The sequence below is a fragment of the Rosa rugosa genome, chromosome 5, assembly GCF_958449725.1.
Source record: "Rosa rugosa chromosome 5, drRosRugo1.1, whole genome shotgun sequence".
NCBI lineage: Eukaryota > Viridiplantae > Streptophyta > Magnoliopsida > Rosales > Rosaceae > Rosa > Rosa rugosa.
The window spans coordinates 51,683,227-51,744,174 of NC_084824.1; the positions used below are offsets into that span (position 1 = coordinate 51,683,227).

General features: G+C 38.7%; 3 protein-coding genes and 2 long non-coding RNA genes across 14 annotated transcripts; 2 read left to right on the plus strand and 3 right to left on the minus strand.

Moving 5' to 3' along the window:
- Positions 1–32,724: 32,724 nt before the first annotated feature.
- On the minus strand, positions 32,725–36,665 carry LOC133709252 (cellulose synthase-like protein G2). Its single transcript, XM_062134934.1, has 8 exons — positions 35,664–36,665; positions 35,481–35,576; positions 34,991–35,125; positions 34,686–34,898; positions 34,487–34,586; positions 34,058–34,221; positions 33,620–33,973; positions 32,725–33,391 (listed from the first exon to the last, which is right to left on the minus strand). The coding sequence occupies exons 1-8, from the start codon at positions 36,273–36,275 to the stop codon at positions 32,846–32,848; spliced, it is 2,220 nt and encodes a 739-aa protein (XP_061990918.1). The 5' UTR covers positions 36,276–36,665; the 3' UTR covers positions 32,725–32,845.
- Positions 36,666–37,403: 738 nt separating this feature from the next.
- Positions 37,404–40,531, plus strand: LOC133709253 (uncharacterized). 3 transcript variants are annotated; one of them, XR_009846189.1, is made up of 6 exons: positions 37,407–37,750; positions 37,854–38,140; positions 39,539–39,601; positions 39,881–39,973; positions 40,071–40,176; positions 40,332–40,531. It is a non-coding gene; the product is annotated as an uncharacterized LOC133709253 (long non-coding RNA). The 3 variants fall into 3 exon arrangements; XR_009846188.1 differs by having other exon boundaries at positions 37,404–37,750; positions 39,881–40,176; XR_009846190.1 differs by lacking the exon at positions 39,881–39,973 and having other exon boundaries at positions 37,410–37,750.
- Positions 40,532–43,701: 3,170 nt separating this feature from the next.
- On the minus strand, positions 43,702–48,048 carry LOC133709642 (uncharacterized). 2 transcript variants are annotated; one of them, XM_062135451.1, is made up of 2 exons: positions 46,236–48,048; positions 43,702–44,125 (listed from the first exon to the last, which is right to left on the minus strand). In XM_062135451.1, exon 1 carries the CDS (start codon positions 47,666–47,668, stop codon positions 46,265–46,267), a length of 1,404 nt encoding a protein of 467 aa, XP_061991435.1. In that variant the 5' UTR covers positions 47,669–48,048; the 3' UTR covers positions 43,702–44,125; positions 46,236–46,264. The 2 variants fall into 2 exon arrangements, with proteins under 2 accessions (XP_061991435.1, XP_061991434.1); XM_062135450.1 differs by having other exon boundaries at positions 43,705–44,125; positions 46,240–48,047.
- A 703-nt stretch (positions 48,049–48,751) lies between these two features.
- On the minus strand, positions 48,752–60,296 carry LOC133709643 (uncharacterized). Of its 3 annotated transcripts, XM_062135453.1 has the most exons (9): positions 60,162–60,296; positions 59,976–60,021; positions 58,988–59,086; positions 57,009–57,078; positions 56,353–56,606; positions 55,587–55,712; positions 54,538–54,589; positions 48,952–49,571; positions 48,752–48,835 (listed from the first exon to the last, which is right to left on the minus strand). In XM_062135453.1, the coding sequence occupies exons 3-8, from the start codon at positions 59,081–59,083 to the stop codon at positions 48,967–48,969; spliced, it is 1,203 nt and encodes a 400-aa protein (XP_061991437.1). In that variant the 5' UTR covers positions 59,084–59,086; positions 59,976–60,021; positions 60,162–60,296; the 3' UTR covers positions 48,752–48,835; positions 48,952–48,966. The 3 variants fall into 3 exon arrangements, with proteins under 3 accessions (XP_061991437.1, XP_061991438.1, XP_061991436.1); XM_062135454.1 differs by having other exon boundaries at positions 48,752–49,571; positions 58,993–59,086; XM_062135452.1 differs by having other exon boundaries at positions 48,752–49,571.
- On the plus strand, positions 50,604–54,529 carry LOC133709645 (uncharacterized). 5 transcript variants are annotated; one of them, XR_009846335.1, is made up of 5 exons: positions 50,604–50,901; positions 51,139–51,198; positions 51,324–51,423; positions 51,615–51,751; positions 52,393–54,529. It is a non-coding gene; the product is annotated as an uncharacterized LOC133709645 (long non-coding RNA). The 5 variants fall into 5 exon arrangements; XR_009846333.1 differs by having other exon boundaries at positions 50,604–51,198; XR_009846334.1 differs by having other exon boundaries at positions 51,139–51,423.
- Positions 60,297–60,948: the final 652 nt, after the last annotated feature.

Genomic DNA, 60,948 nt, shown 5'->3' on the forward strand with positions numbered 1-60,948 from the left:
GTACTAAAACTACAAGAGAAAATAGCAAAAGCGAGGAATTTCATTGTGACAACCTAAAATTAGTAGCAAAACCTTGTCAAATACGAGGAAATTTCAGTTGTCGCACATGATCCCATCAGCGACAACCAATTTGTCGCATAAAGTAGGAATTTGCAAGAAATTGACAGTTGTCACCCATATAACATTATGCGACACCCAATTCCTCGTAAATGTTAATTAGGCGACAATTTCTACCAATTGCCGGTTAATGTTTCTGTGACAACTTTAAATTCCTCGCAAAAGATTAATTAGGCGACGACTTATGTGAATTGTTGCTTAATGTTTATGTGACAACTAGATTTCTGTCACTGAAGACTGATTTAGTGACCACTTATGTGAGTTTCCGGTTAATAATTATGTGACAACCTTACCTTCCTCGCTGAAAATCAATTTGGCGACAACTTTATCGCGTTGTCGCTTAATGTTTATGTGAAAATTTGAATTTCCTCGCTGAAAATTAATTTGGCGACAACTTTATCGGGTTGTCGCTTAATGTTTATGCGACAATTTGAATTTCCTCGCTGAAAATCAATTTGGCGTTATCGAGTTGTCGTTTAATGTTTATGTGACAATTTCAATTTCCTCACTGAAAACTAATTAAGCGACGACTTCTATTAGTTGTCGGTTAATGTTTATGTGACAACTTTAATTTCCTTGTAAAAGACCAATTAAGCAACAACTTTTACAGGTTGTCGCTTGATGACTATGTGACAACCTGAACTTCCTCACTGAAAACCAATTAGGCGACAACTCGTAGAAGTTGTCGGTTAATGTTAATATGACAACTTTAATTTTCTCGCAAAAGGCCAATTAGGCGACGAGCTCAAACGATTGTCGCTTAATGTTTATGTGACAACTTGAAATTCATCACTAAACCAATTAGGCGACGACTTCTATCAATGGTCGATTAATGTTTATATGACAACTTTAATTTTCTTGCAAACGACCAATTCAGTGACAACTTGTACAGGTTGTCGCTTAATATTTGTGTGACAACTTGAACTTCCTCGCTGAAAATCAATTAGAGAACAACTTGTATGTGTTGTCGGTTAATACTTATGTCATAACCTCTCACAAAAAAACAATTAGGCAACGACTTCTACAGATTGTTACTTAATGATTATGTGGCAGATTTGGGTGAGGCGGAATTCTCTTAAGGTGAATCTGGGTGAGGTGAAACCTCTCAAAGCGGATTTGGGTGAGGCGAAATCTGGTCAATGCGAATATGGGTGAAGTGAAACCTCTCAAAGAGCATTTGGGTGAGGCAAAATCTCCTCAAGGCAAATCTAGGTAAGGTGAAACCTCTCAAAGTGGATTTAGGTGAGGTGAAATCTCCTCAAGGCAAATCTGAGTAAGGTAAAACCTCTCAAGGCAGATTCGGGTAAGGCAAAATTCCCTCAAGGTGAATCTGTGTAAGTAGAAATCCCTACAAGATAAACATGGGTGAGGAATAATCCCCTCAAGGGGATAATTTGGGTGAAGAGAATTCCCCTTTAGGCAATCTCAGTAAAGAGAAATCTCTTCAAGGCAAATCTGAGTGAGGCTAATAAATTAAATATTTCAAAAGAAAATTCTTTTCCAAAATATTTTCAATATATCCCTGTATAAACTGATATTTGTTTAAGGAAAACAGAATTGTGAGAGATTTGAGTCGTGCTTTCATTAATAATAGGGGCCTCTTTATATAAAGGATTACAATACATAGAATCAGAGCTGTACAAGGAAAGATAATCGTACAATTAATCGGATATCTATGAATATCTCCAAGAATATCTCTAATTCAAAACCCTATTTCAACTAGGTCAAGTAACCCAGAGTTTGGGCCAGACACATATTCTGGATTTACTTGAACACTCGCCCTTGTGTCGCCTAAACGTGGTGCTCCTCTCGTTGCCTCATTAAAAACCTTGCCGAGTAACAAAAACCCTGTGGGACAAAAATAACCTCGGTCGAAGGGGAAAAAGAGCACAACACACCCTTCACGTTTCGAGACCATACATGTAGACACCTCCCCCTGATGTGTGCATCTCCCCCTGATGACTACAGTCATAGGAGTTCTGATAACTTTGACAAACGATGCTACCAACATGTTTCTCGAAAGTTAGGCAATGACTTAGTGAGCAAGCCTGCCACGCTGTCCTCAGATTGAACCTAGTTCAATTTGATCTTGAGGAGAATCTGTTGTTGCTGATTATCCTTGGTGTTGTCGCTTTTGATGTAGCCTTGCTTCATTTTTTCAAAATAATCAGCATTATCCTAAATGCTCGTAGGCTCATCTGTGGTAGACTTCAAACCACAATTGTTCGAACATGCATAACTATGGATCCAATCCATATACATTCACGAACCACTTCATGAAGAGCAATAATCTCTGTATTGTTCGAAGATATAGTGACTAGGGTCTATTATGTAGACCTCCAAGATATCGCGGTGTTACCCATGGTAAACACTTAACTAGTTTGGGAATGACCTTTGTGTGGGTCAGAGAGATACCCAACATCAGCAAAACCTTCCAAAACAACATGTGGATGCAGGCCAGTGTTGGCGGCGTTCCTGGTGTGTGATGGGTCCAAATCCATCATCTCTCTGTAAGGATCAAACAAGCCCATATCAATCGTACATCTCATGTACCGAAAGATATCTTTTACACCAATCCAATGGCGTCGCGTTGGCGCAGAGCTATATTTAGCTAATAAGTTCATGGCAAATGAGATGTCCGATCTTGTGCATTGAGCTAAGTACAATAATGCGCCTATTGTACTCAAGTAAGACACTACTGCCTCTAGCACATCTTCGTCATCATCCTTCAGACGAAAATGATCATTTTCAGGATCAAGACTACGGACGATCATGTGGTTGCTTGAAGGTTTGAACTTGTCAAAATACCTAAGCATCTATCAACACGATACTCAAGTTCCAAACTGAGATATAATCGTGTTCTCCCAAAATTCTTCATCTTAAACTCGGATTTCAAGTGTTCAGCGGTTTCCCTTAACTCTTTAAGGGATTCCAATGAAGATCATGTCCAAAATGAATCGCGATAGAATCTGAAACTTGTTATGGAAACGCGCGGGCATATCTCTTCCCAATCAAGTAGTCACTTTAGTGAGCGTTTCTACTTTATTGCAAACCTCCGTGGTCTAGAGCAACTTGACTTGGGTAAATGAAGTCCACCATGAACCTTCATGTATATTTTGTATCTAGATCCCAATAGAGATACGTAGTGACCATATTCGTAAGCTGCATGATCAGTTATTCGGAAACTACCAAACTGACAAGGTAGTGGAGTGCAATGACATCCATTACGAGAGAATATGTCTCATCGTAGTCGATTCTAGGGCGTTTTGTGAGAAGCCTTGCACCATAAGGCGAGATTGTCATCTCTTTTCTCATCACGCTTTCTAACGACGACCCATTAGTCAATAGGTTTTATGTTAGAAGGTATTGGCATTACTGGCTCAAAAACCTTCCTCTTCGTTAGAGAATCCATCTTAACCTAGATCGCATCTTTCCATTTAGGCCAAAATCTCTCTACGTTGGCATTCATTCATCAACGGAGTGTGGTTCGATATCATCAGACTCAACAAACTCATGCGCAATGAAATGCTCAACTACATCATCAATTATGATGGAGTTTCTATCCCATGTCTCATGTACACTAGTGTAATTTTCATAGAGCTCTATATTCTCAGGAATAGGTTCTTACATTGAGGCGTCCCCCAATGATAACCATAATCTGGAAGATACTCATGAGACGGATTTTGAGTGTCGATGATCCAAGGATTGAGTTGTGCCAAAGTGCCACTCTCTTTGGCGTTGGCGCCATGCCTACCTCCGTGTAGGATGGCGCTATATCCTCTTGTAGGGACGTTCATCCTTGCAGGCATGTTTGCAGCATATTTGTGTGATCTCGTCACTTTAACTGGGATCGAGATAAGACATAGTGGGGACAGGCCATGACAATTCATGTCTTTCCTGCTGAACATTCGTGTTCTTATCTCCCCTTAACGACAGGAAGACTGTCTTATCAAAGTGACAACCCGCAAATCTCGCGGTAAGGAGATCGCCTTGCGAGGGCATTAAGTGGCGGACGATTGTTGAAGTCTTAAATCCAACTGAGTTGCCCATTCGTCTGTAAGGACCTATCATAGAGCGTTATGGCGGCGCAATTGGCACATAAATGGCACACTCAAATATGCGTAAATACGATACTTGTACCCAGTCACTAGCTGTAACGCAGAGATTCTACGAGTGGCGGTAGGTCGTAGACGAATTAGCATAGCTTCATGCGATATTGCATCACCCCAAGCGGATATAAGGAGATTGACGCACATTACCAATGTTCGAGCTACCATCATAGTAGTTTTTGCGAGACCATTGGGTGTGTTCATGGGAATATGATGTCCAACATCAGTCCTAATGCAATAACCATAGAAAGTCTTCGATGTAAACTCTCTAGCATTGTCAAGTCCAATATATTGACGGAATAGGAGGATCTGGGGAGTGAACCCATTGTCATGTGATATGTGCTAGGAGTGTAGCAGCATTACAAGTGGACAATGGCACAACACGTGACCAGCGTGTTTGCTTGTCAACCAACATCATGAGATATTTAAACGTCCGCAAATTGGTTGAATCAGTCCACAGAATCCCCATGGATTCTATGTAAGAACAAAATGAGTATTTTCATATCCTTTGCATAGGACGGTCTCAGTCCTAACTTCTCTAAGGAATAGGGTTTGTAAAACGAGCGAAAGGCTGTAGAAGCAACCAATGAGGATTTTGGTTGGGCCTGAGCGTCTGAAACGCTATTTAAAACAAAGTTGGTGATTGCAACATCACCTAGGGCGCCATCACCATGATGGGCGCCATCCATGGCATCATGGATAAGGACTGTACCAGCCCTAAGCTGGTGGTGGATGGCGGCCACGCTAGAGGCAGTGGTGGTGGTCACACTTAGTCCAGGAATCAACTTTTGATTCATGCTACGTTTCGCTCGAGAGAAAGGATGCCATGTGAAGTCTTTAGTAGACGAATGACCAGGATGGCCTATTCTGTCGTGACAAAGCCAATATGTGTCTAAATCCAAGAGATCTTCTCTCATGACTTTATTGGATTTAATAGCTCGAATAGTGACATAGAGTCTACTAGAGAGACACATAAACTTCTCTAAGATGCGCCTTTGTTCTCAATCGTTAGAGAGGTATTGCAAAGGAACACATTTCCGTTCTCTACATGCGTTTTCGCATGGAATCCGTTGGCTATTCATAGGTGCGGTTTGCCCTAGAAGCATAGAGAGTTTCTGTGACAGTAATCAAGGTGCCATTTGGCAAGGGGAACTTGGACTATTCCATGTCCTTGAATTATTCATAAGCCAACGGAGTACATCATTGTCTCTTAACCATAAGGAGAATCTAATCCAAATGCTAGCTAATGCAAAACAAAGATAGTTGTTTGACTTCTTTCGGTAACTCCAAATTAAATATGACCAGGTGAGTAGAGAGATGTCAGTGGAGCAAAACTCACTTAAGTACCACTTATCTCAAAACCTTCCTAGACATCATACTTATTTTGGATGGGCCTATGTGAAAAAAAACTAAACCAATGGCATTTACTACAAAGTATATGGCAATTGCCTATTACATCTCTTGGAAAAATAAAGACTTAAATAGAATCAGCGATATATTGATCCCAGCCAAATTTGGAGTCTTCAACCCTTCACTCTAGATCATCTTCTTGATCTTCTTGTTCCACATAGTGAGCTTCTCTTGCTTCACAATATGCTTTGTAGACGGTGACAATTTCTTCACGAGCTCTACAAATGTGTGCCCAATGAACGGATACTCCACATCGAGAACATACATCTCTTTGCTCAGACTCGATTGATTGAGGCGCTTTGAAAGCGTCATTTAGATGGCCCTTAGTGTTGGGGGCGCCACCAACATGGCCAGAGGCGTTGCCTCCCTCTCTCTTTCCACGTTGACCTATTCGGTTCCGTGTTCACCTATTTTGGCGATTACCTTCCCAAGTAAAGCAATTATATAGACCAGAATGTCCAGAAGTACCCCTAAGATTAGGGTTTTGATCTTGGCGCCCTCTCTTAAGGGTGCGACTATAATTGGATTCTGGAATATGCTCTGTTTCCACAGATCTCGAATTATAGTTCTTCACAAGAATGTTGTCATATTTTTCAGCGACATTCATAGCTCCAATGAGCTCATGAAACCTTGTGATCCGTCCTGCAGTAACATCGATTCGATAGTTCTTAGCAACCATCAATGCAGTAGAGAGAGTCTTCTCAATCAACATCGCATCTGTGATCTCTTTACCACAAAATTCCATTAAGGATTTAATGCGAAGTGCTTCCGAGTTGTAGTCAAGAACTGACTTGAAATCACAGAAGCAGAGGTTATGCCATCTCACTTGTAGGTCAGGAAGCAGGGAGTCACGGACGTTGCCAAATCTTTCTTCAAGTGAGACCCACAACCTTCTGGGGTCTTCTTCATTCATATACTCGTACTGGAGCAAATCACCCATATGACGAGTCATTAGGATGATGGCTTTCGCCTTATTTGTCTCTAAGGCTGCTCTATTTGCTTCCAAAGCTTGAGCTTGCTCAACAGTTAGCACGTCCTGGCTAGGCTCGAGAATCGTATCCAGGATTCCGTCGGCCTTAAGATGTTGGCGAGTATCACGAACCCACTTGTGATATCCAGAGCCAATTGTTCCCAATAGAGCGAAATCCAATTTATTCAGGTTACTCATCCTGAAAGAGAACAAGAAAAAAAGTTAGTTTCGGAGCGGAAAAAGCTACCACGAAAACATATAAAATTTCTGAGTGTAATTGCTTCCAAGAAATTAGGAATTTCTGAGCGTAATCGCTTCTAAAAAATTCAATTCCAAGAGGTATTGGATTTGATCAAAACAATGACGTAAGTGGTCTATCATAAATTCTCTACAAACTCTAAGTTTGGAGATCTCAACAAGCTCCAAGCTTAGAGTGAGCACGAACCCCCACAGTTCGGCTTAATTAGGTCTCCCCTATGATGAAGAAAGGGGGGTAGAAGAAGGGAGTTTGCAAGTCCCCGAGAAAAACAATAAAAAAACTTCTAAAACGGGAACTTGAACAACCTTTAAAACATACCTCAGAAAGTGTCAAAATTTGCAGGAAAAGTCGCCGGAGGTGGTCGGAGCTTGGTGGTGGTTGGCCGGAATTATTTGGCTGTGGGCTACCCTTACTTTCCCTCTTTTATTTTCTCTTTTTCTTTTCTCTAGACCCAGACTTGTTGCCCCTATTAAATATATATATATATATATATTTTTTTTTTTTTTTTTCTGGCCTCGGCCCAGGCCTGTTGAGGAAAGCAGGGGCTTGACTTTTCTCTTCTGGGCCTTGACGTCTTCTGGCCCACGTCGCGTCAGTGGGCTGCAGGCCTCTTTCTTTCCTCTTCCTTTTTCTTCTTTTCTTCTTTGTTTTCTGGGCCGAGTCTCTTGTTGGGCCACGTCCCTTCTTCCTTTTTTTTTCCTTTTTTTTTTTCTGCTGACGTGGGCCGTGGACCTCCTTATTTCTTGGGTTGGGCAGGCTGGAACAAGGGACAGCAGGTTCTAGCAGTTCAAGGAGGTCCGGCACTTCTACAAGCTGGTCCGGCCAGTTTTGGCCGTTAGCTTTCTGGTTCCCGGATTGTGAGGTCAGGGCGGCAATGATGACCAAGTTTGATGATACATCAGAACCTTAACTTGCCCCAATTGAGCTCCTATTTCTCCACTGTTGCTCCACAAAATTGCTAAGAAATAACAAAGGTAGTTTGATCTTTTTTAACGAAATAACTAAGCAGAAGTGGAAAGGATTAAACCATAAATTCGTCGCATTTTACGCTCAGATCAAATTCCCCCACACTTAGCTTTTGCTAGTCCCTTAGCAAAATCAAAACCAAGAAAATAAAACAAGTTGTAGAGAATTGGAAAAATTGTATTGTATTGTATTCATCTCACCATGAGGTTTATATAGAGTTACATCATGTATACAAAAGGCAATACATAATAGCTATACTAATCAATCGCACATTACAAGTATGTCAATCGCATACATTACGAGTCTGTCAATTGCATACATTAAGCAATACCTATTGCATGAATAGTCATTATCATTTACAACACTCCCCCTTGGATATTCCATGTCAATAGTGTTGCCTCTGCTATGCGCTTCTAAGTTGCCTCATCAAAAACCTTGCCAAGTAATAAAAACCCTGTGGGAAAAAACAACCTTGGTCGAAGGAGAAAAAGAGCACAACGCGCGTGAATGTGGAATAGTCGACATCCTTCAACACTCCCCCTTGTGCCGCTCAAACTCGGTGATAACCCTTTGATCGTTGCCTCACTAAAAACCTTGCCAGGTAACAAAAACTCTGTGGGACAAAAATAACCCTGGTCGAAGGGCAAAAAGAGCACAACACGTCCTTCACTCTTCGAGATCGAACATGTAGACATCATACCTCCCCCTGATGTCAAGGTCTCCCCCTGATTTCTACAATTATGGGAGTTCGGATAACTTTCTTAATCCGATGCTCTTCATATATTTCTCGAAGGTGGATTTAGGTAACGACTTGGTAAACAAGTCCGCTACATTATCCTCTGAACGGATTTGATTCACTTCAATATTTAGAAGTGTTTGTTGTTGCTGATTGTAAAAGAACTTAGGCGATATATGCTTGGTGTTGTCGCCCTTGATGAAACCTAACTTAATTTGCTCAATACAAGCTGCATTATCTTCATAAATGCATGTAGGTTCATCTGTGGTAGACTTCAGACCACAAGTTCCTCGAATGTGTCTAACTGCAGACCTTAGCCATATGCATTCTCGCACGGCTTCATGTAGAGCGATAATCTCTGCATGATTTGAGGAAGTAGCAACAAGGGTCTGCTTTGTAGACCTCCAAGATATCGCAATACTTCCCATGGTAAAGACATAACCCGTTTGGGAGAGACCTTTGTGAGGGTCAGAGAGATACCCTGCATCAGCAAAACCCATCAAGACATCGTTGTCATTTTGATGGAGGGGAGGAGGAGCACGGAAGGTGGCGTTTTGCCTTGTGGAGTCCGATCCCACACTTCCGTTATTTCTTTTCTCTCTGTAGGGATAGAACAAGCCCATATCAATCGTACCTCTCAAGTATCGAAAGATTGTCTTTATGCCAATCCAATGGCGGCATGTTGGCGCAGAACTGTGTCGAGCTAACAAGTTTACTGCGAATGTGATGTCCGGTCTTGTGCATTGAGCTAAGTACAATAATGCGCCTATTGCACTTAGATAGGGCACTTCAGCCTCTAATAAGTCTTCGTCCTCATCCCTTGGACGAAACGGATCTTTTTCAGGCTCAAGACTACGACTGATCATAGGAGTACTCACAGGCTTTGCTTTATCTTCATTAAAGCGCCTTAATAATTTTTGGGTATATGCTGATTGATGGATCATAATCCCATCACTACGGTGCTCGAGTTCTAGTCCGAGGCAAAACCTTGCTTTCCCAAGATCTTTCATCTCAAATTCGGATTTCAAGTACTTAGCAGTTTCCTTTAACTCATCTAGAGTTCCAATTAGGTTCATGTCATCGACATAAACTGCTACAATTGCAAATCCGGAACTTGTCGTTTTTATAAACACGCATGGGCATATTTCATTGTTCTCATATCCCTTCCCAATCAAGTAGTCACTTAGACGGTTATACCACATCCGTCCGGATTGTTTCAATCCATATAGTGAGCGTCTCAATCTTATTGAAAACGCGCTCCGTGGTTTAGAGCCACTTGACTTGGGTAATTGAAGTCCATCTGGAACCTTCATATATATCTCTGAATCTAGATCCCCATAGAGATATGTTGTAACCACATCCATAAGCTGCATGTCAAGTTTTTCGAAAACTACCAAACTGACAAGGTAGCGGAACGTTATAACGTCCATTACGGGAGTATATGTCTCCTCGTAGTCGATTCCAGGACGTTGTGAGAAACCTTGCGCCACAAGGCGGGCTTTGTATCTAACAACCTCAGTTTTCTCATTACGCTTTCTAACAAAGACCCATTTATGGCCAACAGGCTTTATACTTGGGGGTGTCAGCGTTATAGGCCCAAATACCTGTCTCTTTGTTAGTGAATCCAATTCAACCTAGATCGCATCTTTCCATTTAGGCCAGTCTGCTCTTCGTTTACATTCTTCAACGGAGCGAGGTTCGATATCATCGTGTTCTATAATTCCTTGAGCAATAGAATATGCGAACACATCATCAAGGATAATAGAATCTTGATTCAACGTCTCATGTACACTAGTGTAATTCATGGATATCTCCCTATTCCCTGGAATTGGTTCTAACATTGGAGCGCCCCCCAATGATGTCTCTTGGACATAACCATAATCTAGAATATCTTCATGAGACGGGCTAGTTATGTTGATGATTAATGGATCTTTCTGTGCCAAACTCGCTTTCTTTCTCGGGCGAGAATCCATCGAACCTTTGGACCTCCCACGTTTCCTTGCTGGGAGCCCGGCCTGAGCCACATTACCATCACTATTAGTGGTGGCGGCGCCATGCCCAATACCCCTAGGGGTGGCGCCATGTCCATGATTTTTAGGAACATCAATCCTTGCAGGCACGTTTGCAGCAGGTATATGTGATCTTGTCACTTTAGCGATATCAGAAAACGCATCAGGCATAGAGTCTGCTATGTTCTGAAGATCGAGAATTCTCCGCACTTCAATTTCAGACTGTGCGGTTCGGGGATCAAGATGAGACAAAGTGGGGACAGACCACGACAATTCCTGTCGTTCCTGTTGAACATTATTATTCCTATCTCCCCCTAACGACGGGAAGACTGTCTCATCAAAGTGACAATCCGCAAATCTAGCGGTAAATAGATCGCCTGTCAAGGGTTCTAAGTAGCAGATAATGGTTGGAGAGTCATATCCAACATAAATGCCTAATCGTCTTTGAGGACCCATTTTGGTGCGCTGTGGTGGCGCAATCGGCACATAAACTGTACACCCAAATATGCGTAAGTGTGAGACATCAGGCTCATATCCAGTAACCATCTGGGACGCAGAAAAGGATTGAGTGGCCGTAGGCCTCAGATGAATGAGCACAGATGCATGCAGTATTGCATAGCCCCAAGCAGAAACAGGAAGATTGGTGCGCATAATCAATGCTCTAGTGACCATTTGAAGTCTTTTAATGGCAGCTTCTGCGAGACCATTTTGGGTGTGAACATGAGGAACAAGGTGTTCAACCTCAATCCCAATAGACATGCAATAGTCATCATACGTTTTTGATGTAAACTCTCCAGCATTGTCAAGACGAATTGACTTAATGGGATGATCAGGGTGGTGAGCCCTTAATTTAATGATTTGTGCTAGGAGTTTAGCAAATGCAGCATTTCTTGTGGACAATAGCATGATATGTGACTAGCGTGTCGATGCATCAACCAACACCATAAAATATCTAAATAGTCCGCAAGTTGGTTGAATAGGCCCATAAATATCACATTGGATTCTTTGTAAGAATGGAATATTTTCCTTAGTGTCCTTTGCATAGGATGGTCTCGATCCTAATTTTGCTAAAGAGAAGGCTTTGCAAAACGAAAGAGGAGCTTTAGAAGCAACCAGGGAAGTATCTGGTTAAGCCACGAAGTCACAATTGACTTTAGAAGTAGAAAAAGGAACCAAGGAGGTATTAGTGGTGTCAATACCACTTTTGGGCCGTAGGGGGTAGGCGGCGCTAGCCCTACCTTGGATCGAATTTTGGTTCTGACTTCTTTTCTTTTTGAAAAATCGATGTCCGTGTGAAGTCTTTAATATACGGATCATCATATCACGATCTGGGTGTCCCAAACGATCATGCCAAAGCCTATATGTGTAAGAATCCCATAAGTCATCTCTCATGATATGGTTGGATTCAATAATTCGAATAGTGGTTGCATACAACCCACTAGATCGACACATAAGTTTCTCTAATACTCGTTTATGTCTGTAGTCATTAGAGGTGATCCAAAGGAACTCTTGTCCATTCTCACAATGTGTTCCCACATGAAAACCATTGGCTCTTATATCTTTAAAACTCAATAGGGTCCTTCCAGCCCTAAGAGCATATAGAGCTTCGGTGACATTAATACTTGTGCCATTTGGCAACATAAATTGAGCTGGTCCTCGACCATGAATCAATTGTGATGGTCCAGCCATCGTAGTCACAGAAGATCGACTCAGCGTCATCCATAGAAATAGTTGTCTATGTCGCAATATAGTATGTGTGGTGCCACTATCAACAAGGCATTCCAACTCTCCAGGAAACATACTGAAAAATAATAAAGTTTGAAATTAAAACATGTCCATGACATCAAATAATAATACAATACTTTATTAATAAAGATAGCCAATGATTACATCAAAGGTCCCAAAAAGTCTAGTCCAAAATAAAATCAAACTAAGACACATTGTAGTCACTCTATCCGTTTGGTAACTCCAATCAAATATGACCAGGAAAGTAGAGAGAGATGTTGGTGGAGCGAGGCTCTCTTAAGTACCATTAATGTCAATGACTTTCCTAGACATCATATTTCATTGGGTGCACCACATAAGAAAGAGTTTAATACAATTGTCATTTATTGACTAAGGCATATTGCCATTACAAAAATTCTTGGAAAATAAGAGGACTGATCTAATCAAAGTCTGCGACATCCTTGTGTACTTCATCGTGAGCTTTGAAGTCCTCTATGGTGAGATGGACATCTCCACCATTTTCTTCTTCTGCAAGGTACACTTCTTGCTCCCTTAGGTCCCTGTATGCCCTATATCTTGCAGCTAGTTGCTCGCTTGCCTTGCATTGCTTGAACCAATGCTCACTTGATCCACATCGATGACACACATCATTGTGGTTGCCTCCCTTTAATTGAGGTGCACGTTGTGGGCGTTCCCTAGGAAGGTTGGTGCCACCACCACGGCCAGGGTTGCCACGACCCCCTCTCCCACGTGTGGCATTGCCACCACGTGTATCCACACCAAACTTGTGGTTTCCTTCCTGGTTAGGGCGGTTATATGGACTCATACGTCCCTCATATCCCTTATTCTTAGGGTTCCGCTCCTTGCGCCCTCTTTTGGGTGCATTATAATTCGCCTCATGAACGCTCTTAGTTCCAATGGGCCTTGAATTATAATTCCTCACGAGTATGTTATCATGTTTCTCAGCTATAGATATGAGATTGATAAGCTGATGAAACCTCGTAATCCGTCCAGCATTGACTTCAGTGCGATATTGCTTTGATACCACAATGGCTGAAACGCGGAAGGTGGAGAGAGTTTTCTCAATTAGCTCTTGCTCTGTGACAGGTTGTCCACAAAACCTCAACATGGACTGTAGGCGAAGAGCTTCTGAATTATATTAAGCAACAGACTTGAAATCAGCAAAGCGCAAATTGTTCAATTGAATCTTCAAGTCAGGGAGGAGGGAATCTTGGACATTGCCAAAACACTCTTCTAGCGCTACCCATAGCTCTCTTGCATCCTTGACCGACATATACTCCAATCTGAGTGCCTTGTCCATATAGCGTCGCATCAAGATAACTGCTTGAGCATGCTTTGTAGGTGTTCGCACGAACACACGATCCGGGTTAGGTGCCTGGATTAGGGGTAATATTCCCTTTGAAGTGAGGTGGTTCTCAACATCGGTTACCCAACTGTGATAATCCGAGCCTGTTGAGTCAAGCATGGGAAAGTCGAGTCTAGGTTCATTCGACATCCTGAAAATAAGAAAAGAAGATATATTAGTTTCGGAGCTAAACTTCCACGAAAACTAAAATAATAAGATTTCCGAGCTATGCTACCAAGAAAACAATTTCCAAGAATCTCTTTTGGATTTAGACCAAACAATAATGTTTTAATATGGTCACAATTTGATGCTTACGGACGCTCTTAGTCCGAGCATTATGAACACTCTTAGTTCGTTAAGCGTGAATCCCCATAATTCCGCTTTATTAAATACTCAAAATCCTGTTCATATATTCCAAAATTTTGCAAAAAATAAAAGGAATTTAAAATACAAGAAAGCAGCAACCTTAATTACAAAATTTACGTGTTGAAATTCGGAGCAGATTCTCTTCTGAACAGCCTTCACTTTGATTGTTGTACTGGTCTCAAAATAAGTCCGATAAGGCTGAAATTCGGAGGTCAGATGGAAGAGACAGAGACGAACAACTCTGATGAAGAAAGGATTTTGATCTGAGGTTCCGAACTAAATGTTTCGGAGCCTGCAAGCAGACGGACGTGCACAGGAAAGGAGAAGGATGCAGTCGGTGTGCGTTGGTGCTGCAGGGGCAGCAGGGATGCGTGTGCAGGGGTGCGTAGGTGCTGCAGGGGCAGGTGCGCAGGTGAGGCTAGCATGGGCTAGGAGCTGCGACAGTGAGGCTCGAAGGTGGCAGTGGCAGTGGCAGGTTTTGAAGAATTTTCTGGTTTGGTTTTTTTCTTGTGGTTAGGGCTCGTGCTGATAACGTGTTGTAGAGAATTGGAAAAATTGTATTGTATTGTATTCATCTCCCCGGCAACGGCGCCAAAAACTTGTTGTGAAATTTTAATTAAAACTCGCAAGCGCACGAATCGTCGTTAGTATAGTGTGCAAGTACGAGGTCGTTCCAACTGAGGATTGATAATCAATTTAAACCCTAACTCAATTAATCCAAACACAAAATCACATAAACAATCAAACTAAAGAAGATATGGTTTTAAGGTTTTTGACTAAACAAATAATGTGAAATTTAAAGAAACAAAGAAACAAACAAATAATGATAAAACTTAGGGTTTCAAAATCAACCACTAACAATCTTATTTATGTTTCGATGCAATTAACAGATTCTTTTATTTCTTTAGATGATAATTCCCGTATCTAAGTCCTTCTCAGGTACTCTAGACTATAGTTTTTCTTAAGTGTATGATGCTCTCCCTCTCGGGTAAAGATCGTGTATCCTAACTATGCAGTTTATCCTTCTCAGGTATAAATTTAACATGCAAGACTCATTACGCTTTAGAAAACAAGGGAATCAAGCAAACCATTAGTCTTTCTCAAGTAATAATGTAATTTACCACACTTAATCACAAGAAGCTAATCAAATTATATTGCATCTCTGCTTCAAATTTGTCTTCCAATTACTATATGCAAAGCCCTAAGGTGATCAATCAAAGAACTTAAACATAAAGCATCAATTCAAATAGTGACTAAGAATTCATCATAAAGAAACTATAAATACATCAATAAAACATCAAAGTACATAAACAATCATGATAGGGCATCATCCTAACCCTAGAAAAAGTTTAACAAAAGATAACTAAATAAAACATAGGAAAAACATAAAAAGAATGGAAGGGGAAAAGAAAGGAAAGATGGATGAGTGGTCTCCGCTCCTTAGGCATCTACATTGTGCTCCGAGACTCCCCTCTCATGTAAATTCGTGCTCCCTTATATAGGGAAGATTTCTGCTCATCTTTGGCTTCATGTTTCCTTGTAAAACTTGGATTTAGATTCCTTTCTTCATTTGGAATGGGAAAACCTTGAAATATCTCTTGTAGAAGTAGGAATAAGTTCATCATTGAATACTCATCTGAATTAACTTCCTTGAAACATTAGGATTGATGATCTTGTGCCACGGAACTTGAGTTCTCCACGAATGGTTGTAAATTCCCGAGCAGATTTCCTGTCCGACCTATCTTCACTCAAATAATCATAACTTGCTCTAGAAGAATCAAAATCGATATCCGTAAAATTCTACAGAAAGTTGACATCCGTAGCTTTCCAATTATATAAGGCTCATTGTCTGATTCGATCTGAGTAACTCCCAGTAATTCGAGGAAGTTGGATGTTCTGCACAAGCAGATTCTGGGACCTGGGCGTCTTTCAATCCTAGTTAGCTCATTTTAGCTTCTTTTCTTCTCTTTATGAGACAAACCTACAAAAACACTATAACAACATAAATGACTCGAAATAAGGAGGACTAAGCATAAATACTAAGATTAAGAGGCAAAGAAATATAGGAAAATATGAGCACATCACTCGTGCTGATAACGTGTTGTAGAGAATTGGAAAAATTGTATTGTATTGTATTCATCTCACCATGAGGTTTATATAGGGTTACATCATGTATACAAAAGGCAATACATAATAGCTATACTAATCAATCGCACATTACAAGTATGTCAATCGCATACATTACGAGTCTGTCAATCGCATACATTAAGAATACCTATTGCATGAATAGTCATTATCGTTTACAACTACAAGGACTCAAAAAGAAACAAAACAAAAGACTCTAGACTCAAAACAAACTAGCCCTTCAACATTGTTGTCTCAGAAATCTCTTGCTTTCATGGTACCAAGTTAAACACAAAACCAAGAATCAATCCAAGATCATTCTAGGGCTAATAAAGATCGATGACTAAACATATACACAAGTAGGACTTGGGGCTACAATAGTGAGGTCAATGGCGCTATGCATGCTTCAGACAGTTATGATTCAAATCCTCACAAGGCATCCACTCTTTCTTCTCTCAGATTCAAGGGTCATGCTTAAAAGCTTTCATTCTCTCAAGTATATGTGAGAGATGATATATCAAAACAAACAAATAGCTCACATATAGAAAAGAAGGCTTCGAAAAACATGAATATATTTTTTAAGATCTCATGAAGGATATCAATACATGCACAAATGGACCCAAACCATATACTCAACTCTTGTAACCAATCTCCACAGATCAAAGGCTGCCCATCTTAAAGATCAAAGAGGTCTTAATTCAAGGTTGTAATGGGGCCAAGGGTTAGAGGTTTAAAGAAACGAAAGGGTAAGGAAAATCACAAAGTGTTCTAAAGACCTAGCGGAGCTTTCATTAAAGCATTGAGACGTCTTCTCTTAGTCACCAAGGCATCTTGCAACGTTGACCTTCTTATGTGTCTTTATTGAGGGCCGGATGTCATTGTGTTGGGCCCTTGCTTCATTCTAACCTTCCTTTGAACACTTGTGAAATAAGACAAAGACCAAATTCATCGTACTTAGGCCTTCACTTCAAAACAAACTCCTTATCCATAATGGGGGGACTAAAATCCATAAATACTTACTTTTTTTTTTTTCATTGCCGTACACATTTTTTTTTTTCGGCATACATATATATATTTTTTTTCATGGACAAGTCTTACCCCCACACTTATTCTTTCTCATCATCTCTTTTGTTGTGCCTTCAAAATCTTGTATGTCTCGTAAATTAGCTCCACTAAATCCTTAGAACAAAGGGTTGGGCAAACTATATATACTAAGGTTTAAAGGTTAGGATTTTGAGGGTGATGAAAGAAAAGGTTCAAATGCAGGCTCAAAGGGGTTGAACTAAGGGGGTGCACATCTTGTGTACACAAATGGGGCCACAGGCTATTTTTGGCTGTGGTGGAAGTTCCTATGTGCCTTTATCCTTTCCGAAATCAGGGACATGTATTGACTATAAGCTTTGACTAGTACAAGAGCAAGTTCCAAAATCAGGGACATGTATTGACTATAAGCTTTGACTAGTACAAGAGCAAGTTCTAGTAAATTCTCTAGTCCATTAAAATCTATGGCACGCAATTGATCAAAATGAAGGAATAATGAGATCAACAAAATAATCGCCAAGAAAATAAGAGTTATGTATGCACATATATGCATGTATTAACACTCGAAAAAGAGGGGACGTAGGCTCAAAATTCTCACATAGGTTTCATGACTCAATGACTCATCTAGCATGCTAATTTTGGAGATATAAACTCATCCTAGATAGTTGAAAGACATCGTAAGACTCAAAGAAAACAAACGACTAAAAAACATTTTTTTTTTTCAAATATAGGACTCAAAAACAATTTGACAAATTTGTATTTCCCTCCCCCACACTTAAATTACACATTGTCCTCAATGTATGGCAATATAACTCACAATGCACAAGAAAAGCATATAGAAAGAAAATTCAAAAGAAGGCAAGTAGAAAGATAAGAAAGGTTAGAGAAAAGCTCCCCCTTGAAGATCTCCCAATGCTCACGACCTTTGGAGGAGACCGAAGTTAGACACCAACTTCAAGGCATAAGGCCTTGACTTCCAAAACGTAAGCTCCATGCTATATGGACTCCAAAAGAAGTGATGATGGGGTGAAAAGGAGGGACGGACGGAAAAATGCACTTTCTAACTTCACAATTTTGCGTCATGAGGCCAACTTCCAACCCTTATAACTTTTGCGAGGACTGCCTTATGGATGATCTGCTACTGGGAGCTGAAAAATGGTGTTACAAGCTGTCCGTGCATCTGTGGCACGTCTCCTAACTCCAAGTAGATTGAATATGGCAGCCCTGCAAAGTTAGAAGAAAAACAGAATTTTGCACAGATCGAAGAAGCTGAGAAAAGGACCTTCACCCATTCAAACCTCAATTCCGACGGGTTACAGTGCTCCAATGGAGATGATGCTCTAGATCACTTTTGAAGTAGACATATCAAGCTTTAAGTGCATATAATATTTGTCCTTATTAGACCCTTGGAAGTATTCCCTGCTTTGTCTTTTATATGACCCAACTGCACAGGTTTCTGTTTTCCTAGGCTGACCTTGCTGTACTTAAAGTTGAACTGGGAACGCATATGAACTTCGAATCCAGTTTTGTAAAAACCTACAAAACCTAGACGCAAATATGTTTCGATGCATATATGGTACCTCTTCTGGTTCTATCTGAACTGAAAACTGCAGTCATCCAAAGTAGACTGACTGTATGGCCGGCACTCTGTTTCCGAGCAGAAAAGTGTAGATTTCCTTGCCTTCCTTAATGTTTGCAACTGCACATTCACAAAACACATTAAAACGAACTAACAAGAATAAGATTAAAAAATAAAAAGCTTGGGTTGCCTCCCAACGAGCGCTTGTTTTAACGTCTTTCAGCCCGACGGGTACCGCCAATTAAACCTCAGAAGGTGGTGCATCTTGGAGGGGTACTTCCTCCACCTTTTTGCCCACCAATGCTTCATAATAAGGTTTGAGCCTATGTCCATTCACCTTGAACTCATTCTTTGTTACTTCACTCTATATTTGAACTGCACCATGGGGAAAAATGTGAGTAACAACAAAAGGTCCAATTAACCCATCTAGATCGTAACTTACCTAGGAAGAGTTTGAGGCGAGAGTGGAACAACAAGACTTTTTGACCAACCACAAAGGATTTCCCTCGAATCATCTTATCAGGAAAAGCTTTCGTCTTCTCTTTGTAGATGTGTGCACTCTCATAAGCATCATTCCATATCTCTTCCAACTCATTGATTTGCAACTTTCTATGCAAACCAGCTTCATCCAAGTCCCATATTGAAGGCCTTGACCGCCCACCATGCCCTATGCTCTAATTCCACGGGTAGATGGCATGCTTTCCCATACACCAACCTAAAGGGCGACATCCATATAGGCCCACAATGCTATCCTATACGCCCACAATGCATCATCAAGTCTTTGGCTCCAATCCTTCCTAGATGGTCCAACAGTTTTCTCCAAAATTTGCTTGATCTGTCTGTTGGATACTTCAGCTTGCCCACTTGTCTGAGGGTGATAAGGTGTGGAAACCTTGTGAGTAACATTATACTTCTTTAGCAAAGCATCAATTGTCTTATTGCGGAAATGAGATCCTCCATCACTTATAATCGCTCTTGGCATGCCAAACCTAGCAAAGATGTTAGACCTAAGAAATTCTGCAACAACTCGAGAATCATTAGTCCGGGTGGCTGTTGCTTCCACCCATTTTGAGACATAATCCACAGCAAGCAGGATATAAAGGAAAGGGAAAAATGCACAGACAGTGTCCAGAGACTATGAGGACTGTCAAAATGATACCTGAACTTTCAAACGTATCAATGTGATACCTGGACTTATATTTTCTTGTCAACGCAGTACCTACATCAACTTTCTGTCACGGCTCCGTCAGTTTGAGTCACAAGTGACGCATGTGAGGCCGAAAATGAGGGCAAAATGGACTTTTTATTCACATCATCCCCAAAACTCGATTAAAACTTCAATTCTTGAAGTTCATCTTCGTAAAACCAGCAAAAACGAAAAAAAAAAAAAAACAAATCTCGGAAAACAAATGACCTGAGCAAAAATCCAGCGAAACCCAAAATGTTGGTGGCAAGGTTAATGAGATTGCTGCCAAAAAAGCTTCAATTTGTTCTTCGTCTTCATCAGTAAAGCGTCTATTTTCTTCAACGCCGTCTTCCTCCGACGTCGTTTCGAGCACGGCTGCTGACCTTGCCGGCGTCGGCGACGACGACGATGAAGATGGGCCCGACTACTCTAACCCACCTGCTGGTTCTGCATCGGAGGCCGTTTTGCTGCCCACTCTGCTTTAGCCACGTGTGGTGGTCTTTGATGGGGTGACTGGGGTCTGCCATCTCTTCCACGGAGGTGTGAAGTGGGTAATTAAAGCAGACAAGATCAAATTTCTGCTGCGTTCAGTCTGAGACAGCTGAGCCTTATCTGAGATTGTGTGGGCTTGATCGAGACTCGAGAGGATGTTCGTCATCGATTTTTGTTTGTTGAAGGCCCTGGGCTGTATCACCAAGGCTCCACTGCTGCGCTGAAAGTATTGTCATACTTGCCTCTCCCTTACTCTGCTTTAAGCACGCTCATGGTAGTCCCAACTCCTTTGAGAGAAATTGTCTATGATTATGTTGCCAAACGACGCTATGGCTGGTTCGGTAAGTCTGAAGATTGCTTGGTTTTGAAGGAGAGAGAGAGTTGCTCGAGCGTTTCATGGACCCAAAATACCAATTCCTCCAACACTTAACCGAAACTCAAAAATGAACACATAATCCTATAGAGCTTGAAGAGTAGATCAGACCTCTTATCTCAGTCTTCGCCGATTGTGAACAAATTCGCCAGAAATTGCAGAAAACCCACCAGCAGCTCCGAAGCTTCCAAGCTTCGATTCTCTCTCCAAAGTTGATGATCTGAAAAGAAAACACCATATAATCCTTCACCTCACCGAGATGAAGCTACCGCTACCAGTCTCACCAGCAGTCGTGGTAGAAGTCGAAAAATCCAACCGGAAACCGCCATGCACAGTCGAAACCGACCAGCTCGCCGTTTGAACCAAAGGGGACATAACCCCGCTTCGCGCCGCCGAGATTATTCAAACGTCACCAGTCCGCCGGACAGAGGCCAGAGAATTGAGAGTGAACTTGGAGGCCGAATCGATTATGGGTAAATTGACGATGAACGAGAGAGAAGAAGAAATTTATTTAATTCTTCCTTTATTTTTCTTTCTTAATTAAGAAATTTATTTAAATTAATTATTTTATTTAATTAAATCATGGTTAAGACAAAAAAAAAAAGCAATTTGAGGGCACATCAGTCATTTTGCTTTCATTTCGGCCTCACATGCGTCACACGTGACTCAAACTGACGGAGCCGTGACAGAAAGTTGATGTAGGTACTACGTTGACAAGAAAATATAAGTCCAGGTATCACATTGATACGTTTGAAAGTTCAGGTATCATTTTGACAGTCCTCAGAGTCTCCGGACACTGTCTGTGCATTTTTCCCTAAAGGAAACCATTAGAGCTTGGGAAGGGCCCCATAAAATCAATGCCCCAATCATCAAAAATTTCAACAATGAGTATTCCAGTTAAAGGCATTTGATTTCTAGGTCCTAGATTTCCGGTTCTTTGGCATCTGTCACAATTCATACAAAAAGCATAAGCATCCTTAAACAATGAAGGCCAATAAAAACCAGATTCCAACACTTTAGCAGTAGTCTTTTTTGAACCAAAATGTCCGCCACAATGTTCAGAATGGCAAAACGCTAATATGTCATTAAACTCATATTCATTCACACAACGTCTTATCAAACCATCAGAACAATGTTTCCACAAGTAAGGATCATCCCACACATATTGCTTAGCACTACTTTTGAGTTTGTCTTGATGAGCACGAGTTAAAGTGTTTTGGATTTGCCTAGTTACTAGATAATTCACAATATCAGCATACCAAGGCATGCTTACCTCAATTCCAAAGAGTTGTTCATCCGGAAACTTCTCCTCTAATGGTAGGACGTCCTCCTCATGCACAAGCCTACTTAAATGGTCAGCTACCACGTTTTCACTCCCTTTCTTGTCCTTGATTTCGATATCAAACTCTTGAAGCAAGAGAATCCATCTAATCAACCTAGGTTTCGCCTCCTTCTTTGACAACAAATACTTCAAAGGAGATGGTCAGTGTAAACAATAATTTTAGTTTGAAGTAAGTATGAACGAAACTTATCTAGGGCAAAAACCACGGCAAAGAGTTTTTTCTCAGTTGTTGAGTAGTTGAGTTGAGCATCATTCAGTGTCCTTGAGGCATAGTCTATGGCATAAGGCTTCTTTTCCTTCCTTTGTCCAAGAACAGCTCCAACCGCGTAGTCTGACTGATACGCTAAAAGCAAGCGCATAATTTAACCCTGAAAATATCGTTAGTAGTATAAGCAAATAGGGATCGTTCTATTCCAGGGATTGAGGGTACACCTGTCATTGTCAAACAATTAAACAATTAAAATTAAAACAAAGTATAATATTCACAAAGATATTCACAAGTATAAACATTATTTACGAAAAATGGGGGTTTTTGTTTTTGGTTTTCGAAAATAAAACTAAATAAGTAAAACAATTAAAATGCAAAAACATAAAGATAATGATGGAATGAGAGAACAAAGATCAAAACCGAAACCATGATTAAAATCGATTCAAACCCTAATATTGTTCATCTAAGTCATGAGAAAGGAGTTGATCATGTGAAACATTCGAAAGCAAATGATTTCCCATATTTTACTTTTCAATGCTAGTCAACCTAAACGAAAGCACCTAGATTAATCCTATCAAACATGTAATCAAACCCTAGAAAGCTAGTCAATCATGACATGTTTAACGCATTAGACATAGAGAAAGGCTATCAACTCAAGTGTACAACTTAGTATGGAAAAGTCCACCTAATTGCAATCCTCTTTAATTAAATTCGATTTTTGTCCAAAACCTTTACTACTTTTGATTCAAGTTACACAAAGCAAAAAGTTGATTTATGTTCTTAAACCTAGCACCAATTACATGCAAATCCTATAAGTGTCGACCCAAATAAGATAAACATATAAAAGTTTTCTGTAAAGCAAATTTAATTAAACAAACTCACATAAGCAACTCTCGAATTACAATATATGAATCTGAAAATTCTCAATTAATCATAAAATTCCAGAAATTAACAATTGTTCAAACATATATGTCAACTAGAAACAATTCCAACGAAATCAAACAAGGTTACAAAGAAAGAGGTTGAATTACACCGTGAGATGGAGATGGGGATGAAAGATAAAACGTATGGAGTCTTGAATCTCGAAAGCAAGCTTCAAGGTGGAGAATGGATGATGATGCTCACGGCTTGGTTCTTCTTCTTCTTCGGCCTTGCTTGAACTTCGTGGCTTGCTCTAGAGGATGGAGAGAGCTTTCGCGTATATAGTAAATTTCTGAGTTATGGGGGTCTTTGACGTCTAGAGGAGATGAGTATATATAGGGAACGGCCAAACTTGGTCTCCAAGCTATGATATTCTTTTTATTTTCCAAGGAATTAATTTAATAACTCCACATAGCCTCCACCAATGATAAATTGCCAAGGAAGCCCTAGTGTGTCATCCAACCAATCAAACTCTCCAAAATAAGTCTAAATCCCTTAAGTATATATTATTGCCGAAATATATAGAGATATTTTCTGATTTTCTTCACCAATTTCGGCAACAATATATTTAGAGAAAATAGGGGACGAATCTAGACTTGTTTTGAACCTTTTCTTGATGTCCACACTTCTTCTTTCCTTAAACTCCTCCCTAGAAAATCTCTTGGCGTAATCTTTTATTCTCCCTTTGATTTTCACGCCAACTTTCTCTCTTCCCCTTGGTATTTCACGGCAAAACCTTCTAGGGTATCTTCATTGCGTCACAAACCCTAATTCCATGGGCTTTTATGGGCCTTGATCCATTTTGCCGAAAATCCAAGTGAATCTAGAGAGTTCTTGGGCCTTGTTGCGTCATCTTCAAGCCTTGTCATCTTCCAATGCCATGTCTTCATTATTTCGGTCAAGTTTCTTGGTTAGCTTCGGAATCTTGCTTGGTACACTTTCCTCTTTTGCGCAGGGTTTCCTGGTTGGAACAGGAAAGCTTATTTCTTCATTTCTGCTCATTTGTGTGGCCCTTTGTGTCTCATTTTTGCTCCCCTTAACGTTTGCACGCTCCTCTTTCCTTTTGTGAGTTCATTTCCACTTTTTAGCTCCGAGGTCCTGAAAATAGAAACTATCACTAAAAATAGAAACTTTCCTAAAATGAAAAATGGCAACTTTCCTAAACTGAAAATGGAAACTTTCCAAAAATGAAAAATAGAAACTTTCTACAAATAGGAACTTTCCCAATCGAAGAATGGAAACTTTCCTAAATAGAGTTTTATTAAGGAAATAACGCAGAAAATGTAGGGAAATGTAGTTAAAACGTCGCATTAAAACGCTCCTATCAGACGCACCACACATGATTTCAAAGGGAAGAGTCCAATCCGGAGGCATGATGATGGGAGCAGATGTCAAGGCTGCTTTCAACGTGTCAAAGGCCTCTTGACACTCCTTTGTCCACTTGAACGCCACATCCTTTTGCAAAAGTGTGCACAAGGATCTTGAGATCTTTGATAAATCCTTGATAAAACGCCTGTAGAACCCTGCCTGTCCTAGAAAAGAACAAACCTCTCTCACAGAAGTGGGAGAGGGTAAGTTGCGCACAAGATCCACTTTTGCTTTATCAACCTCTACTCCCCTAGCAGACACAATGTGACCTAACACTATACCTTGTGTCACCATGAAGTGACACTTTTCCCAATTCAAAACAAGGTTGGCCTCAATGCATCGTTTCAAAATTAAATCCAAGTTATGCAAGCAATCATCAAAGCTTTTTCCAAAAACACTAAAATCATCCATGAAAACTTCAATGATTTTTTCGATGTAATCAGAGAAAATAGCAAGCATGCAACGTCGGAAAGTACCAAGGGCATTACAAAGACCAAAGGGCATTCTACGATATGCAAAGGTGCCAAAAGGGCAAGTAAAAGTAGTTTTCTCTTGATCTTCATGAGCAATTGCAATTTGATTATAACTAGAATAACCATCAAGAAAACAATAGAATGAATGACCGGCTAACCTCTCAAGCATTTGGTCGATGAATGGCAAGGGGAAGTGATCTTTCCTTGTGGTGGTGTTGGGCTTCCTGTAATCGATGCAGACTCTATGGCCAGTCACGGTTCTTTGGGGCACAAGTTCATTCTCTCCATTCTTCACAACCATGATTCCACTCTTCTTAGGCACCACTTGGACTAGTGACACCCATTTAGAGTCTGAGATAGGATATATGACGCCACAATCTAGCAATTTGATGACTTCCTTTTTCACAACTTCCATCATAGGAGGGTTAAGACGACGTTGAGCCTCTCTAGTTGGTTTGGCCCCCTCCTCAAGGAGAATTCTATGAACACAAGAAGTGGGGCTTATTCCCTTGATGTCAGCCAATGTCCAACCTATAGTAGTCTTATGCTCCTTCAAAACATCCACAAGTCTCTTCTCTTGCTCCTTTGATAATGCAGAGGACACGATCACAGGCAAGGTCTCGTCATCTCCCAAATAAACATACTTCAGGTGATCCAGAAGCGGCTTAAGCTCAAGTACAGGGGCCTGAATCACAGAAGGCGAGGGTTTATTAGCAGATAACTGAATGGACTCAAAGTTAGAATACCTTAAGCGTGGCATAGCCTCAAGAGAGGCCACGGTTTCCAAGACCTTATCCCCAACTAACGTTTCAAGCTCATTTGGTGCAACTTTCTTTAGTTCACTGCTTTTTCCATCCCAATTGCAGCTCCATCCTATTCCTTGTTCAATGGTAGTTTGCAACACATCTTCATTCAATGCATCAAGGAATTTCTACGCAAGTGAATCTAACACATCAATAGAAAAACATGAATGAGAAGCATCTAAAGGGTACCTCATGGCTTCAAAAATGTTGAAGCCTATAACATCACCATCAAACTCCATTGTTAATGATCCGGCGTTGACATCAATCTTTGTCCTAGCAGTTCTCATAAATGGACGTCCAAGCAATAATGGAGTAGAATTTAAAGAAGGCTCATCCATGTCAAGCACATAAAAGTCAGCATGGAATATAAGATGATTTACTTGAACAAGAACATCCTCTACTAAACCTTTAGGGTATGCTTTAGACCTATCTGCTAGCTGAATGATAACATTATCAGTTTTGAGCTCTCCTAGATCTAAAGATGCATAAATAGAATAAGGCATGACATTTATCAATGCACCTAAATCTAGCATAGCATTCTCAAACCTGTTGTTACCAATTACGCATGGAATGGTGAAGCTTCCGGGGTCCTTGCACTTTGGAGGGAGCTTTCTTTGGATCACAGCTGAGACATTCTCACTAACCTTCACTACCTCTTTCTCACGCAGCCACCTTCTTGTAGTACATAGCTCTTTCAAGAACTTAGCGTACTTTGGAACTTGCTTGATGGCCTCAAGAAGAGGTATGTTCACTTGGACCTTCTTGAATGTCTCCAAGATAGCTTTCTCACTTTCATCCTTCTTAGATTGAGCAAATCTATTTGGAAAAGGCATGGGAGTAGAGTATTTAGCAATAACTGAATTTGACAAGTTATAAGCATTACCTTTTGGTTTCAGTTGTTGCTCAAAGTTAGGTGACGCCTTCAACTCTTTCTTGGACGTGGCTGGGTCCTTTTCTTCTTCCTCAACGTCCATGTGGACATCCTTTTGGGCTTTTGGGGCATCTCCAAGGGTCTTGCCACTTCTAGTGGTGATAGCTTGGGCAGTTTCGAATCCTCCCTTTGGATTTGGAATAGTCTGACTTGGGAGCTTTCCTTGTTCATTAAATTTGCTCATCCTATCATTTGACTCATCTGCTTCTTTACTCCTCCACATCCTTGCTTATGGTGTTCACCTGGATCTAAGTATTCTGTTGAGTCTGTAATAAGGATTGAGTAGAAGTAGTCAAAGTTTTAATAATCTCATCATAATTAGTAGCATTATTGGAACTTTGAGAATTATTAAAAGGAGCAGAGTTAGGAAAGGCCTGAGGCTTTTGATTAAAGCCTGGTGGTCCACGGTTGAAGTTCTGAGCTTGAGGAAGTCCTTGCACATTGTCATTATTCCTCCACCTAAAGTTAGGATGATCTCTGAGTCCAGCATTATAGGTGTTGGAAAATGGATCGTATTTTTGGCCTCCTTGAAAACCTATGGCGTTGGCCTGCTCCCATTCTTCACCTCCCATGAGTTGTGGGCATTTATCAGTTGCATGTCCTTGCATGGAGCATACTCCACACGCCATGGCCATTCCTTGTCCCTTTGTTGTCAAGACCTGAGACACAAGTGAAGTAAGCTTATTAATTTTATCTTCAAGATGACTATTTGTACTTACCTCATTGACTCTTGCACGTGTGGTGGATCTTGTTCCTCCATATTGTTGTTGGTTTGAGGCTCTACTTTGAATTAGAGCCATCCCAATAGCTGGCAACTTGTCCATAAAGGAACCTCCAGAAGCAGCATCAAGCATATCTCTCTCCAAGTTGGTGAGCCCCTCATAAAAACAAGTAAGCAGAGTCTCATCCTTCATTCCATGTTGAGGGCATTGAGCAAGAAGAGACTTAAACCTCTCATGATAATCAGCATATGACTCATCAACTCCTTGTTGAATTCCACTGATCTTCTTCCTAAGCATGATGATACGAGATGTAGGGAAATACTTATCCAGAAATGCCTTCATCATGTCATCCCACGACGTAATGTGTCCACTTGGCAACTCATAAAGCCATTGCTTTGCTTTGTCAGCCAATGAGAAAGGGAATGCCTTCAGCTTCAAAATGTTATCATCTGCTAAATGTGGCTTCATGCTTGAGCAAATGAACTGAAACTCCATTAGATGCTGGTTGGGATCTTCCACAGAAAGTCCATGGAAAGTAGGAAGACGATGGAGCAATCCAGACTTCAATTCAAAATCAATTGTTAGTCCTTCAGCTGGATCAGGGTAAGTGATGCAAGTGGGAATGCCACCTGGAACAATAGAGGACGAAAGTTGTCTAATGGTGAGAGCCATTGGTTGAGGTGGTGGCGTTGAAGGTTGCTCTTGGAAGAGTGGTGAGATGTCGTACACCTCTTCTTCTTCTTTTAGTGAAGACGAGCTTGCTTCCTTAAGCTTTTTGTTGTTTCGAATTGTTTTTTGTAGCTCAGGATCAAAAGGAACAAGCTTGCCTTGTGGGATTCTCCTTGTGTGCATACACGAGTTCCTGAAATGGAAAAAGATAAGATGAAGTTAGTAAGACGTAATGGAATGAAACACAAGTGTAATAAGACAATGACTTTCGAGAAAAGCACTATCTTAAGTTAAATTACACGTTAGTTTTAATGAAGAGAAAAAGTTCAAAATTAAGTTTGAATCAAGGTTTGGACGTGCGGCCCAAGATGTTTCAAATGTTAATAATTGTCGCCCTCAACCCAAAGCATTCGATAACTCTTTTGGGACACGGCCAGGTAGTAGAGGAACGATTTTGGCGGAGCTCTCACTTGTTTAGCAGGGGACGAGACCCTTTGCTAGCACTTCTCGTATCCAATCAGCCTAGACACCGTGTCTTACGAAGATGAAACTAGCTGAACAATGGGGGTTAAGACAAGAATTAACAAAAGAACCCTTCCCCTATTCCATTATGATTCACACTTAAAATCAAGCTAGAACTCAAACTTAATATTTTACACGTTTTAAAAGCACTATACAAAATAATAATAATAATAATAATAATAATATAAAATAATTAACAAAAATTAACGCAACTTTTCAATTCCCGGCAACGGCGCCAAAAATTGATACGCCTAAATTAAGCGCACAAAATTACCCTGCAAAAGATAATTAGTAGTATAGGATAAGCAGGGATCTTTCAGTCCGGGGATTGAGGGTACTTTCACAAATTACGCTAATTGAACAAAACTATCAAAAACTAAAGAAAGAAAAGAAAGAAATTAAAGTTGACGCAAAAACTAAATGAAAGGGGGGTTTAGGGTTTTGAAAACGCATACAATAATAAAAGGAAGAAAAGGTTGCAATTTTTAGGTTTATAAATCAGATGTATGGACGTTGAGAATGTCGTAATCCACCACTAGTTATGGTCAGAGAAAGACAATTTAACCTAATCTTTAATTACTAAGGCATGTGAATGAAACCAATCAAGAACTTTAGGATCGCCGCAAAAGCCTTATTTTCCCCAAAATTACTTAGAACCGTGAACGCACTGCATCCTAAGCTTGCTTATATGCAATCAAGGTGTAAATAGCTACCCTATCAAATTAACTCATTAAGTACACATAAACACATTAAGCTCTTTGGAAAGATTGATTTTAGAGTACAAAACTAGTGAGGAACGCCATCCTAGCATGCATTCTATTTGTTTGATTTCACCTAACAGTAGGCTTGACTACTTTAGTGTTTTAAGATCGTGAACGCACTGCACCTTAAAACTAGCTCCAATTACATGCTCATATTTTAGGTGATCAATCTAAGACATAAACATATAAAAGATTTGATAAAACAAAACCAAACAAAGCATTCACAAAACCTTGTAATCGAAAAAGAGATTCAAAAGCTAAAAATCCATCACATAACTAGGGCTAGTTCTCAACAAAGAAAATTACTCGCTCATAGTTTGGAAATCCAAAAACATATACATATTGAAATTGAAAAGTACAGAAGGAATAAACCGTAGAGGGCAGTAGATATCACGGTCTCACTTTGAATATTCTTCAAGAAAGGTTGAGGCGTCTTCAAAGTAGGAGCACGAAAGGATGGTGGAGGATGATCTAATGAAAGATGGAGGCTACGGCTTCTTCTTGGGGTAAGGATTTCGTGAGCTATGATGAGGGGAGAGTATGGAGGTGAGGTTTCTGATTTAGGGCAGAAGATGGAGTGTCTGGTGTAGAAAAACGTGGAAGGAGGCCCTTTATATAGGAGTTACAAGTTCAAGGCTTCCTCTTGAAGTTAGGTTAAGTCTTTCCTTCTCCAATTGGAATTCCTCTTCTTGGGCCGAATCCTTGGACATCTAGATCCTTCACATCTCATATAGGACGTGTACAACTCAGCAAAGAATCCAAGAAGCCTCAAAACAATCTGCCAAGAGATACGAAAGGTAACTGAGCGAAACTTCCTTTTCCTGCCTCAATTAGGATAGCCTATTTAGCCCATCCTTTGAATAGGTTCCACCTCAACTTTGCACGTGATTTTTAGGCAGGTAAAATCAATACTTCAAAACAGTACAAAAATCTTCTAGAAATCTTCTCAACTCGTTGCCCATAAACAGCCTTGAAAAGTCTTCGAAATAAAGTCTTGTCAGAAATTTCCAGATCTTCCTTATTTTCTTGTCATTTTGACTGGCTTTTAAAATGACCTTGCAGCTATCTTTCTGAACGTTTATTGATACTATGATTCCCTATGACATCATATCTTTAAGTCCAGGCTATAAAATTCTAGAATACTCTCCAATAACATCTCCAAAAAATGCCTCAAAAATGCTTCGCAGATAAGACTGTTGGAGAGAACTGCTCGAGATGCCTCCTTTGTGCAACGTTTCTGACTTCATCCTTGATTCTTCTGACCACTGATTTCTCTCCAGTTGTAGCAAAACATCTGATATTAAAATTTAGCCAAGAATTCCTGCCAACGTCCACACGAGATATCTTCAAAATGGCTCCCAAAGACAGAAGAAAATAAGGCAGATCCCAGTTTCCAGATTTTGCTTCTCGGCAACTGTTTTGCATGAATTTTTCCACAAGCTTTCCTTCTTGTTTCTGACCATGTAAATGGTCTTCTTTCATCTTTTGCATCACTACTATACATCAGAACCTTAATTTGTCCCAATTGAGCTCCTATTTCTCCACTGTTGATCCACAAAACTGCTAAGAAATAATAAAGTTAGTTTGATCTTTTTAACGAAATAACTAAGCAAAAGTGGAAATGATTAAACCATAAATTCATCGCATTTTACGCTCCTATCACCTGTTCGTACATATTGTTTGGATTGCTGTCTCTTTTTTCAACGAAGATGTGGAGAACAAAATGTTGTCAAGATCGGGACATACTCATTAAGATCTGCATCAGAATAGACTCGTCAAGATTTAGATTAAACCATAATTGTCACTTGGATCAATTACATGTTTTGTGGAGTTGTAACCTACATATTATAAGATTTTTTCAACTTCTACTATTTTCAATTAAATTACATATTAATTACATTAATATAAAAACAAACTAAGTCATGCTTTGGTGGAAGATCATGATGTTGTGGTTGGTGTGGGTGCAGATCGACGGCGGCGACGGGATTGGTCAAGCACTGAGTCTGGATGCCGTGTTCTTGAGGGTCTAGATCAGTGTGATGGGGTACTCACGAGATCTATGGAAGATCTGGGTTTGGGACCCAGGAATTAACGATTTGCCCGCTGGTTTTGCCGGATTTTGGTGGTGTTTCGCCACCGGGAGAGTAGTCTCCGGTCATATTCAAGGGCAAGGAGGAGAGGATCGAGCTTGGGTCGTTTGGGCCTTAGTTCGAATATGGTGTCAACAAACCATATTTCGTGACCTGCTGGATCTTACATTTGTGGGAGGCTCTTTGCAATCTACTAGTATTTTCGTACACCAATTGAGGTCTCTAGGCGAACTTACTTGTTGTTCAGTTGCTTTGAGTCATGTATATTTCACTAGGTCGAAATTTTCTCTTGTTTGTTGCTTGTCTAATTGTGCGCATTTGTTTACAATGAGGGTCATCTGTCATTTGTTTGGCGGCTTATGCCATCTAAAACTGTTGGTATGAGACAACATGTGATGTAAGTGCCTTCTAGCCATGGATAAGTAATGAAGTTATCTATTTCTCAAAAAAAATATATATAAAAACAAACTAAGATTGAAAAAAATCAAGTGAAGTATGACGTAATACTCTAACAAGACTTTAAGTTATATTCAATACAACGGAACTAGGGTTGGGCTGGTTTTTGCTGCAGCCCACCCTAGTTTTTTTTAATCAAAAAAAAAACTCTAATATATATATATATATATATATATATATATATATATATATATATATATATATATATATATATATATCAGTGTTCTAAAACTCGGTCGCCTAGGCGCTGGGTGGCAGCAGACCGAGGTGAGTAACGGCAAATCGGAAGCCTTAGGAGGAAATTGCAGTTTTGAATGCCTTAACGATCACCAATTTGGCTGAAATTTTGCAGAGATAATCTATACATTAAGACCTAAAAATGAACGGTTAAGATGTAAATGTGTGATCGGAAAGTGGGGAAAAATGGAAATCCGTACCTTTTGCTTAGGTACGGACGTCCGCACCTGAGAATATCTATATATATATATATGCAAGTGCTAATTATATGGTACGCTATATTGATATGAACAATATTAATATGAATGAGACTAGCTGGCTAGCATGCATGACTAGGAAATTACAAAAATTTTATGCATAAAATCATGGCGACAAAAGTCAGACTAGTATGGCTTTGATAAGTACACATGTATATTGAAAGCCACCAATATTCTCCCCCAAAACGTTGAAGAAAGAAGTTAAGTAACATATATTATTGACTCTGAAAAAACAATGGGCAGGTTAAATAACCTTGCTACAGGAAAATAATTGAACCCAAAATGCAGAAAATGATTGAAGCTGTAGCAGACAATAGGGTGACGGATGGTGGAATGCGACCATTGTCTTTCCTTATTAACATTCCTTCTATAATAGGGTAATTGATGACCACCGCATAAAATGGTATGAAGACTTGTATAAACAACCTCTCCAACTCCCCCAGAAAGATCACTCTGGCAATGCCCACACAAAGGGAGGCCATGTTCAAGATAACTAGTGAAGCCAATGGAACAAGAAAAAGTGCTGAGGTTTGAAAATCAAATACCCCCGCGTTGTACCGCTTGAGTTGCTCAACATCATCAACTTTATTTGTTGGGAAGAAGCTTGCTTCCCTCAAACCAAATTTCTTCATAAAAGCATCAAGACTACCATATAAGTGAGATGTAACTGCTTTCATCATCCATATTCTTTGCTCGTATATCCAATGTTGTAATGATGCTTCCGTTGTGAGGACTTCGTATAAATGTCTCAAAACAGACGAGAGGAATACAAAAGAAAATATCCAAAAATACGAATTTGAGACCTGCAAAAACATTAGGAAAATGACCAACATGTTAGAATGTCCTTTTAATGATATTTAGCCACTCTACTCCTTGAGCAGTACTGAGTAATGTTCCAACTCTTAATTAGTAGTGCTCAAACCCATTCACGTGGTAAAATTTTGATAGTTTCTATAAGTCCTCAATATTTTAAATTTATAATGCATCTATTTTTAAAAGGTCCCTCTAACTAAAAGAACATAAATATTTACCTCAGGGTACAGGGAAATGCCGTTGACTAGGCAAAGCTGAGGTATAGTTGCAAGGCACCAGAGTGAGAAGAACCGGCAAATAGGGAAAATTGCTAGCCATCCATAGCACATACTTTCAAGGAAAGACATTTTAGTAAGACCATATATAAGAGGGCAGTATTTGGAGATGGCAACATCAACTAACCCAGAACTCCATCTTGTCCCTTGGACCAAAAAGTCATTCAAATTAGTGGTGCCACTGCCCAAGAACTGAGGCCTTGGTGGATTGCAATACACTGAATTCCAACCCTTGCAATGCAAGCTAGCGAACCCTGTGAAATAATCTTCCGCTACAGACGCGTATAAGAAACCAGCCTGCCATAGATTAGAGAAACCGGTCAGTTAATTACACTTCTTTGATAAAAGGTTGTCTCAGCTTTCATCAGTTGTTGGACTTACCTCTTCACCCCATTTGGTGCCATCTTCATAGGTACAGGAGGCTAGTTGTTGGGTCTTAGCTAGCTGTGCCATTTTCATATTAGGATTGTAGTTTCCAAGAAGGGATTTTATGAACTCACTTGATGGACCAACAGATTGTCTAAGTTCCATAAGATCCTTATGATCTACAAAAAAAAATTTCAAGCAAAGTGAGTAATATAGAACACAGAACCAACATGCACTCAAGTTAAAAAGATAATCACTTTACGATATCGGAAAAACTTCACATTGCAATATTGCATAAGTTGGCACCCTTCATATAACGGAAAGTAACAACACAGTTTGGTTATTGACCAAGTAAACAACGGTGCGATTGATATTTATTGAGTGGCTTGCGGTTGTTGAACAAGGATAAAGACTGATTTGTACACAATCCATTAATATACATACCCTCCTTTAGGGATTTTCCATACAAGGATAACCTCTTGATGTAATAGCCAGTACCGGACACGCATGGCCCTTGTAGTCCATCAAAACCTTGCCATAGCACCTAAACGTTCAACACCAACTTGCTTGTCAAAGAAGAAACATACAAATACAAATACTACATGCATATGTCTGATGAATAGTTTTGTTTTTGTATCCATACCATAAACGTCTCTCTCAACTGACTGTCGTAGATGTCATTCTTACTGATGTTGTGGAATTTCTGAGGGAATTGCACAAGTGCTAGCGTAGGTGAGAGCTTGGGATCAAGGTGGAAACACATTGCTTGCCGAGCTGAACTTGGATCATTGCAATACATGTCACAATCAAGCCCTAATATGAAGGGCGAATTACTGATCACACCGGATACCCGAAGCTGCAAATTGTGTTTTGCGTTCATATCAAGCCAGGTATTTAACATAAATACATGTATGTTATACATAAGAGGAAAGGGAGAGATGTGCATACCAGAACATTGAGAGCTCCAGCCTTGAAATGATGGGCATGAGAAGGTCTTTTCTCGCGAGAGACATAAACAAGGAGAGGCATGTTTTTTGCCTCATTTTCTTGAAATGCATGATTACTAGAACTTTCTTGTATCACCTGCATGCCACACCTCCAAATTATATCATATCATGGATTTCTGTTTGGAATGGGTACTTTTTTTTTCTTTATTTCTTTTTATATGTTATGTGGGCAGTTCAATTTTACTTTTTTCAACTAGCACAATGCAATATGAGTAGATGACATATTAGTTATAAATGTCTCTGGTAAAAGAGTGAAGGAAATTTGAACCGTTGGAATGGTAGGTAGGTATTTAAGTATATGTAAATGTAAGTGTCAAATTTAAGTACAATATGGGGAAAATATTGGAATGATAATTATTGACAAATTAATGATAATTAATGTTAAATTATATATGCATGGCATTTATATTATTGCTTCTCTATTATAATACCTCAATCACTGCAGAATGATCTCGACGCTTACTGCTCCCAGTGTCACCATGCCTTGCATATTCTCTCACTCTTTCTTTGAACAACTCATATTTTTCCTGCAACCCAATTAAGCAAACCTATTAGCTCTAATATTTACTAAATTGCATGTCTGTCACAAAATTAATTGGGGCCATGTTTATAACCTGAACAATTCGTCTCTCTTGTATGAAATCAGTACCCCCCAAATCATCATCTTCATTCTCATTCTCATCCTCAGCTACTGAGAAATAGGCTTTTGGAGACCTGCACTTGATCTTATACCTCTTACAAAATGGAATCCACTGCTTTGCAAACGTCCAAGCCTCTCTCATACCATTCAGAGTCACATCAGCACCGCCATCATCTGACAAATACACGTGAAGCTTCTTGGGTGGATAGTCGAGTGCCATGGCTGATATTACAGTGTTCATCACCTCCACGGGTGGCTCCTTCTCCGGATCAGCGGTGCAAATGAACACGTCGACTGCAGGAAGTTTGTCATCTTCCGGCAATCTCTCCGGGAACACAGTTCGAGAGACGGGCCTCCACCGATATGCCTGGGTTAGAAGCCACTCGAAGGAAATGAGGAGCTCGGCCGCAAAGACAATAAGAGATGGTAAGATGGGTGTTTTGGTGTCATGGAAGAAGAAAGAGGCTCTATAGTAAAGCAAGAATGATAAAGCGATGGAGTGTATGACTGTATACGTTCGATTAATGAAGATTGTGAGCTTGTTGACATGGCAGAGATGCATGGAGGCATTAGAACTCTGATCCATAGCTTCTCTAACTATTTTTTGTGATTTGAGCTTGGTGGCTACCTCTCTTCTTCACTCCTTATAAAGGAGCTTTCATGCTAGCCTCCAAAGAGCTGGAAAGTCAAGGTAATCTGGAGTAAATATCTTATATGATTTCATTATGGAAATCTGGAGTTAAATTATGTCCTATATGTTTTCATCATGGAAATATAAAGGGTTATTTGTCTTGGAATTCGACAAAGCAAGCCGCAGATCAACTTGGAATTTACAGTGATACACGTGTTTTTTTTAGAAGAAGTCATACGCATGTGTTAAATGTTAAACTAAATTAGTATCAAGGTTATGTGCCATAGTAATACACTGTATAGTATTACAAGTAATCAGTTTCTAATTATACAGTTAATATGCTATGTTAATAAGGATAGCAGCCTATGTCTTTATGTTCATATTCAATGCCTCACGTTTCAAAATTGGTCACAGGCAGTCCCCGACCTTGATACTAATTTACTTGGGATAGTCGAGTACGTCTCATATGATCTCCAAACAGTACTAAAATTGGTCACGTTTCATTGGTACAGTACTAAAATTCTGAAGACTTTGTTAATTGGCAGTTTCATCGAATACAATTCGTTTCATTGTATGCGTGCTGCCCAAACCTGAAGACTTTTTTAGTCAATTATCTTGCGAAGCATGTTAAAATTGTTGAAGCTAGTTTCCAAGAACATTCCGACAATGTCTACACAATTACTACAAAATGTTTGGATTCAAATTGAAGTTGATCAATCCAGTAGTCTTACGATGGAGTACGTGTTCATGATTTGATGTGATTCTTATTTGTATTGTTTTTATGGCTCAGCCTTTAGAGGATATATGTCCTAATCCAGCATTCACTACAACAAAATAGGGTATTAGTGACCAAATGTCAGTGACCACTTCAATATTGGTCACAAATACTATTGAATTAATGACCAATACTATTGGCTGGTCACTAACACTTTTAGGACCAACTAAATTCATTTACCCACCCATTGTTCAAACTTTAATGACCAAAAAATTTTAGTACTAGTGACTATTCATTTTGGGTCACTAACGTTTTGAACTAATTAAAGAGTGGTTTCCCTTTAGTGACCAAAACTTTTCAGTTGGAGGGATTTTTTTCTCTTAAATCTTGAAGTAGGCGGGCTCTTAAAACACGCTTTTCAAAATGAAAAAATCGGGGCATATTTAACTCTTATAGACCCAAAACATTAAATCCCTAGCTCACAGGCCCTCTTATCTTCATCGTCTTCTCCCTCACTCCATTGTTCTGTTCGCAAGTCATGGTGGGTCGAGCCCTGAATTCCGACCACCTTAGATGACCCATTCGAGCACGTAACGGTGTCGCTCTACCTCAATTTGCTGAAGAACGATTCCAAAGTTAACGGTCGTGTTATGGGCTTCGAGCCCGAGCAAATTACGATTCGGTTACGATATCCTGGATTACAGGTTTGTTTCTGGTAAGTAAGCTTTGAGATTTGATTTTGTCGTGGGGATTTGAGAATTGGGGATTTTTTGAGATTTTGAAATTATGGGTGCTTCATTGATTTTTGTTGCCCATAGAGAGCCTCGACTTCGACTCCATCGGCGGCCTGGGCGAAGCTCTCGTCGCTTGTCTCCAGGAAGTCCCCGCCCTCTATTTCAAAGAGGACTTCGCATTGGAAGACGGCGCCACCTTCCGCTCCGCCTGCCCCTTCTCCGGCGTCGCCGAGAACCTCGTCCTCCAGGAGAAGCTCTCGCATTACTTGGACCCAGAAGACCCAGAACTGTGTTGTTGGAGACACCCAGAGCTAGAAAAGGGGGCCGACGATATCACTGTCGGAGCAGTGCACAGACAACAAAAAGACAAGGTAAGAGCTGATTCTAATTCCAATCAACGAATTTGAGTTTTATAAATTGCCCTTTGCAGCTCCAGCTCAGCTGTAAGAGCTCTATGTATGTATGTATTTAGATGTGCACTGGAATTAGGACCTCTTATGAGTTTGCTTCCTATCTGGCTTTTCTCAAGTTTGCCTTGCTTAGACTGTTGAAAGGTGGAAACTTTCGATCATAAACCTTGGTAAAGATTGCTTCTTTTACCTCATGTAGGCCTGAAATACCTATGTTCTCAGTGCCTTATCATCCTTGCCCTGGGAAAGGATAGGCTGAACAAACAAATTTAGCTGCGAGCACCTCGCAAGTGCTATATCCACCTCCTTTGTAGGAGCCTTGGGTATCTAAATTCATTCGTCACATGTTGAGATTTGGTTTTGTGATTTCGTGTTCAAATAGGTTGCAGTAGGAAAGTCATAAGCTGTCTTCTGTGTTTACGCTATCTTATATTAGTCACTCAACTTTGTTCCAATAATGGATACTAGCTTAACAATATAGCTTGAAAGCCGAAGTCAGTACTTGGACTAATATCTACAACTTCAAGTCTCCATTGGTGACTTTTTCCTTCTCTACACTCCAAACCGCCACCAATGGTTTCTAGAATGACAATACATTTGGAACTGGTGGCAATATGCGAAATTCGTAAGGGTTCTTTCGAGGATAGGCAACTAGTAGCAGTAAAGCTGCTGACTACCAGACAAGAGATGAGAAAACTGCAGGCTTTCTATCTGAACTTGGCATTATAGCTCATGCAGACCATCCTAATACTGCTAAGTTAATTGGCTGTTGAGTTAATAAGGAATGCACCTTGTTTTTTCGGTTACCTCAACTTGGGAGTTTAGGTTCTCTCCTGCATGGTCCAAAGAATGATATTCTTGATTGGAATAAAAGGTGTAAAATTGTTTTTGGGGCGGCAGATGGGTATCTTCATGATAGTTGTCAGAGGGGATCATCCATAGAGATGTCAAGGCTGATAATATTCTACTGACACAAGATTTTGATTAGCTCCTAGTATAAGACTTCTTGCTGGTTGGCACATATCAGTAATAGCCGATTGACACAATGATATTTGATTACTGGTATTTTGAATAAATCTTACTAGGACTCAATCTAGGAAAGTCTGTGTAAGATTTATTAATGTTAAGATTTTTTTTTTTTCCTGGCATTTCTTCTCTTTTCTTGTTTTTGTACAAGTACGTAAAGTTGTATCCCATTCTCTATCTTCTGTTGTAATATTCTTAGTAGAACTAGAAATATGATTATATAAAAAATGTTTTTGATTAACCTGGCTGCATTGTAATTTGTACAGTTACAACTTACGACTATAGGCAACCACTTTGTTGATATAAATTGATATACTTTTTTCTGTCATACAGCTTGTTGCCTCTGCAGATTGTGCTGGAGCTTTGGATGTCACAGACGACCTACAACATTTGCTGGTATTTTTCTTTTACTGTTTCATTGTTTTGTTTTGTTGGAAAAGCTAGTGTTTTGCAATATACATTCCTATGGGCAATGTGCAAGTGTTATTATATTACTGATGTAGTAGTACCTCTTTTGAAGGTGGCAGGTGATCTGTTATATGTAATTTTAGATATTTTAATTTGTCAGTCATCTTCTGCTTGCATCCTTGATTTGATATTATCTGTCCTTGTATATCACCTATAGGTTGTGAGTCATACTGATCCTCAAATCTGATATTTTCTGTGGTAATGCAGGTGTTTGTGTTGAATATAGATACTAGAAGATTATTCTCACTGTGTTTCTGATCCACCGTCTTCCCTGTCTTCCCTTAGTCCCAAAATCTTTTTGTACAGTCTTTCAATTACTCAATTGAGTTTTCTCTGTTTATCTAATGCCATACTGTTTGTGTTGAATATGATTTATGATTGTGTATTTCCATTGCAGGCGGGATTGTAGTTTCCAGTATGGTAGCTTAGTTGATTTGGTAGATGGACATACATCAGTACTTTATCATAGGCTTCGGCTACTGGTTCCCAATGTATACATGAAGGTATGCATACACGAGTCATTGGGCTGTTGGAATTATATTATATTATGGAAACATTATTATAGTGTCTGTAGTGAATACTAGGCCTTTTTAGATGCAACTCTGACTACATTAGGATGAAGGTTATAACTTGCTATATATGTTTTGTTATATTGCAGATTTGGTCTAAGCTTCAAAAAGTACGTACATCTTGCAAACCCTCATTGAAGGCTCATTGAACTTCTAGAAAGACTTGAATGTATTTCTGTCTATTTTGAAATTGTTATCAAGGATGGACATTAACATCTCTATATTTTAAATTTGCGAATGTAGTATTTCAAGATGGAGATATTGATAATTGGTTTTAGAGTGCATTTCACTTTCTGGTGTTGGACTACATATTGAATGCTACTTTTAGCAGGTTATTGCATGAAAAAATGTACATTGTCTCCATTTTGAAAATGTAGCGACACACTTAGTGATCAAGTTTGTTAGTTATTAACATCAAACTTAACAACCTAGAATAATTGCCAATTTAGTTACCAAATTATCAGTAATATGGTCACTAAAATTATTCAATTTAGTGACCATTGGTATCACAATTTAGTGATGAACATGTAGGTCACTAATGTCATTATCATTTGTGACCATATGATCATGGTCATTAAAGACATTTTGAATTAGTGACCAAAAATTGTGGTCATTGAAGACATTTCGAATTAGTGACCAACTTACAATTGTTGGTCACTAAATAGAATCAGTGAGGGACCTAGAGTGACCACCTAGTGACCACCCGAATTTGGTCACTAACCATATTTAGTGACCAAATTTGCTAGTTTTAATGACCAATGCAGTGGTCACTAATACCCAAATTTGTTGTAGTGATTCAATCTGATCAACGACTGAATACAGGGTGGAAAGGATCAGTAAGAATGATTGGTTTGGAGAAGTATTAGAGGCCGGTAAGGGAAGAGGATAGGATAGTTTAATTAGGTTCCCAACGAATGATCTCACGACCTTTTTGAGGCTCTCTCTTGCATATATTGAGTGGCGAAAGTTCGCTATGATTCAGGGAGAGCTCTGATAATGGTCCTCATCTAATTATAAGAAGGGGCTATGTTTAATCTAGTTTACATAAGAGGCTTAAACCTCCTTTCAAAAAGAAAGAGAGGCGATTAAAGTTACGTTAACTAGAAATCCTTTAAAAAAAATGTGTGATATGAAAATTATATGCAGTATAAATAGGAGGTTATATGACCAAACAACTTGAAAAATGAATGTTTTTAAGTAAAACTAAAGAGTAAAACCCATCACTATGATCAAAACTTTCTTGCACCGGACAAAACGATACCTAACTTTCAAAAGTGATCAAAATGATACCTAAAGTTTCAAAAAAAAATCAATTTGATACCTCAGTTTATTTTTTTTAGGGCTAAATACTGGTTACTACCCTGTGGTTTAGGTCCAAAATCAATTCAGTCTCTGGACTTCTAATTTCATCAAAAACACCCATGTACTTTCAATTTTGATCTGATAGGTCCAATTCATTAATATTCTGTTATGAGTTCAAGTTATAGTTGGATTATTTGTTGAAAAACTATTTATTTGATAGATTTCTAATAGTGGGACTCAATCCAAAATTGACTATGCAGGCCACCTCAACACCACATCATAAAACATAGGCCATATATGAGCCACATCAACAAGTTAAATGACTCAATTGTTAGAAGACTAACAAATTAAACCTATTATATCAAAATTGAAAGTGCAGGGGTGTTCTTGATGAAATTAGAAGTTTAGGGACTGAATTGATTTTAGACCCAAACTACAGAGTAATAGTCAGTATTTAGCCTTTTTTTTAACTTCATTGTTAAATCTAACGCAAAATCAAGCACAAAAATTGAAGTGATTTGTGGTCAGAGGGCCATCAATCATCTATAACCCAATCTTCTTCTTCTATAGAATTAAAAAAAAAAATTCATTCAATTTCAATTCTACCATCGATCGTAGAAACAAATAAAGTTCGGATGTTTCCCAACTTCTAAAGAAACAAAGAAAAATGGAAAGAGAGAGAGAGGCAGAGATAGAAGAAGAAGAAGAAGAAGAAGAAGAAGAGAAATAACAAAGTAAAATAAAAAATAATTGAAAAATAGTTTTTTGTGTAAAATATTATTATAACCCCACAAAATACTGCACCACACGTGATCAATTTTAACAAAAAGTTACAAAAAATTAAACTGAGGTATCAAATTGATTTGTTTTTAAAAATTTATGTATCATTTTGATCACTTTTGAAAGTTAGGTATCATTTTGTCCGGTGCAAGAAAATTTTGACCCTAGTGGTGGATTTTACTCATAACTAAATAATGTTCTGTACAAATTTGAACTAGGACCATTAATTCCACTACAACTAGAAACTCATGCGAAATAAAATAGGTTGCTCTTGCATGATTAAAATATACATCAATTATTGGTTAACCGATCAAGACACGATTCATAAAATTATGATCAACTTGTCATGTTAGGTAATCCGCATTAGACATGTAAAAATTAAATAATCTTCTTTTTATAATTTGACCTTTTTATGGCTTTTAGTGCATGTCATATGTAAGCAATGATGATTCTTTTGAACACATTTACATAGCTAGAATGCGCAGGCATGACTAGTTAAGTTTTACTAAATCGGTTAGGCTGGTCAGGTTGAATGACTCGTTTAATAGACTAGTTGAATTTGAGGTTAATTAGGTCGCGTTTATGTCTGAATTTTCCGACCATTATCTCGATTTATATTCTGACCTACAAATACTATTTAATACTTACAATAATGGGTTTGTGAGTCCACCAACATTTATAACTCTTAAAAGCCCCATTAAAGCAACCATCTACCCATTGGGTCTACCTCCCTAAAATCTGATACCTGTTAACTTCCCAATCAATTCTCTGATGTGATACTCCTCAGAGCTCTACATTATATGGATGAGGAAGAGCCGCGGTGGTTGGTCCAAAAATCTTGAGCCACATCGAATTCAACTCACAAAATCATTTAGGCTTCTGTCTTGTTCTTGTCTTGATGAGGTGTAGTGGACCCACCAACATTAGAAGGGAAGCACCTAATAACCATCGATGTCGAAGACAACTAGAAATGCGTTCGGTCTATCGGATTCAGTCCAGATGAGACCGGGGGTTGCTCTACTTGTTGGATGAGGAAGAGCCACCATGATACTGCCTTTACAGAAGATATTAGGTTCTTACTTTCAGTGTAACGTAAATGCTTGTATCACAAAATCACATTGATAATTGACAACACCACGCACCAAAGGTCTCAATCAAAAAAAAAAAAAAAAAAAAGATTGAGAGACGAGTAATGTCCCATGTAAAGATTGAGGGTAGTTTTGAAGCTAGGGGTCAATAGCAGCTCCCAAATGATATACTCAACTTCTGCGATGAATAGTTCCTTGTGTAACCAAAAGAAAATGCAGCGAGATGTTTGCAAGTAAAATGTGAGGAAGAAAGTAGAACACATTTGGCCAAAAACAAAACCGTAGTCTTGGATTTGGTTTGGAAAAACAAAGTAATTGCATAGGTCGTCTAATTTCAATCCACTTAACCCAAACTGACCATCAGTAAAACTATGCTGTAATCTAAACTTGTAACTGGCCTAGATGCGAAGTGTTGGCAAATTCATGGCGAGATGTATAAAAGTTAAACTGGGTCAGATGAGACAGGCAAATACATATGTATGCACTAGAGAAGAGGTTATCATTATCTAATCAGTAATAATATACAAAGGCTTTACTAAAAATTTCTGCAACTTAAACCTATTTCTGTAAGAAATAAACTAGAGATGCGAGCCAGTTAAGGGAGGTAAGCCAGCCTCCCAATGCTTTGAAGTGTTCCTCTGGTGAAATTCGCCATGTACTGTGACTTGTTCAAAATCAAGTGAAGATTTCCTTCTGAGACATGCACCAACATCCTGGAAAACAAATAGAGTTGAGAAAGAATAGTAAGGTATAAAGATGTCACTTTAGTCCAGGCAAAAAGATATGGAAATAAGAAATGCAGATCCAGAATTTATGCATGTTATAGAGTGATTTACAATTGATTTACAATTTGCCAGGTGGATAATCCATTTGGTTCAAATGTAATCACTGCTACAAACTAGTCATTCCAGGGCCATGGAAAGTAGCAGATGGCCAAGACCTTCTTATTTGGGAGAACCAAAATAATATATGAAATCTACTTAAGATTACTGAAATGCTGCACGGGGATTCGACTTTTCCAGGAGTGGAAAGTGAACCAATAATTGGAAAATTATTTCAGGAAGCCAAGTTTTACTACTCTCCGAAATCCACATAACGAAGTCTGACAGTCAAACAAGCAATCCCATGAATCCTGGGTTTATAGATGAAGGTGACATGATTTAAAGCAAGACAGTCGAACATGCAAGTCCCATGAATCCTAGTTCTTTATAGATGAAGTTGATACAATTTAAATCAAGACATATAGAAGGCTGAAGGAGAAGACCCATAAATTGGTTATTTGGCAAAGATAGACGCACTGCTTCTAACTTTGGTTTCAGGTCAAATTTAGATTGCACAGATACAGATGGAAGAGATATCAGTGTCTCCATTGTACGTATAAGCACACGAGAAAATTGTTGAGTTCCAAAGGCCTTCTTATAAGAAATCATGAGTTCTACAGACTCACTGCTTATATCAACTGAAATTCTCCTGAATCTCCACCAGTTCCAAATCAGAAACCTTGAGTAGAACAGACAAATCCACTATTTGGATTTGTATCTGATTGCCTGCTTATATCTACTGAATGCTTTCAATTCTTTCCATCCAACATCAGATTAAACAGAGAGAGAAGGAAGGGAATATTCCGTTGACTTCATTTGCATAGATGAACGATGTTCAAAGTCCTATAGGCTTTCGTAGTGAAAATGCAATAGAGAAGCCGGTTATTGCTTTCATAACACAAACAACAGACAAGCTCAAGCCATTGACTGTAGGCTACCGAAATCCAAAATTGTTTCTCCTATTTTTTATAAAAAACACAGTCGTTTTATCAGTAATAAACGAAGGCAAAAGCCGATGTCAAACATATAAATTAACACACAATCAACCTACCCTACAGAGGAAATGCTGCATAAAGTAAACTCTAATTGCTAATGAAGTTCAATATATGCTAATGATATGGAATGAACTTATGGTAAAATGACAACTAATATGATATTCCATATTCATCTATTTGTAATGTGATACATAATAAGTACCAAGGAAACACCTAGTAAGAGCTTACCAAGATACACATACAAAAAGGAAGGGGAAAAGAGATATCAGTTAAGAGAAATTGGAATATATCAATAACAACTCCTCAAATTGATGAAATACCAAAACAAAACTATCTCTAACCTCCCACAGATTATCCAACTGAACCAAAAATAAACAGGAAGACAACAACCTTTGGACTGATATGAAAGATATCAGAAGTCATCCAACACCAAATTCCTTCAGAAAGAAACCATTTTGACAATGCAAATAGTAGCATCAGTGGTTTGAACAGAAAACCATGGAAACCATTTATAACTAAATATAAGTAATAAGAAAGAAAAGAAAATGATCAAAAAGACAAAATACCAAGGAGTTTGAACATAAATTCTACATGGGCATAACTGTTATACATATAATAGTGAAAATGATACACCATATCCAGAAATCTAAAACATGAACTCCTAAGAAGAGTAAGGAAAAAAGAAGAAAAGACATCAATGATACAAACAAGTTCTAAATAGAAACACTTTATCTTCTATGTTGAAATCCTTAACATAATTAAGAAAGCCAATTTCATAACATCCAACAAATGGAAGCATATCAGGAAGTTTTGAGTTCCAAGTAACAGACAATAGCTGTCAGATTCAGGGTGATGATTCGCATCAGATAAGTATATCCAACTTCATATTCAATTCCAAGATTTATAATCAAAGACCAACTACTTGAAGCAAAAATAAGTAATGACATATACATAAATTGGCCAGGAAAGTAATTGATGTGAAAACAGAGAAAGTAAGCTGCAATTACCTACCACATAACACAAGGCACTCCTTCTGTTAACTTTGACCCTTCTCCTTCTTGTGTTGTGCTATATACTCCTGTACTAGCTTAGCCTTCTCTCTCATTCCTGAACAAATCTTGTCAATCTCATCATTAACCGCTTTCGGTAAAGAAACTTCCACATAATCAAACCAATCGTCCAAAGTCATCTTCTCCAAATCTGGCTCTTGCCAAACTTTTCTCAAACCTTCTTTAACACCAGAGTCAGTCCCCTTTTTATCAACATCCTTAGCACCACTAACACCAAAACAGCTCCAACTACCACTTCCAACCTTTTCACCACTCTCTTCAACATTACAGTTTATGGCTGCCTCTTCATGGCCCAAATTGGACCCTTTTGCCTTCTCATTATCATTGCCACTCTCTCCCACATCAAAACTGACTGCTGCCTCTTCATCCCCCAAATTCAACCCTTTAGCATCATCATCATACACGCCATTCTCCTTGAGATCAACTGGACCTATTCCCCCCGAATCCTTCTGCTCCGGAACATCCCCTTTATCATCGTTATCGCCATTAACACCAACTGGACCAATTTCTCCCAAATCTTTCTCCGCCGCAACATTACCTTCCTCACACACCCGCGGCACTTCTTGCACATTCTTCCTCTTCCTACCCCCACCACGCCTCTTAGGTTCAATCTTCACTTGTTCACACTCTACACTGCAATTCTCCGAATCCGGAACCACAGCTTCCACATCCTTACACCTTTGAGTTGCTCTCGAACTCACTTCCGGCACAGCAACCTCCTCCACCAAATCCTCACTCTTCAAAACCCTAGCTTTCCTCGGCCGGCCCCGGCCCCTCTTTGGCTTCTCGACCACCTCAACTTCCTCTCCCTCTTTCTCCAATTCAGAATTCGCTTCATTCTTCTTCGCAACCCTACCTCTCCGGCCCCGATTCTCAGCAACTGGTGCTGCTACACCAATTTCCTCATCATTCTCAATCTCCACCTCCAATTTCACTTCGACCTCACTCTCCTTCTTAACCCTCCCTCTCCGGCCCCGACTCTCCGCAACCGTCCCCACCTTCCCCGCCGCGCCGCGCCTGGGATTCCTTCTCAACCTGCTCCCTTCGTGGCCGTCGATCTTGACGGAGATCGACGTGTACTCCCCGATCTTGATCTCGTCGCCGTCGCTCAGCTCCAACGGCGTGTCCGGCTTGAGCTTGGTGCCGTTTACGATGGTTCCGTTGGAGGAGTCGAGGTCTCGGATCATCCATTGACCCGATTCGGAGGAGTCGATGATGAGGTGGTTGGTGGAAATGCCGGAGTCTTTGATGGGGAGGTTGTTGCCGCGGACGACCCGGCCGATTCGGACCTTGGATCCGGGTCGGTACTCTAGGGTCTCTCCCTCACGGGGGCCTTTGAGCATCTCGAGCTTGAGAGCTAAAGGCTCCATTTTTGTAAGGGTTTGAATTTTGAAATGGGTTTCAGAGGGAAATAATGGATTAGACTAAGCTATTGAAAATTCTGCGTTGACGAAATTGCCCCCGAGTAGTTCTCTGTCATAGGGTTCGGGAATTGGGGTAATTTTGAGTTTTCACTTACAAGGCTGTAATTTAACTTGGGAAGTTGAGTTAGCCATGTAGTATAGGTTTTCTGGAGATTTTGATCAATTAAGTGTAGGTTACAAGTACAGAGTTGAGCTCTTTAGTTTGCCTTGTCGCAATAGTGTGCTAATTTTACAGATTTTTCTCCGAACTGTTTACATTCATCTTTATTAGTCGTGTCACATGACATGCTCAATCTATTGAACACAAGCAAATACAGGAATAGGATATGGTGTACTTTATGTTTTTTTCTCAACAATGAGAGATAGTTTAGAGTTTGAAAATTGTAGGTGGTCATATGTGTCACATACTCCCATGGGACAACCGCCGAAGCTATACTTTTCCTCAAATTTGGTTCTACAAAAATCCTTCGCAAGACTTTTTCAAATGAACTGAACATCCATCATTTGTTTTCAATGCGGTTTCAACTTCATTTATATTGATACACTGTTATTTTTCCAACATTGTCTCAACCTCCCAAGTGAGATTGATCCTATGAATCCTGCAACACCCTCTTTTTTTTTTTTTCTTTTTTTGTGAATCCTGCAACAGATTCATTCATCAAGTTTCAGAAGTAGCATATGACCTCAATGCCTTGTTCAGACAACTGTTATCATGTGACTGATCTTATTTGCCCACAGTAGACAGCTTTTCAACAAAAGTTAACTCCCCCCCTCTTCCCAGATTTCAAAAGATTATAAGCTTTGCAAACTGGCAATTCCCCTAAACTCATTTCCACACTTCATTATGTGTCAGGCATCACAAACAAATCTCTTTACACATAAATATAACAGTCACAAAACTCGATTTTCTTCTGCAACTCTAGACTTTGAAATTCAAAAAGTGGATTCCCTAGACATATAGTACGGAGCTTCTTCTCAAGTTAAACTATTTACGCAGGAATATGTGTACAAGAGAAGTGTTAACCAAAGTTCTGCATAAAGTTTAACCTTGCTGTCATTGCCTGTCAATATGTGATTGCTTTACAGCATGCTCAGTGGTCAACAAATTAGTGCCTATAAAGATAGGCAGTTAGATATGGATCTGTGTGGATTAGAAGCAATCTGAATGGCTGAATGCCATTCAGAGTTTTAGCATGTTATAACAAACTGTAATATACCATGTGACTTACTGTGAGTGAAAACCCTCACTTTGGGGTGGACGAGGAATGATCTCCAAGAAATTTCCAACGGGGTCGCATCGCACCAGTCGAAGGTAATCCAATCTCCAAGATACCCTTCATCCATTTAATCCGGTTTACAAGTTCCTCCAAGTCCAAAAGTGCAGCTTCTAATGTATCAGAGTTCATTGAATTTAACACTATGTCTTCATGAGCTTTCTTTCTCTTTACGGGCTTAGTGTTATCAAGTATGTCTACCCTTGTTGTAGTTGCCTCCATTTCATTTGATGCATCTTCAACATGCAATTTTGAAACGCCATCTGAGAAACTCATCTTCCCAAACCCACTATCTGCCACATGAGTTTTCTTTCTCTTTAAGGGCTTTTTGTTATCAAGTATGTCTACCCTAGTTGTAGTTGCCTCCATTTCATTTGATGCATCTTTAACATGCAATTTTGAAACAGTATCTGGGCAACTCATTCTCTCAAACCCACTATCTGCCACATCAGACTCCATATTTGTTTCTGCAGCTGGTGTGTCCTTTCCTGTTAAAGGTTGCTTGACACCAGCAATAGCTTGGACATCCCTACTTCCATCACCCAAAGATTGGACCATCAAGCTTGCAATGTCCCCTGCAACAACATTCCCCCATCTTAATCAAATCATCGTGCAATTAATTCAAGTTCCATGAATAAACGAATAAACTTAGGTTGCATCAGAGTCAAAGAAAGTAAAGGAAAAAAAAGGATTTGGATTTCAATACCAAGCTTAAATTGGTTAGCTAGGAAAAGTTAAAACAAAAGGATAAAAAAACAAGGATAAATTTCAGTTTAGTACCCTGTGGTTTGGGGGTAACATCATGTCAGTCCCTGCTCTTTCAATTTGATCAGCAACACCCCTGTGCTTTCAATTTCAATCAGCCGTGCCCAAATTTTACTGTTCCGTCCAATTTAAACGTTAACTTTGACTGGATTGACAAAGTAAAATTTGGACGGAACAGCAAAATTTGGGCACGGCCGATTGAAATTCAAAGCACAGGGGTGTTGCTGATCAAATTGAAAGAGCAGGGACTGACATGATGTCACTACCAGAAAACTTGTCTTTTACGACGCGCAAATTACGGCGTGCATAAATTGTGCGCTGTAAAAGAGTGTCATTTACGGCGTGTTTTTTTGTGTGCCGTAAAAGACTTTCCTTTCTGGTCTTTTACGGCGTGCTTTGCATGTGCGCCGTAAATGTCATGTTATATTTACGACATGCTTTTTTGTGTGCCGTAAAAAACTTTTCATTTTAGTCTTTTACGGCATGCTTTTCATATATGCTGTAAATGAGGTGATTTTAAAGTCATTTACGGCCTATATTACTGTGCGCCGTAAATGACGAGCAAAAATTTCAGAATCCCGCTGACCTAAATTCTAATTTGCCACCAAACCTTTCAGATTCCAAAAAATAAAACCTAACCGCAAACCCAGATCTCTCTCTTCATCGATCTCCCATCTCGTTTCCTCTTCTTCTCTTCATCCTCACTCATTGATGAAAAGGCCGATGCCAATAATCTGGTCATCAGGTGAGTACTTCTCTCTCATCTCTCCCAAATTCAATTGGGGCTTGTTTCTGATTTTTTTATTTATGAATTCATTTAGATCTGAGGAATAACGTGCAGCTGGTGTTGAAGAAGTGTGAGCCCATGACCACGATCGAGATTTCAACAATCGCATAGAACGCGACACCACGAAGCACTTGAACAAGAACAACTCGCTCGGACTCAAATGCAGCGAGGCCAAAAGCGCAGAGAAGACTCGGTTCTCGCCGGAATTGAAGAATCTCTTCACTCTGGAATCTCCGTCGTTCACTCTGGTTTTGGCGCGGAGGTATTCGGCGGCGAGGCGGGAGTGGAGAGACTTGATTCTATCCTGATTCTGGTCCAGCACAATTGCGTCCAGCCCTTTACCCAAGAATCCAGTAATTCTTCTGCTCATCTCAATTTTTTTTTTGGGGGTTTTTGATTATTTCAATCTGTTTCTTAAAACCCTAGATTGGATTGGTTCAATTTGAGTAAAGTTAATGGCTTTTTGTGAATTCCTTGTCTCAATTTTTTTGGGGGTTTTTGATTCTTTGAATCTGGTTTGTAAAACTCTAGATTGAATTGGTTTAATTTGAGTAAAGTTAGTTGCTTTTTGTGGATTTGTGGTGATGCAGAGGCTGGGCGTAAAGTTCAGTACATTGCGGTGTATGATATAACATACTCCATCGACTTAGGTTTGCAAAATTTCTGGCGGTTGTGGCCCAGGAGCTTGATTTAGTTCATTTTTTTGTGTATTTTTTGTTTGGTGAATTTTGGGGGTCGGATTGGTGTTTTATCTACATTTGCTTTGTTTTGGTAGTGCAAACAATTTCTTGCTGGTCTACTTGAGCACGGCAGACTTACACAGCAACAATTAATGGACAGAGCCAATCAGAAATCCAAATCAAATAGCAGTCAAGGTATTGCTTTAATGTTTGACCTATTTGATATCGGAAAATGATGAATTCAATAGTGTTCTTTTGTGGGAAGGAAAAGAGAATTTAATGGGATGTTGTGATTAAATGTACTTTTTTTTTTGTGCTCTCCATGCCTATACATGCTATTTTCTATTGGGGATAGTAAGTACTGTTTCTGGGTTTTCTTTCTGCAGTTCAGAATGCTGCTCAAGATAACTTTGTTAGACTTGTGACTGCTCGTTTTGTTGAACGTTGCCCGGCCCCTGAACCACTTCTTGAAGAAGCACCTGAACAAGAAGGTCCAAAGAAGCCACGCTCTAAATCTGCTAAGGTAATGCAACTAGATATTTTGTGTCAAATATAATATATTATGTTTCGGGTAGGCCTCTTTGATGTGGGGTGTTTGATTATTAAAACTTTTGTTACATTTGTTGACAGAGATTGAGTTGTATCGGTGTTTGAATAGTGTGATTTTAAGCTCCTCTCAATTATTAATTAATCTTCACATGATTACTTATGTAGTGACATCAATTAACCTAATGACAAGTTGGCTAATTTGTTAATGCTTTTGTGTTTGGCTCGATACATATACCCCTTATGTCTATATCAGATAACTCTAACAGTCCCTTAATAATAAAAATACTCCAATCAAACAACAGATTTGGAAGAATCAAACAACAGACTTATCTAATAAAATTTTCTGTCAATTATGTTCCTGCACCAAAATCACTAGGGCACACATTTTTTGATGTTCAGTACTTGCCAGATCCCTTGTGGGGTGCAATGACAATTCTACTTGCTTTTCTCACAATGTCATTTCTGTTTCTGCAATAAAAGAAGTGCTACCTTGTTTATATGATATCAGGACCTGTCTATAGTCTCTAGACAATGTTCTTTATATCTTCTTCATTATCCCTTGACCTAACAGAACCTTGATGATGCTCTCATGCTCTTCCATGACTTCTGATTCAGGAATTATGACCACAATATTATTGGCACTTCTTCATATAAACAGAGGGCATGCCAATATTATTACTGAAATGGCGGAGGTATTCGGCGGTGGTGACGAGGCGTTGCGATTGAGAATTGGAGCTGAGCACGCCATTATTTACATCGATAGAGCCTCTGTAGGGATTTGAAGGAGATAGGCCTTGACCTTGGCTGCGATTTTTCATCTCCGCCTGTGCAGGTAACTGTAATATCTTTATCGATTTGAAATCGATTTGTGTAGTTGTGCTATTGTGAAGTTTGTGTTTGTTTTTTTCTTATATTTTTTTTACACAAGTTTGTATTTGTTTTATGCATAGACGATTTCCAATTAACATTCTCAACATTGGAAACCGCTTGCAAGAACTTCTTTATGGTTGTTAACTATTGGAGCTTGAATGATAATAATCCTTGTTCTTCACTGTGCTTAATATGTTGTACACACTACAAAACTAAAATTTTATGTTATGTCTCTCTATTGATGTAGTTGTATGAGCTCTTGGGCTGTCTGGGTTATAACTCATTCCGTTCAAGTGTTTGTCTTGTGTTTTCATGTTATGCAGAATATCTGTCTTGTACAAGTGCATTTGAAGAGAGACAAAGAGTTGGTTATTCAAATCACTAACAGTTTCAAATATAGACATGGTGTTTTGATTGAATTTTGATTACATGCCAAAAGTATTATGTTGGCCACACCTAAGATTGAAGCTGAATGACGAATACTTTGACAGAAATGATTTGAAAATCATATTTTCATTGATTCAGACTAGAACCAGAAGATCACAGTTCACTAGCCATCACCACCTAAATTCAGTGCAACAAAGTCCAGTTTTATTATATATCTTATTCTCTGATAAGTTGAATTCTTGTTTTTTCTTTTTGAAAATTGAATTATTGATCTTGATACTTGTTGGTGCATAACAACAGGTCAGTCCAGACCTCTATGGTGACAGCAACACGATGTCAATATACTTGTCTGGAAGGTAAAATCATATTAGTTGCTACTTCCAGTTAGGTTTTTATTTTTAGGACTGCAACTTGGTGAGGCACAAGAAGTTGTTATGGGTTATTTAGTACTATGGACTGAACCCTTGCTTTTAGGACAACTTGGTGAGGCACAAGGAAGTTATTATGGGTTTAGTTCAGTTCATATAGGGCTGTGAGTCTTGTGACAATGAGTTACAATCTTGTAGAGTAGGTGAAAGAAATGAATGTAAAGTAGTGTAGGAAATGGATTCTCCTTTACTTGTAAGCAAATTTTATATGATGTACAATGATTATATAAATGAAGTTTATTTTACTAACAAAAATATAGAATCAAGAAATAATAAATAAATTGTGAATTTTTTATTATTAATTTTTTTTTAATTTTTTCAAACATCATTTACGGCGTGCATGATATGTGTGCAGTAAATGTAACTCTCATTTACGGCATACATTTAACTCATTTACGACGCATATTATAACTCATTTACGGCGTGCATAGTAAGTGTGCCGTAAATGCACCTCTCTTTTACGGCCCACTTTTAGCTCATTTACGACGCACGCTGAGACTCATTTACAGCGCACATAATGTGTGCCGTAAATGATAGTTGTCTTTTACGGCATGTCCATTTACGGCCTGCATTTGTGGGCCGTAAAATGTCATTTATGGCGCACATTGTGGGCCGTAAAAGACCTTTTTTCTGGTAGTGTGTTACCCCTAAACCACAGGGTACTAAACTGAAATTAATCCAAAAAACAAACTATAGGTAAAATGCAAAGAAATATAAAGGGCACAATCCAAGAGCAAGGGGAAGAAGTTAGGGTAACATTTTGATTGCAGGCAACCAAACAAGCAAATCATAAGAAATTTAATACCTAACATCTACAAAATACTACAGTCCCATGGAGACACTAACCACAATTTAGCCCTTGATGTTCTCTCTTTCTTTGTAGTGTATGTTTGTACATCTTGTTCTCTCCCATTTGTGAAAGACAAAATAGAAAATTTTGGTTGCTACAAAGTTTACTTGACCAAGAACCAATAGGATATCCCATCAACATCAAATCATTCTTTCAACTTGATATCCTACTACCCAGGCACACATATATGCTTTTGAGCACTGACAAGTGAAATGTATGTCTTACCTTGATTATCAGGCTTAATTACTCGAGCACAAGGACGCCCATTTTCACTCTCCTGCAACCGCAAAGGCATACCAAACAACTTAGTATAGAAGAAACAGCAACTGCTTTTCTTTTCAAGTTGATTAGAAAGCATCAACACCTACATAGTAGGAGAACCACCTACAGTGAACAAAAAGTGGCTTTAAAACACTGGTACAAACTAAAAATCAAAAGTTGACATGGGTCCTGGTTGGCACAGTGGATTCTCTCATTCACTGTTGCACAAGAACTGTTGCATTTAAAATGAATCAGGATTCCCATGATGGCAACAAGAATCAGAACAAAAAAAGAAATCAGAGGAAATAATAATAAATGAAAAAATATAATATTTCCACAACTTCCAACAGTCGAAGATTTCAAGAAAACTAGATCCAAGTTTGATGTTCAAACTGCAAGAGTGAAGTGACATTTTCCTCAGAAAGTGAAAAAATTTCTCCAATGATCAAAATACTTAGTTAGCTACTACATGAATTAGAAAGATTGAAAGAGAAAGATAGGGAGAAAGATAAAGAGGAAAAGAAAAGCCATGATGTACTAAAATTATACTGTAGAAATCAAATGAAAAGATTGAAAACTGGATAATCCTAATTTAAAGGATGAGAAAAGGGCAAACTGGAGGAGGACTAAGAAAATATTCAATAAGCAGAACAGTGAAAATAACTTTGTAACTTCATAATCATGTTAATGAGTGGCACTCATCAAGTACCAGTTTCATGAACTGCCACATCATCATCATAGAGACGTGAACTTGCAAGTTTTTGACAACTCAAAACTGCAGATTATTAAGAAGAAATCAGTTCAAGGATTATTCTCTTTTAAGTTTAGGTGCAACATTTGATATTTGCCCTTAAAATATAACTTTGCATAGAAGAACATAAAAAGAGAACAGGAGAAATGAGAGCAGGACAGGAGAAATGACACAGATAGATGAGAACAGGAGAAATGAGAGCAGAAAAGGAGAACTGAGAACAGGAAATGAGACAGATAGATGACTAATGGACTGTCGGTACCTTGGATGTAGGCACTGTCCAACCGCCTTCTAGAGACCAATTCAGGGATGCACGCAAGTCGTTGCAAGAAGCCTCATAGGTCTCTCCTTCAACTCCTTCACCAACAGGAGGACGTGGCAACTCAACCTGGAAAACATAGAGGACACCAGTTAACAAATAACAGCACAGTATCTTGACCATCAAGGTAACTAAATTGAAGCTTTTGTTGATCATGAAATAGGATACAAACAGGATGGTAGAGTGAATAGATGCATGCAATATTTTTTTTTTTTTCAGAAACAAAGAAATTTTCAAGTATTAACAAACCATGCAATAATACTTATCAAAGATAGGTATTCACTCAGCCTTATGATAGCAAAAGGATAACTTATAACTTAACCGATAAAATCTGCAATTCATTTGATGCAAATGTAGTACATCAAAAAATTAATTTAAACGTGAATAAAGGAAGAAGTGCAGTAAAATGCCCTATGGATAGTTCAGACTCTCACACCCTGTGATGAGATATGTGAATTAAGTCTTGAACCAAATCACGCATTTACGGCATGTCAGCAAGAGTAAATTTGCAAGTTGTTAAGATAGCATGTTGATGATTTTTGTTGTATTAGAACCATATCCAGTGAGTCTACACCAAAACATTAAGCTGATGATGCCTTATGACTGGAATGGTAAATAGCATAGAACTCACAGGGGAAGAAAAATGCTGAACACGTACTCCAAACAAACCACGGCATAAAAAGATATATGAGAGTAATATATCAACTACCTTAACTTTTTCATCCCCTAACACTTCTGCTACTTTTCCAGACCAATAACAATCATCCTTCCACCAATCAACTAAATCTCCCACCTTCCAGACATCACTGACAATAACTACCACTTCTGATATAGTATTGACATCAGGCCTTTTACTTTCATTATACATAGGAGGAAAGGGAGGACGCATCATCAATATCTTCTCTTTTCTTGTCCTTTTACTATCAGCAGGGTTGCTTTGATATATTTTTTCCCATTTTGATTCTGTAGATGTGAACATCATAAAAATCAGAAAACTATGGAAACATATAAAAGAAAACAAAGTAACCTACTATTTCACCCAAAATATTTATTACGCAACACAACAAAGAAAAAGAATTAAGAATAGATTCAAACATGTAAACAAAATTAAGCAACTATATAATCATAACATTCTTTCACTACTAGAGACCGTTATTCGTTTCCCAGATCATGCATTACTACATAATGATTACCATATGATCAGCAGTTCAAACCAGGATAGTTATGTACCCCTATCTTTGTCTTTCTAGATAAACACAGAACACCTAGAGAACAAGAGTCTAGCAGTTCATAAGACAAGATAGAACCATAGCTTGCATAAGCTAGTGAATAAAAAGAGAAAAATTACCAAAATATATTACTTACTTTCATCTGGAAAGTCATAATAGAATAAGGCACATGACAGTTGACCATTTCTCCAGCCAATATCTTTTATCTGGATGACAAAAGTAACATTATTAGACAAAATAGAATTTTGTTTGGACAGCTTTTTAGCTAATAGTCTAATACTCAACAACAGATAAAAGAGCTAAGAGCTTCAATCATATAAAAGAAACAATCTTACGGTAAAAAGGTCATATCACACAAAACAGGGAATCATAGTGATGTTATGCATAAGTAGACACGATCGTTAAGATTTTTTTTTTTTTTTTTTTTTTTTTTTTGAGAAACAAGTTTTATTGAGATTGATCCAATAAAAGTGGACCTGTGACCCACACAAAAAAAGATAGAAAAACAGTAGAAACCAGAGATCTACACCAAAAACACTTAGATAATGCAGAAACAAAAACTATCCTTAGATTACAGCTGCCCTCCAGTGAAGCAATATATGAGAAAATGCTATAACCTTTAAATTCCGCCAAAACAGAAGCCCATAAAGTTTCCAAAATAGTATTACACTGATAAGTAAAGGTTTTGTGAAGAGAGAGAGAGAGAGAGAGAGAGAGGCAAAAGAGCAGGCAAATATCATATTTAGCTTCCAAAACAGTATTACAGCCCCTTGGATAGCCCAATATTCTTCTCCGATCATAAATATCCAAGTCCAGATAATAAACAAGTACTCCCCATAGCTGCTTACTTGCCTTCTTAAAAAAATACATTAAAAAAATTAAAACAAATATGACACCATGCCACCAACAGCTCACCCACATTAGAGAGAGAGAGAGAGAGAGCAGCCTTGAACTGTGTCCAACCTCAAATCTTACAATGAAATGTACAATGAAAAATGGAGTGCAAAGCAAAAGAATTTTCATTACCTAAATGGTAAGTAACTCCTTGATGTATGAATTAAATAGAATACAGATGCTCTTAAACAATATGTAGGCGATTACTCATACCTCAAACATCATGGGAGCCTACATTTCAAAGACATATCTGAAAAAGGGCAGTATACTAATAGCAAACAATACTTTTGATAAAACACTTATTTCCATCAAAGCCTGATCTTCAAGGTTACTCCTGTAATTTGCAACCAACAATCTTTCTTCTCTAATTAGACTTGTAATGCTCCCGCTCCCATAAAACATTAATGACTAGTTTCACATGTCTATGTAGTTACTTATTCCCTAGTTATATTAGTATTTATAACACTTTTTGAACTGTCATTAATTCTCATATGTTAATATCAAACATTCTCCTTCAATAAAACTCGTCCTCCTTGATAAATCATTCCACTCCAACAATTTTAACCCACCAAATAATGTCTGAAACCTCATAAAAAAAATTCACTGGCCAGAATATTAACTACAATACTTGGTGTGTACTTTCACAACATCCTCATGCCAAATTAGAGATTGCATCTTGATACTAATTCATCTTTGATTGGCCAGTTTCAGTTTCAGAATCTGCATCTTAAAGAGACACTCCCTTCAGTTCATAAATTGTCTTGATAGCCAAACTTCTATATTTGAAGCTTCAATCTTAATATAAACAACCTGTTAACGAGAATTCTGGAAAATCCTAAATCAAAATAGACCAACCCAATACTTTTATGAAAAAGAATAATCTGTCAAAACTTGCTTTTCAAATACTATACTTGTTAACTCTTACTACTGGCTCTTCCTGTTCCCTAAACACACTTTAATAATTCGAGAAAAATTGATGACTTCTTAGTTTATAACTTCTAAGCACTCCAACAGCCTACTATTAATTTTCATGAAATAAAGCCAACTCTGACTTCTGATTATATGCTACAAATGTTTTACAATGGCATGAAGAAGTGAAAACCCTATTTACAAGAAGTTGGAAACTGTTGAATAAAGTAAAACGCTCAACATTAAATGCACATAGATTGAAACAAAATATTTATCATCAATATTTTTTAGAATTATTACAGTGATAGATACCTTACATCGGAACCACGCACCGCGATAACCTTTCATAAATGAACTCCATTCTATGTCTTCCCCAACTTTGAATGGTAGGTTATGCGAGGCCATCATAATCTGTCAAAAACAACACTTAGCTGTGACATGAGCACTTCTAAGTTGCATGCAAATTTTTGGCGAAACAATAAGTAAGCAAACAATATGGGGGAAGCAGTGATAAAAGTAGGGCTCAGTAACTCTTTTTTTTAGTAGGCACTTGATTTGGTAGTGCTTTCTCAGTAGGACTATATAATTAAATACAAGTGGTTCACGAACATGCACTACTGCATTTTCTTGGAAAATATGCTTCTCCGAGAAGCAGTCTTTAAAAGCATGAAAACACATATTTCCTATAGTTGACAAACACTAGAAAAAGAGCTTTCGAAGATCAAGAAGACAATTATTATTAGCACTTCTAAAGCACTGAAAAACCACCCTTAAGTGCTTAAGTTGTTTTCTACATCAATTCTTATGCACAAAAGCAAAGCAATCGAGAGTGAAACAACAAGGAAAGACTGCACAAGGCCTCTCAGATTGAAAGCTATCTAATCTGAAACTCCTTTCTCACCTCTCAATCCTTATGATTCCTCTTAACAATAGGCTTTGTGTTTTTCAAAAAAAGGGACTTTCTAAGAAATGTTTTCTCTTTTAGAAACTTAGTTATTAGGGCAACTTTCGGTTGAATTTGGGACTAAGATGGGATCTTAAATCCGATCTTGCTATGACACATTGGGGGATGGGACACAAAACCACCAAGGTCATCTTTGCGACCGACATGAATGTAGCCATTGGCACCTACACTTGGTCCAGCACCACCCTCTACGCCACCTCCCCTTACCATCATCAACACCACTCCACTGTCACCTCAACCATCACTATCACATCTCAGATCCAAACAAGAACGGGCTACAGAAGCTTTTCCATAAGAGTAAATATGAATTGCTATGAAGATAGAAGAGAGAAATACCTGGAATTCGTTGACCTAACACGCCAATTTGTCTGCGAAGAAAACCCTAAAACCCAAACAAAATCAGTAATTTTCTTGATTATATGATGCAATCAAAACAAGAAAGGAATGAAATGCCTGAAGAAGAAGAAGAGGAGGAAAAGCCTGAAGAAGAAGAAGAAGAAGAAGTATGAGAGAAAGTGGTACCTGAAGGAAATGAGAATTGAGAAGAGTGGAAGAAGGGGAGAGAAGAAGAGCGATAGAGAATTTGGGATTTGTGAGGACTGATCGATTGGATAGGCGCCAAATATAGAGTCTCGGAAAACCAACATTTATTTTCAAAGTGGATATAGTTTTTTTTTTTTTTTTTTTTTTTTTTTTAAAATAGAAGCGTTTCATTGAAAAGGCCACAGCTCATAGAGGGTACAAGGTCCATAAAGGACATGCTCCAGATGGAGTTACAAAAGCAAACCTAAAACTAGGAATGGAAAATAATGAACTCAATTTTAGTTTAAAAATTGTCCACTTATCCAAATACTCTAAGAGATTGTCCACTTACCCAAACACTCTAAGGGGGGTGTATTGTATTTGGATTTGTGCAGACTTTTTTTAAATGACAGACTTTTTGAAAAGTCCACAGACTATTTAAAAAGTTGATAGACTGTTATGGATTTCTTAAAACCATTTATTTTAGCAACAGATTTTTATTGATTCATGAAAATCTATATACTTTATTATGAATGACTTCTACAGATTTCTTAGGATGTACAAAATATAAAATAAATAAAAAACAAAAACAAAAAACAAAAAACAAAAAATAAATAAAACAAATGCAGCCCAAACACAAAACAAAATAATAACTTGTTGTCTCTTCAATGCTGCAGTATCTTCTAATAGAAATTGACTCAAATAAATTATTGTTAGTCTGTCTAGCGAGTTTATTCTCATTCCTAATCTCCCAACAACATAATACACAATGGGTTTGGATCAAGGG

What these genes read in the sequence shown, in the direction of transcription:
- LOC133709252 (XM_062134934.1), bottom strand. Translation starts at nt 36,275, where the DNA reads ATGGATCAGAGTTCTAATGCCTCCATGCATCTCTGCCATGTCAACAAG. An exon ending in AAGAGAGACGAATTGTTCAG is followed by an intron (nt 35,577 to 35,663) that starts GTTATAAACATG and finishes ATTGGGTTGCAG; the next exon opens with GAAAAATATGAGTTGTTCAA. An exon ending in ATCATTCTGCAGTGATTGAG is followed by an intron (nt 35,126 to 35,480) that starts GTATTATAATAG and finishes TGTGGCATGCAG; the next exon opens with GTGATACAAGAAAGTTCTAG.
- LOC133709642 (XM_062135451.1), bottom strand. Translation starts at nt 47,668, where the DNA reads ATGGAGCCTTTAGCTCTCAAGCTCGAGATGCTCAAAGGCCCCCGTGAG.
- LOC133709643 (XM_062135453.1), bottom strand. Translation starts at nt 59,083, where the DNA reads ATGATGGCCTCGCATAACCTACCATTCAAAGTTGGGGAAGACATAGAA. An exon ending in TTATGACTTTCCAGATGAAA is followed by an intron (nt 56,607 to 57,008) that starts GTAAGTAATATA and finishes TCACATCTACAG; the next exon opens with AATCAAAATGGGAAAAAATA. An exon ending in AATTAAGCCTGATAATCAAG is followed by an intron (nt 49,572 to 54,537) that starts GTAAGACATACA and finishes ATGTTGTTGCAG; the next exon opens with GGGACATTGCAAGCTTGATG.